This window comes from Lepisma saccharinum, chromosome 3, assembly GCF_977018435.1.
Source record: "Lepisma saccharinum chromosome 3, izLepSacc3.1, whole genome shotgun sequence".
Classification (NCBI taxonomy): Eukaryota; Metazoa; Arthropoda; class Insecta; order Zygentoma; family Lepismatidae; genus Lepisma; species Lepisma saccharinum.
In genome coordinates, this window is record NC_139231.1 from 132,372,497 (window position 1) to 132,444,585 (window position 72,089).

The 72,089-nt window shown below is 38.6% G+C and overlaps 2 protein-coding genes across 2 annotated transcripts in view; both read left to right on the forward strand.

The window, feature by feature from the left end:
• Nucleotides 1-3,082: 3,082 nt before the first annotated feature.
• On the forward strand, nucleotides 3,083-33,978 carry LOC145985685 (testis-specific serine/threonine-protein kinase 3-like). The gene is made up of 4 exons (XM_083119752.1): nucleotides 3,083-3,468; nucleotides 29,156-29,399; nucleotides 29,619-29,800; nucleotides 33,693-33,978. The coding sequence occupies exons 1-4, from the start codon at nucleotides 3,083-3,085 to the stop codon at nucleotides 33,976-33,978; spliced, it is 1,098 nt and encodes a 365-aa protein (XP_082975878.1).
• A 21,638-nt stretch (nucleotides 33,979-55,616) lies between these two features.
• The window catches only part of LOC145986012 (uncharacterized), a 51,241-nt gene continuing 34,768 nt past the window's right edge, over nucleotides 55,617-72,089 (forward strand). The window contains exons 1-4 of the mRNA XM_083120181.1: nucleotides 55,617-55,740; nucleotides 57,199-57,330; nucleotides 58,358-58,435; nucleotides 63,712-63,798. Coding sequence (XP_082976307.1) covers nucleotides 55,642-55,740; nucleotides 57,199-57,330; nucleotides 58,358-58,435; nucleotides 63,712-63,798 — 396 coding nt within the window. The 5' untranslated portion in view covers nucleotides 55,617-55,641. The remainder of the gene's footprint in view (nucleotides 55,741-57,198; nucleotides 57,331-58,357; nucleotides 58,436-63,711; nucleotides 63,799-72,089) is intronic.

The window sequence follows — 72,089 nt, forward strand, 5'->3', positions numbered from 1 at the left end:
TACCCCTCAGGGTTGACCCCAGGTAGCAATAGATTTGAAACTGTGTGAGCCCAGACCTGCTTTATGCGGGGACAAGGCCGGAAAAAATTCCGAAAGTATATCATGCCCCACCCGGAAATCGAACCCAGGTCACCCGTTTGGTAGTTAGACGTCCTGAGGAAAATAACTTCCATTAATTTTTTATCACATCATTCGTAGCATATATTTTGTAATATCAACTTTATAATAAAAGATGTATGTATTTCGACGTTCACAAGATGGGACGTTTGACTTCCAATATACCTACATCACACGATGCAGTTCAAAGTGATTCCAGCGAAGGAACTCAAGGTCGAAATGGAGCAGTGGACATGCTGTGAGCAACTTCCATAAATGTTCTCTGGGGCTGCTGTGTTTTTATCAACAACGAAACACAAGACATTAGGTTCCAAGCATGTGTGTGGGTATCACGAATCGAGGCATTGGAATCTGAACTTCTAACCTGTCACGTTTCTCCTTTCCTTCTCAAGTCACAAGGCAGCTAATTCTGATATGCTTACGTCACGGGGAACTACCTACGTTTTTTTATTCACGTCTGCTGAAAGGCTTTTTGGGAACTATGAATTAAGTTAATGAGAAGCGGAAAATTGAAGGATAGATTGATAAATAGGTGTTACATTTGCAAAATCATAAAATTACTGATTACTTTAGTCCTCGGGTTTCAGGTGGTTAACAAAAGTACCATTATCTCGTGAATCTCCATAAACCATTAAAATTGGGAGCAAGTGTCTCCTTTGCCCCTGCTAAGCTACGCCTATGGTTGCTGCGCATAAATGCGTCGCTGAAAACCCATAACAGTTTGAAGAATCAAGGATTCCTTCCTAGTAGGCCGCAACAATGATGAATAAATTGAAACGGGACGGTGCAGGGTACAGGTATCTGGATAACTTAGTGGTAGCAACTGTCGTCTTTGACTGTCTCTAAGTCATCGAGCAACTTGGCAACAATATTAAACGTACAATGGCATTGTTACATTCAAAAAGGCATATCTGAAAAAAATATAAATTCTATTCATATTTTTACATCACATAAATTGGTATTGAATTTAATTGAAGTATTTATGTGCAGAGAATGTTCTGAGAAGGTTCAAATTCGATAGCCCCCTTAAACACACCAGTACCTTCAACAAAACGATTTTTCCAGAATTGGTCTAATTACTTTTGGGACAGAACTTGCATAATATATAGGCTGTGTCCTGTGTCCATGTACGCGTCTGTTGTCTGTCGAGTGTCACGGACCACTTTCCTTGCATTCTCGGTGTGTTTCTTCGTCCTACGTCGTCCTCCCGTGGTTCTGCACTACTTTTCTCGACTGCACTGCTTCAGCCATGGTATTTGTTTGCCGCTGTGCAATTGTTACTTCATGCTTCATTGCTTCTTTTGTCCCTACCGTTGTCGATCGCTACCCTTTCCCTTCACTTGTCTTGCGGAACACTTCTATTTCCTTTGTGGAACCCTATGCGCATGCGTTGTGAAGCTGCCGCCTGGTGTTTTTCGGATGGGCGACATTGGTGTTCCTTTTGACTTCTTGTGTTCCGCCTTTCTATCTTCACTGGTACTGGCTGTACAGAGGTGTGAAGTTCATTTTCACACGTTTTCGGCGTTGTCTAGCTCCTCACGGAGGCATCTCTCGGCAAAGTGGAAGGGGCACTTTCGTCTCTATTTCATGGGAAGTATCTGTGGTTTTCGTTTGTACTCTACCTTTAGAATCACCCTGTATAAGTTGCTCGAACGTAGAAAAGCTTAAGAGAGGAAAGCACAACGTCGCTTGGGCGTACCTCGTAAGGCAAATTCTGTACTTGTATGCTTACAGTAAGACGTAAGAAGTACTATTTCGATTTAATGCTAGTGCGTGTCAGTTATGCGGAAACTGGTGAAACAGATCAAACAGCATTCTTATTTCCGAGTCTGCGGAATTTTTCATTCTGTTCCTGAAAGATAAACCTTCGTAAAATTTGTGAAAAAATAATTGTAAGAATAATTTCTTAACAACACTACCTGTACAAACAATAAGAAATAAAACGATTCTAGTGGCATCCTATTATTTGGTTTGATAGTTTGTTTATTTTCCATCTATGTCACTGTGTTCAAGAGAAATACAATAAAATGTAAAAGATTAAGTTTTTACACGTACACTCTTGTTCAGAAGTAGCTTTCTTTAAATTCCTACAAATACAGTGTGCATCCCATTTATCATATATGAATCTAAATGTTCCTTTACAGGAAGTGGTAAAGTGTGCTTATCGTGTATAATACCTGCTACTCCAAAAAACAGCATGCTTTCAGTTCATTTTGCATAACTTGTCAGGAGAAGGGGGAAAGTGAAAAGCGTAATAAGGGGTCAGAGTCCAAGTACTGGATTAAGATCCTTGGGTTGTTAACAAGTAACTCACTGTGTACACTTTGCAATCGTTTTAATTAACCATGACAATGATGTTTGTCCCGTTGCATAACCCTTAAGGGGACATAGACTAACATTTTAAAAAATATTTAGCATCATCTAGTTTAACCATATCACGTTTGAAACTTCACTGAGAGCATGTTGCTTTGTGGATTGTCTCTTGAAAAGAAGAAATAAAAAGTTAGGAAGAATTTTTCATAATTTGATACAATCACCAGTCATTAAAGTTACCCGTTTCCAAGCCAATAGTGAATTTAGACATAATTGAAAGTATTCTTTGTGGACATTGAGTTAGGGGTGATTTGAAGAAAAAATGAAATATTTCAACACTACATTTGACATTCTTTTGTGTTGATTTTTCTATTATTATTATTTGGGGCTTATTCTTTTTCGTTAGGAAGATTAGGTCTTCACAAGGTTCCCATGCAATATCCTGCGAATACCGTACAGTGGTTGTGTGAAAATCGGTTAAAGTTCGAGAAAGTTGGTTATTTGGGAAGTTTATTGACATGAGGGACATGGATGGGATTTTCATACAACCCAATGGGGTGGGCTCCTACGCCAGTGGCGGACCGTTTTAAGACTCTCAGCAACAATATGCTCTGTAATTATTATTATTATTATTATTTTTTTAGATACAAATATGGCTACTCCGGCCAAGATACCCAAAGTAAATGAAGACGACATACATAAAGCATACTTAATGAAAAGAAGACTTAAGTTGGGTACAAGGATTGGAGGAGGAATGCAAGGTTCAGTCTACGAAGTATTTGACGAAACAGATCCAAAAGAGTTTTCTGTCATTAAAGTGTATGACCATAAGCAGAAGGGGGCTGCAGAAGCGGTAGCTGCCGAGAGGGCGGTGTCCCGTTCAGTAAATCACCAAAATGTCTTGTCTATTAATGAATGTCTCGGCAAAGGGGACTATGAGTATCTATTACTTTCTCAATACAGTGAAGACTTACGGACATTCATATCTAGGAGACCAAAAAAACGCATCCCTGAAAGTGAGGCTAGAAATATCTTCAAGTAAGCAAGTTTTGTATTAGTAGATGTATTATTTTTAATGTAAAAAACAGTAGTAGTAGCAGCAGCAGCAGCAGCAGTAGTAGTAGTAGTAGTAGTAGTAGTAGTATGAATGGTATATATTGTACATTCATTTGAAATAGTATTTTTAGTGGAGTGCAAAAAAAACCTAGAGTCCTTTTCTTTCAGGGACGTAGCTAGGTTGATCAGTTCGGGGGGGGGCCAAATCTAAAATTTGTTCCTATGTAAATATTACCAGACAGTAAAGTTAAACAACTCTGTGTGATACACACACACACACACACACACACACACACACACACACACACACACACACACACACACACACACACACATATATATATATATATATATATATATATATATAAATATATAAATATAAATATATATATATATATATATATATATATATATATAATGTTTTATATGTACATTATATTACATTATAATATTGCTACATATATAGTGCATTGGTTTATCAAACTACTACGAAGTGTATATAATATATATGTGAATACTGGAGGTCAAATAAACAGAGTTCAAGAATTTTCAGGAAGCAAATCAATTTATGAAAGTACTACTATTAAACTATTACTTTACAGTTTTCTTAATGTATTTTACTTTCTGCCTGTCTCAATTACAACTTCTTCTTTTTTATCGAAACTACTGTGGAAGTGCTAAGCTGATTTCTTGACATCTGATAAATTATTCTGTGCAGGATTTTTCCTATTTAGCTATTCTGGAGAATCCTCCTGTTGATTGCATTATTGTCTGTCAAGATATTTGATATTAAGTTTCCGGAAAGACAAAACTACTACATTTATTTTCAACACAGCTACAAATGCAACCATCATGAGGATTCTTCCAAACCTACAGGTGAAAGGGCCTCGCCGATGGTGTAGTGGTAAGGTCGTCGCCTTGTAATCAATGGGTCCCGGGTTCCATATCCGGTGGAGATAATGGCACAGTGGTTCGGACCCCACTTTAAACTGTAGGTCCAATCCCCATTAGCCTTACCGTGCATAAAGTGGACTTAAAACAATAACTCAATCAATCAATCGTATTTCTGGCTGCGAATTTAGGCAGGGACGTAATGATAACAATAATAGGACGTTCCAAAATCATATTAATAATAGTAATAATGATGACGCCTTTAACATTGAAATTAATTTCAAATTTAAATTCTAGCAGTATTCCAGGGCAAGCAGCACTTTACATTACGCGAGTGATTTGTAACTCTCCTCCAGACACAAACGTACGCAGGATTTTCTTTCGGAGGGGAGGTGGAGAGACACAATATAAAATATTTGGTAATTACCACTTTTGGGATTCCTTTTTAAAGTTGTTCAAAGAGAGAAATGGTATCTAGGGTCATTTTAGGGGGTGTGAGGGTTGCACTTACCAATTTGTTTTTTTCCCCGAGTTCTTTACAGATTTCATTTCAAAATTTTGTTTTTCTCAAAGTTTCTGGAGAGTTGTAGCCTCATCAGCTCCCCCATGTGTACACCAATGCCTCGAGATGTAATAGGAAAAATAGGACGCGTGCCACTTTTCTTTCGAAAATTGTGCACCTCTAAACTTGCACCCTGCATTATCGCAAAACGACGTTGGTGGTTTGTACAAGTGTCATGAAGACACTGACTTAGGTATTTTCACACTTTGTTTATTTCTGTCTCAGTTCGTGTTATCAGTACGGAGCGCGTTTATAATAGCCACAAACCATGCTAAATAGACAGGTAAATTGGCGCCATAAATGACAACTTCAAAAGGCCCAAAAGTAGGTAGTGAATATCAACTTGTTATTACCTTTCTTTTCAGTTCATTTGTGAGTTTTCCTTCATTAATTGCCATTTACTTTTATTCTATGTATATTTTATTTTTCAAATTTTGTACCGCTTTTTTGTTACTTTTAGTTAATCGCAATGTTGATGACTATGAATGGCAATTAATGAAGGAAAACTCGCAAACGGCCATCACAATTATATGTAATATGCAGAATATTATTAGCGACTCAAATATTCTGGTTTTTCTTGTTGTTTTTTAACATTCTCAAGAATAAATTCACATTTTTGCCTTATATTGCATATTTCTTATAACGACACGTTCACCACGGCGGGCCTCCCAGGTGTGGTTTACCACGTTCCCTTATAACCAAAGAGTGCCAGGATCAAGTCCCGATGGAGGCACATTACACAATGGGTTGGAGTCCAATTGACATTATAAATCCAGTTCCAATTAATATATTTGAGCATAAAATGGACTTTAAACTATTTTTGATTACGATGACAAGTTATTGTAATAATGAAAGAAAATAATATCTCCTTCAGGATTCAAACCTAGGACTCAGTTTTACAGAAATTGTAATCTCTAGGTCAGTGGTTCCCAAAGTGTGCGCCGCGGCGCCCTGGTAGGCTTACGGGGCCGCCGCGTGATGTTCCAATATTTTCAATGAAATTCAGTCATCGATATGATTGTTCCAAATACATGTTCTTATTTTGTACTTGTTACATAAAAAATGTTTCTGAATTTTAAATATGTTTATTTTTTAACTTAAGGCAAGCAACGTAAGCACACTAACAGAGCGTTACAAGTGTTAGATAGGGCCTCCCCGGTGGCGTAGTGTTAGAGTTCGCCACCTTGTAATTAAGGGGTCCCGGGTTCGTTACCCGGTGGAGTCACATAGTGGTTCGGATCCCACTTTAAACTGTAGGTCCAGTCCCAATTAGCCTTACTATGCATGGACTTAAAACATCAATTCAGTCAATCAAAGCAAGTACTAGATAGACCTACATTCTTGACGTAGGCGCTGTGGAAAAATCTTGAAACACGAAGGGCGAGGTGAAACGAAAATGTTTGGGAACCCCTGCTCTAGACAGTGGAGATTAGCTTTGTTCCTTCGTTCGTCAGTGCTGTATATATTTTTTAAAACAATGCAAATATAGGTAAAAATTATTTCTCCGTTCTGCGAGGTATCGGTAGACCTTTAACATCTGCTAGCAATGCCAACAATACATTAGTGTACAAGTTATTATCTCGGCTTCCACTCTCTCCGACATTCATTCTAAACCATGGCATTACTTATTTAATTTATTCCAGTGTTCGTGGCGGAGTGGTAAGCGTAAAGGGCTACGAAATCAGAGATCCCATGTTCAAACCTCCACCAGCCATTGGTGACTCATTCTGTTTGTCTATGCTCCCATCACTTTTCCATCCATCCATCATTCATCAATCCACATCGACTTGTCATAAAAATTAACCTACGAGGTAGGAAAAAAGGTAAAATAGCCAAAATGGAAACCTATTGAATTTTAGCCGCCTCAGTGGCTGAGCACGTTAGCTCCCGAATTACGATTTTGTCCCCAAATGTTCTATGTCCTCTTCATGCACAAATAGGAGGCCAATCGGGACTGGTCGTACAGTTTAAAGTTTGATCCGAACCACTATGTGTGTCCACTAGATATCGAACCAAGGATATATATGGAATTATATGGTGACGACATTACCACTACGCGATGTCCTCCCCTGGACAGGCAGGCGTGTCTTTTGTTACTGTCCATTCATTAATTTCTTGTATCACCGTTGCATATCTTTGACGAAAATCAAAGTACATCCAGTGTTCGAATTAAAATGGGGGGGGAGAGTTTTTAATTTAACTCCTGACCATGTAAAGAATTTACCCTCATAAGTATATTCTAGATCATATTTTGCCATTGCTCAGAATTTGACGCAATCATTTCTTTCAATTTCAAGTAAATGTTACATTAATATCAACATATATATTGTCAGTTTCTGAACTAAATTTTACATTAAAATTAATACTGTTGTAGGTTTGCAAATTACAATATATATTTTATGAGAAAATATTTCCTGATTAATTTGCCTTCCTCTAAGAAAAATAATTCTGATATTAAATAAAAGTCCACTGAGACGAGATCAGTGATTACTGAAACCTTGTACACTAATTGGAAAATTTGTGTTATTTACTTTGAACCCAAGAAATTTATATAAATCAGTCCGTATGTTTTAGATACGGGATTCTTGAAACCCCTCCCCTAGAGAAATTTCTGCCCAACGCAGTTGGCTTTCTATCAGGTACAATTCTCAAAATTAGAATAGGGAAGCTGTGAAATTTTTCCCTCAGCATTTTTTCAATTTGAACACTGGATACAGACATACACATATTTCATTTTTTAAATTTAATCTACGAACACACACACACACACACACACACACACACACATATATATAATTGTTTTACAAAACTAATTGGTACTCACTTTGTAATTCGCCCACAGTTCCATGCATTTTAGATGGTATGACGTTCCTTTGTGTTCCTTGATTTTTTCACATGCTTTCTTCCAGTTGCGCACCCCTATTTTCCTGAAATTTGGTTCTGCATATCCTGAATCTGTGCCAAATTTACGGCATAGAAAACAAAAGCATGCGTCAAGTTCCACACTATATTCTAGCCACGGCGCAGATGCAAACCAGTGTTTTTGAAATGACCGCTTTCGCTTTCCGAACGTAGTATTTGGATAGTTTTGCAAAAGTGGTTGCCTAGGATTATCTACCCCAAGATCAGTAATTGTTTTCACATTAGTACATTCACTTGTTTTGTCTAACTTTCGAACGTCAGAACTTGGACCAACACCCTCTTCATTGCCGTCATCTTCCACATGTTTTGAGATAGTTTTAAAATATCCGGTTTTGATAAATTTATCCATTCAAGATGGAAATGCACAACAACGCTAGAACTCTTCCCACACACGAACAAATACACAGTGACCGTAGGAACCCGATAGCAGACCTTCCTCGCAAGCAAGAACACAAAGCTAATCTGTGGCTCTCAAGCTGAAGCATAGAGCAATTTTAAATCTCAGAACAATGCCAGTACTGGAGAACTCTCTCCATAGCCTATGTCGCTCGACCACCTACTGTTGACCGCTCGGCCGCGGCGGAGTCTTTGATTCCATCTGTATTGGAAGGGTCATTTGCAACAAAAGGGTCGGATCTCTGGTTTCCAGGAAGTTAGGGCAAGGGTAATAACCTCTAAGCAGGCAGATTTTATGACCTTGGTTATAATCTGGTAAGCAAGGAAAGGGTGGAATTTTGCTGTCCTACATTTGCTTCCGAAGATTTTCTTCGGAACAGTGTTTCCAACTCTGCTACAAATTTACCAGAAAATAATATGTAGTATTAATTTAGGATAATTTTTAATCGATCAAAATTTTGTTTGCGGGGGCCAGAGTTACAACTGCCGGGGCCAAAGCCCCCCCAGCCCCCCCCCTAACGACGTCCCTGTTTTCTTTCCCCCTTTTTGGCAATAATTTTCCCTTTCTTTGTTGTTTTTAGAAGAAGTAGTGTATATTGGTGGGTTCTAACTCATACTTGGTGGGTTCTAACTCATACAGTTGTATCATATTATCACGATTTGTTGTTTTGTATGTTTTGTGGATTTTATGGCGTTCGACGACGTTCCAGTACAATTTTCACCGCAACCCGGTTTTTTCCACCTCATACTTTGTAGGTATGCTACGATCTTACGTAATATAACTTAACCTATTCACTTTTTTTTCAACCTTTTACGGGCTAAGTGAACCTACAAGGATTGTTTATTATTTTTTTCTGGTTACATCCTTTTTTTCTTACGACCTTTTACGATCTTACGTGATATAACTTAACCTATTCGCTTTTTTTACGACCTTTCACGAGGATATATATATATATATATATATATATATATCTTTACGATCTTTTACGGACTAATCTAACCTACATGGGAAACAGTTGACCTATACGTATGCATGTCCTTGTTATCTCGAAAACAGATTTTGACCAAGTATAACCGTTTTCGAGATACATTCACTTCCGGTCGCCATTTTGAATTTCTTCCAGTCAGGGAGGACACAGAACATCGAGACGATGTTAACGCAAAAAAAATGTCTCTACGATCATCCTTTCGAAAGTTACGAGCGATCGAAAAATAAAAATTCGGCAATTGGCCCACCCCTTGACCTTAGGACCACCAAATTTTTTATACGTACTCTATGTTGCCGAAATCGACAGGGGGTCGACGGGGAGGATTTTCGAGTTATCTCCGCGCTATCTGTTACCGTTTTCGAGAAACGTCCACATCCGGTCGCCATTTTTTATAATTTCGGAAATTTTTTCGGAGTGGGTAGAATTTTGATAGGCGACGACAGACCCATCTATGAGCAAAACTCGGATGTTGGAATTTTCTGACAACTTTTTTCAGTACGTCAACATTTTTTTTTTTTTGGTATTTTGAATTTTTGGCAATTTTGTGCAAATTTTTATGATTTCTAAATTGGTTATACTTGTTCTTAATTTTGAAACTTCCTGACGTTAAAACTGTTCCATGACCCTCTCATTTTTGACATCTTGGACGAATGACTTCTCTGCCACCAGGTTGACGCTGCAAACAGTGTCGTCAGGGAGGGCGTCGTGAAATTCACACACTATTTTGATGTTGGGGAGATCGTTGACCACCACCTGTTTTCTCTTCGACGTGTTGATGACGAATATGGGTCTCTGTGCTTTGAATTCGCTTGGAGTGTAGTACATGGTATGCGGTGTACGCTTCGTACAGCTTGAGATAATCGTTGGTGTTAATATCTAGGTTGTAATTCTCGCGCGGGAGAACTTCATTTCTTCAGTTTTTGAGGTAGGCGTTCTTGATTTTGCAGTTGTCGAATTTGCTGGAATCTTTTACCTGGTTGTTATCGCGACCGTTCTGAAAAAGAACAACCACGAAATCGGGTATGTCGAACTGTATGTTGTTGAATTGCGTGGTGGCGTCGAATTCGTAATGGTTGCCCGAAGCGGGTTTCTGCACGCACTGGTAACTGTAAAACTGAATGGGTACTTGTGGATTTTTCAAGATTTCTGCTTTGTACTTGAGGGCGTAGTTGGTTTCGTATTCTACCACTGGAATTCTGAACTCCATGCTCTGAATGATTCATTTCGCTGCTTCGGGTAGGGTGTTGTGGAGTGGTGTTCCGTCGGCGTTCAAGTTACTGTATCGCATCAAAACATTGTTGTCGTTCGAGGCTCTGAGAAAAGTAATTCTCAAACCTCCTTTCCACATAATATCCTTGTAGTCTGAGAAGAAACCCAGAAGTAGACTCATGGGAAACAGTACCGTGTGCCTTTTTGTCAAGATTTTCGTTCCTGCTTCGAATCCTCCTTCCTGGTAGTAAGTGGCATCTGTTTTCGATACTTTCAATGTTCCTATGGCAGTTGAGGTGATCCCGGGGTAGTCGACTCGATCGATGATCGTTCCGTGTTTTCTAACTTCAACTTGCGAGAACAGGTGAGGCACGAAGTTGTCTACGAGTTTTAAATTTGTGATGGTTGGGAATGCGTCTCCGTTTTCCTTTTCACCACGTCGAATTTAACGTAAAGGTCTGCTCTGTAAGGATGAACGAATCCGTCTCCAACATCGATGTCCACCTCTATATCTCGGTTCGGTTCGTTGAGATTGGCGAACGTGCGACGGTTGGGAGGGAAAGATTGCAGTTCATAACTTTCTATCTGTTCCATTTTTACGATTGTAGTTATTTATTATATGTTGATCTCAACGATGGCCGTTGACGTGGCTCCTGCGAAATCCACAACCTCTCCTTTTTCGTTGGTCACCACTAATTCTATCTGATCGATTCTGTTGCGGCACACCGGTAAGTAGATTGGTGACGAGAATGTAAAGATGATCGGTTCCATGAATTCCGAATTTGGTTGGAAGGTTGCGATGATTCCAGTTTGTTTGTGATTGCCAATATTGTCTGCTTTGATGATTATGCCTTCTGCCACGTTGCAGTGCACGTTCAAGGTCTCGATGATCAGAAATTTGGGAATGTTGGCACCAAAGTGTTTGATGCCTGGTTCGACTTTGGTGTTGTTCTCGAAACCTAAAAGCTCTCCGATCGTACCCAGGTCCATGGTTTCTGTTTCGGACACCAACTCAACTCTGTGGGTCACGGAATTTTGAGAGAGAAGTACTCCTTTTGGTAATTCGGCTTGCAAAGTGGACAAATTGTACTGTCCCGGCATGATGCTCATTTTTTCGTTTCCGATCTCGATGGTGTTGGTGTGTTCGTAACGTTGGGAATCAGGTGCATGCTGTAGAATGCACGAAGAGCTATGGATTTAGGATAGACGATATCGTCGTGCAACGTCAGTTTCAAGACCGAAGGTTAGCTGGTGAGATGGAACACTCAAATGATGATGTTTCAGGTTCCACAATGCTTTCTGGAAATCTCGAATTGATGGATTATTTATTCGAGACAAAAAGGCGAGCATGGAAACGCAAAGGCGACCGCTATTCTCTTCCTCGAAACCTTGGATTCTCTCGTCGTTGTAGTAGAGATTGGGAGCTTTGAGATATTTTACTAAACCCGATGGTGGAACGCCTCCGAAAGTATCGAAAACGAAAGCTTTATTTGATTTTTTGAGATAACATAGCCAATGTGTGCCTGGATTTTTGTAATTGTCCAAGTTGACGACATCATACTGTATTCTTTTAACTGTAGAGGGTAAACAATCTGACATGAAAACTCCTCTGAAGTGTTTGATTCTCAACGGTTCGATCAGAGATTCAATGACGTGGTTACTGAGTGGTTCTTCTTCTTCTTCTTTTTTTAAAAAAAACTTACTGAAAGCATTGTTTGTTTTCTCTTGAGGCCTTTACCTTTTTTCTCCTTTTCCAGGTTGTGACGTTTCTGTTCTTCTAATTCTGCTTTGTTCTTTTTCACGTCGATTACGGTTTTTGCTATGGCAGCGCTACCACCCGCTAAACTTCCCACGGCACCCAAAGCCGCTAGAATTGCTGGAATGCTGAATATGAAACCTCCCGTGTGAGATTGTTTTCCTCGAACGCAGCAATCCTTGCAATTGAGGAGTCCTGAACAACAATTTCATTCCGTGACCTTTGGACAGCCAAGAACATTTCTTTTCGCGTTGTTTCTTGCTGCGTAACCCATAGTTTTGAGATTCTGGGGGGAAAAACTAAAAAAAAAACTTTTTTGTCCCACTCGGCGGGATGATGTGATCGATAATATTATGAGTCTCTGTGTTCGATGTGATCTGAGATCTTGATATTGCTAATTTCTCGTAGCTGATTTCTCGCTAGGTCTATGAGTTTTGTGAATAATTCACGTGATAAGTTTTTTTAAAATTTTTTCTAAATTTTTGGCAATCGGATATTTGTATATCGTGGGAGTCGAAGAAGAAAGTTCGGTCTTCGGACAACGCAATGAGGTGTGCGATGGTGCTACCTGTTTCCATGTTGGACCTATTCCAATCGTCGGTGTATGGTCTCATTCCTTGTTTCGCCTCATCCAATCTATCGTCCAATTCTTTCCCTGCAGCCCGAAAAAAGGCATCTTGCAAGCTTTTTGTTTCGCATATTTTCCGAAGGTGCTCCATGAGAACCATCTTGCATGGTGGTCGAAATTCTGATGTTACTTTGACCAAATCGACATTCCCGTCACCTTCATCGAAAGTGAACGTAAATGTGTTATGCAACAGTTCGGGAGGAAGTTGTGTTATTTGAAGCTGTGTCATTTTTTTATGTGGTGTTATTTATAGACCCCATCCCAATTTTCGTTTTGTGTTCATGGCGATGGTCGTGCCCAAAGCTGCAACCCGTTCCCTCAGCAGAGAAGCGTCTCTGCTGATGAGTCTCCCGAATGCTGCATGTTCCAATTTTCTATCTGCTTCGTGACGTGCATCTATATTTGTTTGAATATTGGAAGCGATGTCGTGATCTTTGCATGCAGCGTTCAACGGATTCACTCCCCTGTCTCCTTTTTCCAAGCGTTGTTCGAGTTTGGTGCCCGGTCCGCAGTACTGATAACCTTGGATATGCATTTCGAGCGGTAATGTATTTATGATGTCGTTCACGAGTCCCTTGCCTTCGGCCACTTTCCAAAATTTCGGTGGAAGAGTGTTGATTATTTTGATCAGGTATTCTATTTCTTTACTATCGTTCACGATGAAGTTGGAGAGTTTGATGCTAATCATGTCTACGATGCCCACCTTCTCCTTGTAAAAATTACGATTACCTGCATTTTCTTCGCCTGTTCTGACAAGTAAACGATCCACGAGATTCCTAACATCGTCCACCCACACAAATTCCTTCGGTCACGTGTTGTAGCGTTTGACGCCGCTTCCACATTTTATATCGTTCCAAATAGGTTTGATGAGATTCCTGTATTTTTCTCCGCTGCTATATTTCACTCGGTTCTGAGTAGCGTCGTTGTTTTGGTACAGAGCAACCGATAATATTAAAATGTCCGTGTAACTTTGATAATCTTCGTCCGTGTAATCTTTCGGATACTTTTTGCTGATGAGTTCCCACAGTTCTAAGGTACCGGGATACCTGGACCAACTATCTGTTTCACCTAAATTAACTGTTACATCGTCTCCTTCGAATGTGACTTTCGATTTTCCTTGTTCTGTTCTGTAACATTTTTAATCTCTTTACCGAGACCGCTGATGGTGTCGATAATAGGATGACCCTCGCGCTTCTTCTCTTCGTAAAATCCACGATTTTAGGATTTCCAACCCTTGAATAGTTTCGCAAGGTAATCGCGTAATTTCAAGTTGACTTTATTCCTGTACTTTCCGTTGTTTAGTTTTCGAGTCAAATAGATTGTAGCAAATCCAAAATCATCACTGTTTCAGCAAGAAGAGCAGAATTTCGAAAATTGATTGTAGTTTAAATCTCCTCCTATGTAGTCATCATAGACATCCTTGAGATTAGTATGATCTTGACGAAACAAACTAATAAAATTAGCATTGTCGCGTAGTAACTGTTTTGGAATTTTGGAAAATGTTTGAGCTAGGTAAAAGCAATCCATTCTCCTGTGACGACCTTGAGTGAAAATTACGAATTTCATTTTGATTTTCTAAAATTACATCGTCGAAAATCACTACCGAATTTTCGTGACAACGGTCGAGTGGTTTAATTTCAGATTCAAAAGTTGCTATGCCCAGTCCCTTGTACAGTTTTGTAAGTTGCTGGTACTTTGATTGCTTTAAACATTTTGAGAACACGTACAGGCGTCTGTTCTTCCAATCTAACCAATTAGGTGCGAGGAGGAAATTGTCTACCAGTAACGTAGTTTATCCACAATCAGAAGGACCAACAATAAGACAACAAAAAAATGTTATCGGGTAGCAACTCACAGTTTTTTATTTTAGTTTGACATTCCGAAACGGGTAAACGCTTCACCTCGTTCCACGTACTCATAGAATCACTTCGTTTGTATTGATGCAACTCTTTTCCGGAAGTCGCAGCAATTTGACCAACAGTTTGTTATCTTTTTTACGCAATACTTTCTCGATGAGATACGTGTCGGGATATTTAGTTTTAGAGAGCTCCTCTTCCTAAAACCTTCCTTTCAAAATTTCATCGCGACTATCCTTTATTATATACGTTTGACTGTTTCCGGGTAGAACTCGAACTACAGTAAAAATTTCTGTACTGAAATTTCTAGTGACTCCCTTCTCGAAATTTGCTGATCCTCAGCTGTTCTCCTACTTTGTATTTTGTTTTTTTGGTCGTGGGACTGTACTTTGTACAATAAACCGTAGAAATTAAACGCCGCTCGTCAGATTTATTAACGTCGACGGGTTCCATGTGTATCGTGCTGTGAACTGTGTGATTGTAATTGTTTACGAGTTCCAATAGAATGTCGACCCACTTGTAATTATCCTGAAGCGTAAAACGTTTTCAAATGCGTGTTTTCAAGGTTCGGTTGAAACGTTCCACTATGCTGGCTTTTATGTGACTGAAGGTCGAATAATGCTGGATGTTGTGTTTTTGAATGAATTGCCGGAAAACGGAATTGCAGAATTAGAATTATTTTCCGTTCTCCGTTTGAAGGAATCGGGGTCGTCTGCAACTTTCATCGAAAATTGTTTTGAATGCTTCCACTACACATGTTCCCCTTTTGGCCTTGAGGAGTAAAGCCCATACTAATTTTGAAAATTTGTCTATGACGGTGAGGAGGTATCTGTAACCCTTGTTGATTTTATGTAAATTCTTCAAATTACCACTGGTCATTTCAACGAGGTCACATTGCCACAAATCGTCGATGCCTTTTGTCACCACCTATAAACGTTTGTGGTTGCGACGCGCTGGTTTGTGCCACTCGTTCACTATAGCCTTCCTAGACATTGAGTGAGAGATTTCGATTGAAGAGAATGACTAACGTGATTGGATGTTTTGAAGGTGACACTTCACTGGTATTTTGAATAAAAAGTTTATCTCCAGCGACCACATCAAAAACTATAAGATCTTCATCCTTATGTATTTCATATACAGAATGAGTTTCATCTAAGTATGCTAAAGGGATATTTCCTGCCTTCTGGACTCCGCGCTTACTTATTAACCCAGATATTCCCATTATGTCGTTTTCGACCCATTGCGCACTTCAATATCATTTTGTTAACTGTTTATTTCGTTACTACTTTATCTTTCTTATTTATGAGTTGGAATTAATACTATAATTTTCATAATTGTTTAAAATTGATGCTGATTTTTCCAAATTATGACGTCTGCAGTTGGCTTTGAATATGTGAGAACACTGATTGTGGGGAAAGCTAAGGTACCGTTGTCAAAAGAAAATTATGTGCAATTTTATTTTTTGATACTTTACCAAATTTCTTTTACAATATGATTCCTAAAGAATGCTAGTTGTTGTTTTAAATTACAGTTTTGTGACATGTGTTCATTATCTCAAACAATTATGTGTTTTCATCAGGTGGGTCGTTTTTTACCCAATGGGAATATCGTTGTTAATAGATGTATTTTATGTATTATCCTCTGGAATTCTTTACTTTATTTAACTATGTTTTTATGTTGGTAAGGTTTGCATGCATACTTCATATATTGTACTAATTTATGCATTGTACTATTTCCGTAGTCCCGCACTCTGGCCTTGCAGTCTAAGGCGTAATGCTTTGGGCTCTGGCTACAAGGCGCATGCAGGTTGGAGTTTCCTGGGGGAAGCGTAACATATCTTCTCCTGAGATTTCGGCCTTTGTATGGGACAGGTGGCTACCCACCATCGTGAGGAAATTGGAAAGCTATGAATGACAAGCGTAACTTGATCATGGAAATCTAAAACAACGACTGGGGGTTCGTCGTGCTGACCGCACGTTACCCCATACCTGGTTGGATTATCCCCACATCGGGTGAGTGATTGAGTAGGATCAGGGAGGAGTGAAGTTGTCTTTACTGACACACCTCTGTCGCTAGCTGATACACTTGATCACTTTGAAGAGCAACCACAACATAGAGGAAATACTATTTTTCTTTGTCCTCTTGATGCAAGAGTGGAAACGAATGAAGATATGAGGAGAAGAAGATATACTGACAACTGATACTTTGTCTCGCCTTCCAAACTGACAAGTAGACGTTCATCTGCTGCTAGAGGGGGAGAACAAATCAAAATGCATGATGTTATTGGATTGAATAATACGAACATAGGTGGCTTTGATCCATTTGACCTCAACTTGGAGTACTCTATCTACTATATGTAGCTAAATAAGTGGTAAAATGTTGTACATTCCATTGATTTCTTGGGTGGTATATGTGGCTGTTGTTAATTCTTAGTTTCTAGCTCAACATGCAGGCTACAATGGAGATCTGTTACAGTTTAGAAGAAGTGTTGGTACAGTGACTTTGGCAGGACATGGAATAACAAGAGATTCTTCGGGTAGGTCTTCCTCTGTAAGCACATCTCGTGACCCACCATCAAGCAAATAGTACTTCCGACTAAATCACATGATCAAAGAGAAGGAATATAGGTAAAGATGTGCCAGCTGTAAAAACATATCCAATAGGTATTGCGGCCAGTGCAATGTATTTCTCTACGATGATGTGAGAAAATATATGTGATATTACAATATGTTTCCTGCATAATCAAGTAACTATTGTTATGTTTTATTTTCTTGTGATATCCTCCAACAGAACATAAACCTGTATAACAAAGTGAAAAACTGCGGACATCAAATATATGTGTTTTCTTTATTTATTGGTATCAATGTTATAGAGTGAGTGAATGAGTGTGTATGTAGAGAGTGACTGAGTGAGTGAAAGAGAGAGAGAGAGATAGAGAGAAAGTGTGTGAGTGAGTGAGAGGGAGATAGAGAATGTGTGAGTGTGTGTGTGTGTGAGAGAGAGAGAGAGAGAAAGCAGCGAAAAGTGAGCTCCGTAATGTAACGGTTGTCGAGCCTGTGCCCGAGCATACCGTTAGGGTTATGTAACTCGAGACGTCTGGGCTTAGAGCTGTAAAGGAATACATTAATATTATGGTAGAGTCTTAATACTAAAATAGGAGAACTGTAAGGTGTAGGCACAATTAGGCGCATAAGTAATGCTTAACAATAACAAGGTTTATTATAGATAGCAGATGTGGCTGATATATGAAGAATATCCCAACCTATGTGTTAGGGGAAGGGAGCTGAAATGAAAGAAGGGTAGATTAGCGATACTTAGTACTTGAAGTGAAGATCCGTGTTCATCTTCTATGTGCCTGAAGACAGCCTGGACTTGGCTGGGTGGATAGCCATCTTGGGTCGGAGGCTGGACAGCGCCTCCGGCCGTAATTCAGATCTGCTGGTAGACTATCAGGACTGCACTCTCGACTCTCTGGACTATGAGAATCAACTCCCCCCAGCCTTTCTATATCCTGCCCTTTTTATATTCGTGTGTTTCCGTTGTCTCACTTTTAGTTCTCCCTTAGGGACACTTGCACTGAGTGGCTTGTGTACTTAGTTAGTCCTTTCTAGGAATTAAGGATGTGCGGGTGCCCTTGCACCTTGAAGGACGGGATGGGTACGTTCGTACTCATCTGGTGCATCCTTCCCAGAACAGATGCACTTAAGACATCCTGTTGTTTATAAGATCATTCCCAGAATCGCCAGGGACATATAATTCTCCTGGAATCGCAAAAGCTACAATGATATCCTGTTATGGTTTTTCCTAGTGCATTTGCACCGGCCAGGGGAAGGGGTAAAACTGAAGACAGGCAAGATAAGATCGATCCACAGCGCCTTGAGTGCTTCCTGTTCTGAAAGCCGCACCCAAATCCAAGGTTACAGAAAGTCATGAACGTGCGAGAACTTGCACGTTACAGTAACAAAGACTGTATACATATGTCATTGTCCTCGTAACGGTCAAACCCTTGCTGATCAGGGCTATGGCATGCAAACCATCAAGAAACGAGACAAAAATGACCGATGTGCTGCTCTGGAAGTGTGCTGTGATAAGAAACATTTTCTTGCCAGCTTTTGTGTGCCACGCGAGTCGCCACGCGGCCTTCGCGAACAACAGTTCCCGGTGTTCCAGTTCCAGTGACGGGAGATTTGCGTCCTTTAGGCACATACTCTGTGTTATATTGCTATCAGGTGATGTGTCGCTTAACCCAGGTCCTCCAGGATCGGTAGTGAACGACAGTTCAGTGTTTAACATATATTACCATAATGCCAGAAGTATAAATAACAAATTCCTAAAAGATTTTAACCTGGCTTTGGTCGTGATTTTGACTACGACGCAATTTGCATCACCGAATCGTGGCTTGATAGTTCTGTGCGCGACAGCGAGTTGCTTAGTGACCATTACATGGTATTTAGGAAAGATAGGCAAGATGTGTACCCTGAATGTTCGGATCATTGCGGTGGCGTCCTGATTGTTGTTACGTCGGACATAGGAGCGAGAAGACTGACCTCCGCCAAGACCGACATGGAAATAGTTTGGGTGGAAATCCCCTTGAACGTAAGTAGGAAACTTTATCTAGGAAATGTCTACATTCTCCCTCCCCCCTCTCCCAACGATCTGGATAAGCTTCAACATTCTCTTCTCCTCGTACAATCGCAGATGAGTGAAAATGACATATTAGTGCTGGTCGGTGATTTCAACTTCACAACAATAATGTGGCAAAGAAGTAATAATGAAAACAAGTTACATCCAGAGTGTATTAAAGACTCAGGAATAAATCGGGACTTTCTAAATTTAGTATCCGAAGCAGGCCTATCTCAAGTCAACCCCTTACCCACCCGCAAGGACCGGTTTCTAGACCTTATCTTTGTGAACTCAATGGAAACCCACCCGAGCGTGTCACTGGAGGAATCGGCAGTTCCCTCTGACCACGTAGCGGTACAATGCAGTGTTGCCATATCTCGTGTCACCAAGGCCGCTAACATTAAAAGTGGTCACTCGTATGCTTGGCATAAAGCGAGTATTTCTGAGATAAAGAGCCTACTTGAACGCGTGCCGTGGGACATTATGCAGCTGACAGACGACGTTGACGAAATGTGCGAAACCTTCTATGAACTGTTATTCTCATCATTTGATGACACTGTCCCATTAGCTCGTAATAAGCGAAGGAAATATCCGGCCTGGTTTGATGGGCAATTAATATGTCTCTTAGAAGCAAAAGAACGTGCGCATAGAAGATGGAAGCAATCACGACTACAGAGTGACTATGTTGAATTTTCCGCACACAGATCAAACTTTAAAAAGATGCAAAAATCAAAATATACGGAATATTTAACCAGCATGGATGAACAAAGTGACAGTAACCCGAAAATGATGTGGAACTTCCTTAAAAGCAAATCCCGCCCGAGCAGAATACCATCCAAGCTATCTTTGTGATCTCACACAAGAAGTTGTACTAAACGGGTTCGCCTCGGCCGAGAGAAGAGTTTCGTCGGGAGTCCCCCAGGGATCCAATTTAGGTCCATACCTTTTCCTTCTGTTAGTCAACGTTATTTTGAGCCACCTGCAAAAAGTCAATATTCTAATGTACCCAGACGATATGAAACTGTACTATCCAATCAGCTCATTGAATGACTTTCACACGCTGCAGGAAGGCCTAAACTCCTTCGCAAACTGGTGTATGCAGACGGGAATGATCATAAATGTGAATAAGTGCAACGTAATGACATTCACCAACAAGAAAACAACCATCACACACGAATATAAAATTGGCAGCTCGACGGTGAGGCGCACGAGAGTTGCCGTTGACCTCTGTGTCCACTTCACATCTGACCTGTCGTTCAACACCCATTACAAGCCTTAGTGAAAAGGTGTATAAAGCTAGTTGGTTTCATTAGAAGAATTTTTTTGTTTAATTTTTCTGTGCCTACGGTAGTAAAAATATACGTCGCACTCGTTCGTTCAGTACTGGAATACTACATTCCCATATGGAATCCACAGTACAAAACATGGCAAGAGGAAGTGGATAGGGTCCAAAGGTAGTTTGTGAAATGGCTGTGCTTCAAGGTGAACATTGAATATCACAAAAATAACTATACATCTCTATGCGAGCATTTCGGCCTGGAAACTTTTTTCAACAGAAGAGTCGTCAGTGATGTCATTTTTTTTTTTACAGAAACTGATTAATCACGGCTGTATGTGTTCTGCACTGTTAGAAAGTATAAACTTTAATGTAGGCCGACACAGTGCAAGAAACCGAAAATTATTCTACACGGAGAGGTCAAGGGTGAACACGCATAGGTTTTCACCTGCAGTGCGCAAGCAGGACACGGTGAATGAACTATTAAAAACTGTAGACTTTGATATGTTCACAGACTCACTTAGTGTGCTGAAAAAAAGAAAACCACAACAATAAGTTCATAAATTGATGTAAATATTGTGTACATAGACGTTCATATTTCATGTATTCTTTTTCTCTCTCTTCTATCTTGTTATTTATTCACAGTGTATTATGTTCAACATAATTAGGAAATGTATCCTGTGCTGAACAAATAAATAATAATAATAATAAGGATGAAGATCTTATATTTTTTGATGTGGTCGCTGGAGATAAACTTTTTATTCAAAATACCAGTGAAGTGTCACCTTCAAAACATCCAATCACGTTAGTCATTCTCTTCAAACGAAATCTCTCACTCAATGTCTAGGAAGGCTATAGTGAACGAGTGGCACAAACCAGCGCGTCGCAACTACAAACGTTTATAGGTGGTGACAAAAGGCATCGACGATTTGTGGCAATGTGACCTCGTTGAAATGACCAGTGGTAATTTGAAGAATTTACGTAAAATCAACAAGGGTTACATATACCTCCTCACCGTCATAGACAAATTTTCAAAATTAGTATGGGCTTTACCCCTCAAGGCCAAAAGGGGAACATGTGTAGTGGAAGCATTCAAAACAATTTTCGATGAAAGTGGCAGACGACCCCGATTCCTTCAAACGGAGAACGGAAAATAATTCTAATTCTGCAATTCCGTTTTCCGGCAATTCATTCAAAAACACAACATCCAGCATTATTCGACCTTCAGTCACATAAAAGCCAGCATAGTGGAACGTTTCAACCGAACCTTGAAAACACGCATTTGAAAACGTTTTACGCTTCAGGGTAATTACAAGTGGGTCGACATTCTATTGGAACTCGTAAACAATTGCAATCACACAGTTCACAGCACGATACACATGGAACCCGTCGACGTTAATAAATCTGACGAGCGGCGTTTAATTTCTACGGTTTATTGTACAAAGTACAGTCCCACGACCAAAAAAACAAAATACAAAGTAGGAGAACAGCTGAGGATCAGCAAATTTCGAGAAGGGAGTCACTAGAAATTTCAGTACAGAAATTTTTACTGTAGTTCGAGTTCTACCCGGAAACCGTCACACGTATATAATAAAGGATAGTCTCGATGAAATTTTGAAAGGAAGGTTTTAGGAAAAGGAGCTCTCTAAAACTAAATACCCCGACACGTATCTCATCGAGAAAGTATTGCGTAAAAAAGATAACAAACTGTTGGTCAAATTGCTGCGACTTCCGGAAAAGAGTTGCATCAATACAAACGAAGTGATTCTATGAGTACGTGGAACGAGGTGAAGCGTTTACCCGTTTCGGAATGTCAAACTAAAATAAAAAACTGTGAGTTGCTACCCGATAACATTTTTTTGTTGTCTTATTGTTGGTCCTTCTGATTGTGGATAAACTACGTTACTGGTGGACAATTTCCTCCTCGCACCTAATTGGTTAGATTGGAAGAACAGACGCCTGTACGTGTTCTCAAAATGTTTAAAGCAATCAAAGTACCAGCAACTTACAAAACTGTACAAGGGACTGGGCATAGCAACTTTTGAATCTGAAATTAAACCACTCGACCGTTGTCACGAAAATTCGGTAGTGATTTTCGACGATGTAATTTTAGAAAATCAAAATGAAATTCGTAATTTTCACTCAAGGTCGTCACAGGAGAATGGATTGCTTTTACCTAGCTCAAACATTTTCCAAAATTCCAAAACAGTTACTACGCGACAATGCTAATTTTATTAGTTTGTTTCGTCAAGATCATACTAATCTCAAGGATGTCTATGATGACTACATAGGAGGAGATTTAAACTACAATCAATTTTCGAAATTCTGCTCTTCTTGCTGAAACAGTGATGATTTTGGATTTGCTACAATCTATTTGACTCGAAAACCAAACAACGGAAAGTACAGGAATAAAGTCAACTTGAAATTACGCGATTACCTTGCGAAACTATTCAAGGGTTGGAAATCCTAAAATCGTGGATTTTACGAAGAGAAGAAGCGCGAGGGTCATCCTATTATCGACACCATCAGCGGTCTCGGTAAAGAGATTAAAAATGTTACAGAACAGAACAAGGAAAATCGAAAGTCACATTCGAAGGAGACGATGTAACAGTTAATTTAGGTGAAACAGATAGTTGGTCCAGGTATCCCGGTACCTTAGAACTGTGGGAACTCATCAGCAAAAAGTATCCGAAAGATTACACGGACGAAGATTATCAAAGTTACACGGACATTTTAATATTATCGGTTGCTCTGTACCAAAACAACGACGCTACTCAGAACCGAGTGAAATATAGCAGCGGAGAAAAATACAGGAATCTCATCAAACCTATTTGGAACGATATAAAATGTGGAAGCGGCGTCAAACGCTACAACACGTGACCGAAGGAATTTGTGTGGGTGGACGATGTTAGGAATCTCGTGGATCGTTTACTTGTCAGAACAGGCGAAGAAAATGCAGGTAATCGTAATTTTTACAAGGAGAAGGTGGACATCGTAGACATGATTAGCATCAAACTCTCCAACTTCATCGTGAACGATAGTAAAGAAATAGAATACCTGATCAAAATAATCAACACTCTTCCACCGAAATTTTGGAAAGTGGCCGAAGACAAGGGACTCGTGAACGACATCAAAAATACATTACCGTTCGAAATGCATATCCAAGGTTACCAGTACTGTGGACCGGGCACCAAACTCGAACAACGCTTGGAAAAAGGAGACAGGGGAGTGAATCCGTTGAACGCTGCATGCAAAGATCACGACATCGCTTCCAATATTCAAACAAATATAGATGCACGTCACGAAGCAGATAGAAAATTGAAACATGCAGCATTCGGGAGACTCATCAGCAGAGACGCTTCTCTGCTGAGGGAACGGGTTGCAGCTTTGGGCACGACCATCGCCATGAACACAAAACGAAAATTGGGATGGGGTCTATAAATAACACCACATAAAAAATGACACAGCTTCAAATAACACAACTTCCTCCCGAACTGTTGCATAACACATTTACGTTCACTTTCGATGAAGGTAACGGGAATGTCGATTTGGTCAAAGTAACATCAGAATTTCGACCACCATGCAAGATGGTTCTCATGGAGCACCTTCGGAAAATATGCGAAACAAAAACTTGCAAGATCTCGATGCCTTTTTTCGGGCTGCAGGGAAAGAATTGGACGACAGATTGGATGAGGCGAAACAAGGAATGAGACCATACACCGACGATTGGAATAGGTCCAACATGGAAACAGGTAGCACCATCGCACACCTCATTGCGTTGTCCAAAGACCGAACTTTCTTCTTCGACTCCCACGATATATAAATATCTGATTGCCAAAAATTTAAAAAAAAAATAAAAACTTATCACGTGAATTTTCACAAAACTCATAGACCTAGCGAGAAATCAGCTACGAGAAATTAGCAATATCAAGATCTCAGATCACATCGAACACAGAGACTCATAATATTATCGATCACATCATCCCGCCGAGTGGGACAAAATTTTTTTTTTTTTAGTTCTTTTCCCCAGAATCTCAAAACTATGGGTTACTCACCAAGAAACAATGCGAAAAGAAACGTTCTTGGCTGTCCAAAGGTCACGGAATGAAATTGTTGTTCAGGACCCCTCAATTGCAAAGATTGCTGCGTTCGAGGATCTCACACGGGAGGTTTCATATTCAGCATTCCAGCAATTCTAGCGGCTTTGGGTGCCGTGGGAAGTTTAGCGGATAGTAGCGCCGCCATAGCAAAAACCGTAATCGACGTGAAAAAGAACAAAGTAGAATTAGAAGAACAGAAACGTCACAACCTGGAAATGGAGAAAAAAGGTAAAGGCCTCAAGAGAAAACAAACAATGCTTTCAGTAAGTTTTTTTTAAAAAAATGAAGAAGAAGAACCACTCAGTAGCCACGACATTGAATCTCTGATCGAACCGTTGAGAATCAAACACTTCAGAGGAGTTTTCATGTCAGATTGTTTACCCTCTACAGTTAAAAGAATACAGTATAATGTCGTCAACTTGGACAATTACAAAAATCCAGGCACACATTGGCTATGTTATCTCAAAAATCAAATAAAACTTTCGGAGGCGTTCTACCAACGGGTTTAGTAAAATATCTCAAAGCTTCCAATCTCTACTACAACGACGAGAGAATCCAAGGTTTCGAGGAAGAGAATCGCGGTCGTCTTTGCGTTTCCATGCTCGCCTTTTTATCTCGAATAAATAATCCATCAATTCGAGATTTCCAGAAAGCATTGTGGAACCTGAAACATCATCATTTTGAGTGTTCCATCTCACCAGCTATCCTTCGGTCTTGAAACTGACGTTGCACGACGATATCGTCTATCCTAAATCCATAGCTCTTCGTGCATTCTACAGCATGCACCTGATTCCCAACGTTACGAACACACCAACACCATCGAGATCGGAAACGAAAAAATGAGCATCATGCCGGGACAGTACAATTTGTCCACTTTGCAAGCCGAATTACCAAAAGGAGTACTTCTCTCTCAAAATTCCGTGACCCACAGAGTTGAGTTGGTGTCCGCAACAGAAACCGTAGACCTGGGTACGATCGGAGAGCTTTTAGGTTTCGAGAACAACACCAAAGTCGAACCAGGCATCAAACACTTCGGTGCCAACATTCCCAAATTTCTGATCATCGAGACCTTGAACGTGCACTGCAACGTGGCAGAAGGCATAATCATCAAAGCAGACAATATAGGCAATCACAAACAAACTGGAATCATCGCAACCTTCCAACCAAATTCGGAATTCATGGAACCGATCATCTTCACATTCTCGTCACCAATCTACTTACCGGTGTGCCGCAACAGAATCGATCAGATAGAATTAGTGGTGACCAACGAAAAAGGAGAGGTTGTGGATTTCGCAGGAGCCACGTCAACGGCCATCGTTGAGATCAACATATAATAAATAACTACAATCGTAAAAATGGAACAGATAGAAAGTTATGAACTGCAATCTTTCCCTCCCAACCGTCGCACGTTCGCCAATCTCAACGAACCGAACCGAGATATAGAGGTGGACATCGATGTTGGAGACGGATTCGTTCATCCTTACAGAGCAGACCTTTACGTTAAATTCGACGTGGTGAAAAGGAAAACGGAGACGCATTCCCAACCATCACAAATTTAAAACTCGTAGACAACTTCGTGCCTCACCTGTTCTCGCAAGTTGAAGTTAGAAAACACGGAACGATCATCGATCGAGTCGACTACCCCGGGATCACCTCAACTGCCATAGGAACATTGAAAGTATCGAAAACAGATGCCACTTACTACCAGGAAGGAGGATTCGAAGCAGGAACGAAAATCTTGACAAAAAGGCACACGGTACTGTTTCCCATGAGTCTACTTCTGGGTTTCTTCTCAGACTACAAGGATATTATGTGGAAAGGAGGTTTGAGAATTACTTTTCTCAGAGCCTCGAACGACAACAATGTTTTGATGCGATACAGTAACTTGAACGCCGACGGAACACCACTCCACAACACCCTACCCGAAGCAGCGAAATGAATCATTCAGAGCATGGAGTTCAGAATTCCAGTGGTAGAATACGAAACCAACTACGCCCTCAAGTACAAAGCAGAAATCTTGAAAAATCCACAAGTACCCATTCAGTTTTACAGTTACCAGTGCGTGCAGAAACCCGCTTCGGGCAACCATTACGAATTCGACGCCACCACGCAATTCAACAACATACAGTTCGACATACCCGATTTCGTGGTTGTTCTTTTTCAGAACGGTCGCGATAACAACCAGGTAAAAGATTCCAGCAAATTCGACAACTGCAAAATCAAGAACGCCTACCTCAAAAACTGAAGAAATGAAGTTCTCCCGCGCGAGAATTACAACCTAGATATTAACACCAACGATTATCTCAAGCTGTACGAAGCGTACACCGCATACCATGTACTACACTCCAAGCGAATTCAAAGCACAGAGACCCATATTCGTCATCAACACGTCGAAGAGAAAACAGGTGGTGGTCAACGATCTCCCCAACATCAAAATAGTGTGTGAATTTCACGACGCCCTCCCTGACGACACTGTTTGCAGCGTCATCCTGGTGGCAGAGAAGTCATTCGTCCAAGATGTCAAAAATGAGAGGGTCATGGAACAGTTTTAACGTCAGGAAGTTTCAAAATTAAGATCAAGTATCACCATTTTAGAAATCATAAAAATTTGCACAAAATTGTCAAAAATTCAAAATACCAAAAAAAAATGTTGACGTACTGAAAAAAAGTTGTCAGAAAATTCCAACATCCGAGTTTTGCTCATAGATGGGTCTGTCGTCGCCTATCAAAATTCTACCCACTCCGAAAAAAATTCCGAAATTATAAAAAATGGCGACCGGATGTGGACGTTTCTCGAAAACGGTAACAGACAGCGCGGAGATAACTCGAAAAATCCTCCCCGTCGACCCCCCTGTCGATTTCGGCAACATAGAGTACGTATAAAAAATTTGGTGGTCCTAAGGTCAAGGGGTGGGCCAATTGCCGAATTTTTATTTTTCGATCGCTCGTAACTTTCGAAAGGATGATCGTAGAGACATTTTTTTTGCGTTAACATCGTCTCGATGTTCTCTGTCCTCCCTGACTGGAAGAAATTCAAAATGGCGACCGGAAGTGAATGTATCTCGAAAACGGTTATACTTGGTCAAAATCTGTTTTCGAGATAACAAGGACATGCATACGTATAGGTCAACTGTTTCCCATGTAGGTTAGATTAGTCCGTAAAAGATCGTAAAGATATATATATATATATATATATCCTCGTGAAAGGTCGTAAAAAAAGCGAATATGTTAAGTTATATTACGTAAGATCGTAGCATACCTGCAAAGTATGAGGTGGAAAAAACCGAGTTGCGGTGAAAATTGTACTGGAACGTCGTCGAACGCCATAAAATCCACAAAACAACAAATCGTGATAATATGATACAACTGAGGCTAAATCCCATTGAAATATGGGATACCTACAAGTATGAGTTAGAATTCACCAATATACACTACTTCTTCTAAAAACAACAAAGAAAGGGAAAATTATTGCCAAAAAGGTGGAAAGAAAAGGACTCTAGGTTTTTTTTGCACTCCACTAAAAATACTATTTCAAATGAATGTACAATATATACCATTCATATGTAAAAAGGGATACATTAAATTTTGTGTTAATGTATCCCATTTTATATATGAATGGTACATATTGTGCTTTCATTTAAAATAATATTTTTAGTGGAGTGCAAAAATAAACTATAGTACTTTTCATTTTATTTTCTTAAGGTAAAGTACAGTGAATACTCTTACCATCCGTTTCGATGAAATCTTTCTTGTAACAACTTACAGCATTCTATAGCTTGCTGCCACTTGTACCTGGCTTTGCCATTTCCGTGACACTCAACACTGTCGTGACAGTTAAGTTAAAACTATTCTAAAAAACTTCACAATATTTGTGTAAATCTAGGATGTACACTTTCATCCCAACAGGCGCGCTGCTTACAATGCATTTGTTGCTGTGTAAGCCCAGATCGCATTGTTTCAACAATCGCTGCAACGTACTTCCAACACTCGTGGAGGGATGGTAAAGTAGAAGGCACTTGTTCTATCTTTCCTCTAAATCGCACCAAATAGATAATTGTTGAATGTTTTGATCAGGGCGAAAAAAGGTCGTACAAAATATTTGATATCTTGTCAATAAAAGGACCAATGAAGATTTTTTTAAAAGGGGGGAGGAATGTAGGCTGAAAAACTAGTCAAGAAAGGGACCAGAAAGGAGAAAGTTTAAAAAAAGGAAATTGCTGAAAAGTGAAGTCAAGTCTTTCTTGTTCGTGGAAAATAATTATCAACACTGTTGATGTTTATTCAATGATCTGTGTTGAAAAATAGAAAATAACTTCCCTGTAAAATCCTAGTAATTATCATTAAACTGTAAATAAACATCATGACTTCTCATGATGCGTCAGGTTTATTTCTCATCAAATTATTTCTTGCTCTCTGTTAATGTTTTACTCCACATTGTATAAGATGTATTATTTCTTTCAGGGCTTTGTGTTTCGGGTTACAAGAATTGCACTTCGAAGGTTATAATCATGGAGACCCGAAACCGGAAAATATACTTGTGAACAAGAAATCAGAAGTGGTAGAAGAAGATAGAAAAGACACAATGCAAAATGTTGTGTGGGCAGACCTGGGTAATTCAAAATATTTCCTTAAAGATGATGGGTATGAATATCCGTCAGATGTCACAAATGGAACTGTGGACTACAGTTGTCCCAGCAATCTACTGGTAAGTTTAAAATTTTAAAAAAACAATTGTTCAAAATGTTAGGTTTCAATCGGAATCGAATTGGAAAATCAAGATAATTTGCAATTCGTGAATTGTATCCAAGTATAAGTTTGATTTAGACAGAATTAGTTCATTATTAATTAGTTAAACGAATATCCATCAAACTGGTCTAAGTGATAAGGCACGAGCGGGCATAATTGTAGATTTTCTTATTCACAGAAAAGAGACGCATTTGCATCGTCCAACGATATTTATAGTATGGGCATGTTGATGTTTGAAGTTGTATGCGGCAGGCTACCCTTCATCGGCTGCGCTGAAGTTGTACTGCTCAAGAAAAGATGTATGAAAATCGATTGGATAGATGACATCACCATTTCTAAAGACTTCATCGACTTAATATGGTAAGTAACAACCAAAGTTTGAAGGTCAAGGTTGACAATTTTGCACCAGTTGTGCATTTATTTCAGTATCATGCGAACTAAAAAAATCCTGGTTTATGAGAGAGTATGATTTTCTCCCCATATTTCAAGTGGAAGCATTTTTTTATGTTGATTACATTGCACAACACGAAATTTGTCCTTTAGATGAAAATGTGTGATTCTAATATATTTGTGCAATTTGCAATTTCTTTCCATGTGTCACGTGTCATTTAGCCAAAAACACAAAATTTGAAAGTTACATAAGAAACGCTATGGTACAATAGCAGAAAGTGTGTTTCTCCTGTGTTACAAAGAAGGAATGCTCGAAATTATAAATAGTTTCGTATGCCACGGTAAGATGTATGCAAGAAGGTTATATGAAATACTGTTGCTTCCTCTGTGAGTGGGACAGTCGGGACAGAGATAATCATTATGTCCGTAAACACTAGCCGCCACGACAGGCACCAAGAACATATCACGAGTAGCGTTGGGCAATATATCGTCTAGACCAGTGGTTTCCAACTTCAAAAGGTCCGAGGGCCAAAATTATATGCAGCAGTTGATTGGCGGGCCGCATTTTTTTGGGGGGGGGGATTAAAAATTACAAAAATTGTAAGTACTGAACTGAAAATGTAGTACTTACTTTCGCATGACCTAATTTCTAAAATGAGGCCTTAAAAACAATGGAATCGCAAATCAAATTTGTATAATTACAATTTATTTCACAAAAACCCAATACTTATGGATGAATTAAGAGAAATGAAAAACACACCATACAAATAAGAATCCTTCATAGTAAGTGTTCAATGTGAAAATTGAGGCCGATCTGCTTCTTTTATTAAAGTTGGAATGTCCACTTCAATTTCTGTATTTGAAAGTCTCAGAAGGTGAAGCAGTGAAGAATTTACCAGTCGACTTCTGTAGCGGTTCTTGATGAACTTCATTAAAGAAGAAACACTTTCACACGTGTATGTGCTGCCGAACATCGATGTCATTCTTTGCCCAAAATTACGAAGGTTTGGATAGCGTTCCTTTGAAAGATATTTGAAAAAACTCTGGCACCTTTTCTTGCCTAGTTTGAAGGAACATATCGTCTTGCAAATCACACAATTCAAGTTGGAGAGAAGCTTTTTGTTCTTCGATGTTAACTCCAAGAGGATTGCTAAATAGCTGGATGCTGCTTTTAAGTTCTTCAAAATCTTTAAATCTGGAGTCAAACACATCAGAAGATGGTGAATTAGTTAAAGTCGGTTGGTATTTAATATTCATAATTTGTTTGCATGTATTCATAATTAATTTACATGTACTTAGAATTTATTTGCATAAAATTAAGAACTAATGTGCATAATTTAGAATAATTTACATTTATGTATTTGCATTTTTATAACTTTTATGAATATATAATTATTTATTTTATGAAAAAATGTATATAGAAGGTATTTAGAGGTACTAAACGCTATGCATATGGTTTTATATTCATTACTGTAAAGTATGTAATGTATGAATCGATAATATTAATGTTTATAATATTGAAAATAAGTTTTTATGGTTTATGAAACGCTATGAAGGGTGTTAATGGTACGAAAGAAGACGGTCCCGGTACTCGAATCCGCGATATGTAACGGTAATAAATGGTTAGGCCTATAGTGTACTATGTAATAATGTTATTATGGTATGATATAAGTTGATCCGACACGCTAGACAGGAGACGGTGAACTCCGCGCAGGTAGACGAGAAAGGAATTTGCGGTCAAGGTCAAATGGCGTCAGAACGCCAGAACAAAGAAAGAACCCGATTGACCAATCAGAACTGGTTTTTCCAAGGTTAACCAGAACGCAAGAACAGGGGAAAGGTATGCAACACCGTAGGGCAGGGGAGGGATTGAACCAGACAACAAAGGATGTCTGGGAATGCGCAGCAAGGGTCAATTTTTTTGAAACTGTGCGTCGCTTGCATGCTAGAACATGTTTCTGTTAAAGTAGGCCAAGGTTTTCTAGAACACTAGAACAAAGAATGTCTGGGACTGCGCGGTCAAGGTCAAATCGCTGAAGCTATGCGTCGCTTGTAGAACCGGTTTCCGCTGCCAATTAATATTCCGCTCAGGGTTGCCTCCAAGGCACAGGACGCTCTAGCGCGGGTTTTAGGGTAGAACAGCTTTCTGTCAAATTAGCCCAAGGTTACCGAGAAAACAAGAAAAAAGGATTTTGGGATACCCAATTAGATTGGAGCGAGAACTTTACTTTGAACAAGGAGAACGAAGCGTAATGGTTTTATATCTGTACTAAGAATAAGGGAGAGCTATCTGGGACGGGGCCTAAAGTTTTCACTATTTGCTTTTATCACAGGGTAACGAGCCTTGGACCCATTGTTGATTTAGCTAGTAAATTTATGTTACTGGGTGCTATTTAACATAATATTGAGTTTATTTTTTACCAAGCTTTGACTTTATGTCTAATAGTTTACAACTTTTTATGTATTTTTACTCAAATAACATAATTCCATCTGTTCAGGAAAGACTTTTAGTTACATTTTCGACACACAAAGTGTGAGTTTTCAATTTTTATCTGTTTATTTTACAAGTTTATACTTATTTTAGCCAGAATAACACAATTTTAACAATTCAGGCTACATTTTTTATTGCAATTTGGTCTGGCAAAGATATTTTTACAACTTTTAACGTATTATTTTACAAGTTTATATCTATTTTTACTTAAATAACACATTTAGGCAAAATTTTTTCAACACACGAAGTATGTTTTGTCGAGGTTTGTCTGTTTATTTTACAAGTTTAGGCTTATTATTACACAAATAACACAATTTCATCCATTCAGGAAGGATTTTTTTAATTATATTTTGGATGCCAAAGTATATTTTGTCCAGTTCTACCCATTTATTTTACAAGTTGAGGCTTATTATTACTCAAATAACAAAATTTCATATATTCAGGCAACATTTTTTATTACATTTTGGTCTGGCAAAGATATTTTTACAACTTTTAACTTATTATTTTACAAGTTTATACCTATTTTTACTCAAATAACACAATTGAATCTGTTCAGGAAAGACTTTTAGTTACATTTTCGACACACAAAGTATGTTTTTTCGAGTTTTGTCTGTTTATTTTACAAGTTTAGGCTTCTTATTACTCAAATAACACAATTTAATTAATTCAGGAAGGATCTTTTATTATATTTAGGATGGATGCACAAAGATATCTTTTCAACTTTTTTACTGATTCTTTTACAGGGTTTGTATTAATTTTTATTTACTCGTATTTTGTTTTGTATCAAACAAAAAAATTGACCCTTGCTGCGCATTCCCAGACATCCTTTGTTGTCTGGTTCAATCCCTCCCCAGCTCTACGGTGTTGCATACCTTTCCCCTGTTCTTGCGTTGACCTTGACCACAAATTCCTTTCTCGTCTACCTGCGCGGTCTCCGTCTCCTGTCTAGCGTGTCGGATCAACTTATATCATACCATAATAACATTATTACATAGTACACTATAGGCCTAACCATTTATTACCGTTACATATCGCGGATTCGAGTACCGGGACCGTCTTCTTTCGTACCATTAACACCCTTCATAGCGTTTCATAAACCATAAAAACTTATTTTCAATATTATAAACATTAATATTATCGATTCATACATTACATACTTTACAGTAATGAATATAAAACCATATGCATAGCGTTTAGTACCTCTAATTACCTTCTATATACATATTTTTCATAAAATAAATAATTATATGTTCATAAAAGATATAAATAAACATGCAAATCCAAATGTTTGGATTTGAAAAATTTCCTAATTTTAAAATTATGATAAATGATTCCAATGTTCCAATTTGACCTGTCAATTTTTCATTTCAGCGAAATGTTAAATCCAAATGATAATGACCGAATAGAGATACACAAGGTTTTAACACACCCCTGGTTTCAAGAAGAAGGAAATGGCGGCCAGCCTCCACCACCCGCAAGAAGAGATAGTGGTGGAAGGGAAGATCGTGGGTCTGGAAGTGCAGGAAGCCTTGATTCAGATCAATCTGGATCAAACAAATCAAACGAAACTGGTTCTCAGGAAACAAACCAGACTGGTTCATTGGGAACCAGCCAGGCTAGTGGAAATGAAAACAAGTCTTCAAACAAGTTAGTTTAATCTTTTTACAATCTCCTTAACCATGTAACTTTTTTAGTACTGCAAGATAAGCAGATTCCAATAAACTTGGAATTTTTTAAATATCTTCATTCGTTATGAAGATATTAAATATTTTGCAAAAGCTGATTTTTCGTGAAATTGCGCAATTTTGCGATTTTCGACACTCGGAAACTTAAAAACCATAACAGATAAAAAAAATTTGAAACCTATGAAGAAAATCAAAAATGGTCGAGCAACCATTTTTATTTTTTTGTGAAGAAATTCTGTGGAATGACCCATAGGCTAATTACCTATAATGTGAATATAGAAGTTTGTAAAATTCCAATATAAGAGCACATGTGCATTCAGAAGTAAACATTTTTGGTACTATTATCGTATGAGGGAAACACTTACGAATCATATATTTCGGACTTCTTTACATTGCAACGTGTTATTTTCGAATGTGGAACATTTCTTAAGGTGAAATAATGCATTTCTAACTAAGATAATGTCTATTTCTTCTATTTATGAGTACTTACTGTTACTTGTTGTTTCGAATCTGTAACACATTATGGCCGTGATAGCGTACTGGTTTAGGGGGCGTGAAAATATCTACTTTCGTGCCCGGATTTGAAATTATGCTAATACGTCGCAAACCATTGACTTTAGCCTCACAAACCATTGACGTTAGCCCCACAAACCATTGACGTTAGCCCCACAAACCATTCACGTTAGCCCCACAAACCATTCACGTTAGCCCCAAAAACCATTTTCCGTAGTAAGGTTAAGTTAGGTTAGGCAAGCATAGTTAAAAAAAAATACTCGACACGTGGTTCTAGTGAAAACACGGCGAGGCTGAAACACTGGCTACGGGGTTGCATCATCTTAACACACGGAACATTGCACTCTCATGCAGAAAGCAAATGGTGGGAGCAGAAACAGCGTGTCAGACAGAGATTTTCGCAGAAACCAACACACATTCACATTAAAATGGATCAAATCTATATTCAGGAACTTCCACAACGCTAAAGAAAATTATTTCCGTAAGTACTTTCTCCTGTATTTTGACGGAAATTTGAAGGAATCCGTTTCCCTCATACGATAATGTTACCCATTTTAATTTTTTTTCTTTAAAAAAACCGGAAAAACGTGTCCAGGTAGGTGTTGCAAGGAAAGTTTACTTTCTCTTGGTAGCCAAGGCTTAACATTGAGAGGCCATAATGTTGAGGCAGAAAAATAAAAAATGGGGAGCAACTATCCCTTAAATCGTTGCCACTGTAAGGCTATCATTTTAATCAGAACGTGAAATCGGAACATTTTTTACCACTCGACTCCTCTGTTTCCATGCATTAATAATGTGTGCCGGAACCACCTCAGTATGTGTGTTTGTCCATTTCTTCTCATCAGGCATAAAAACATCTATGGTATCTTTGAGTGTTTTTACGAAGCTGTTACACATGCACGGGATGGACAATCCACTCTACAACGCGAGATTCAAATTGTGGGTTGCGAACTGGATGCAGACAGCTCTCGAATATTACTCTCTGATTCGAGCCTGAACACCACTAACGTGTCTTGTCCTCCCATTTTTTTAGCTCTTATAAAAGCCGAAACCCACCAAACTGTTCAGATTCAGGCCTTAGCACTCACAAGTGTTCAAAAATGCCTGTCACAGCTTCCGCTGTCTTGTTATATATCGGCACGAAACAAAGGAAGTCTTCTTGAATACAGGTGGATCACGAAACAACTAATGCACAGTGAAAAACCCTTCCGTTCCCAACACATCTAATGTTTCGTCTCCCAGTATGATCAAATGCTTACTCATTTATCTCCAGAGACGTGCCCAAGGGAGGGTTCGTGAGGATATAACCCCATTTGACCCAGTATTCCTGGCAAAATCAGGACCGACCACCAAAAATAGTATGCGTAACCCCTCTCCCTTCCGAAAATCCTGGGCACGCCTCTCTTTATCTCGGACATTTTTTTAAAAATGAACTCACCAGAAGTTTTTATCATCGTATTGGAGATGCGTTCTTCCTGCAGGTTTGAATATGATCCTTTAGGGTGCTGTCGTCTGCCTGCCTTCACACCTAACCTTAACAATGCCCTTATTTTCCATCCTTGTGACTTGGATTTTCAAGACTTAGGAAGGTTTCAGACCGAAGGGACACGCGATACATGTTGATTGGAATGGGCCAATCAACAGCAACGTTTCACACCGTAGCGACACAAAAGGCCGCATAAACCTAATCTTCAGGCGACACGGTGTGAAATCTCCCTTATTAGGCCACTGTCATTGTCACCTCGAAGTAGTAGCTCTTGTTGACTACAGAAAAAATTATCCTCAACCGGTGATAATGCTCCTCAGTTTTCTTCTCTCTCCTATATTTTCTGTGCTTGTTCACTATACAGGCAACACCTTACGATTTGATATACACAGGACATGTACTATGTAGACATTTTAACGAAAAATCAGTTGAAGTAAAGGATGACTAGGTGGCTCAGTTGGTAGAGCCCTGATTTGGATCCTGGTAGAGCCTGCAATTTCCGCCTAAAATGTCTACATATGCAACATCTTCCTGCTTTCTCTTCTCGTCATTCATAAAATTTTCGGCTGTCTCTTTATGATAGTTAAGTGTTTGAATGTGTTTCGAACCCAGTAGGCTTAAACAAAAGATTTTTTTTTATATCATGAAATTCTCAGACTGCATATACGAAATTTAGTTCTGGCAAAACTAAATCATCACTCAAAGCTTTGATTTTCAGTTGATCTATGCAGTTTATTTCTGTTTTAATATCCGGTACTGATGAAATATTCACTTGAGAGAAGAGAGAGAGAGGCATTGATCTCTTCGGCCCTCGAACCGAACTAGCACCACACTGAGGCCCGGAAGTTCTGCTGTCGTCAATGTCTTCATTTTCGAATCACTATATCTTATAAAGCAATCAGAGGACGCTGACTGATCTGATCACCAATCGAATGTATGAATTGTCACACTTACCTCTGAAATCTCATTAACCGATTCTTTGTACAGATCAATCGAAAAATTGAATCCGCGTAATTATATCCTCATTATATTCTAGAACGTTCCGCAGATAAAAACGATTCATTAATATTGTCAGTAGTTGACTCCTTCTCTCATTCAAGAACGTACCCTCTCCCGCATTCCAGAGATTAGAAATTACAACGAATTGCCCTACGTGTGGTGCTACCTTTGTTGTGCAGCTTCCAAATGCTGACAAGTCTCTACATAGTCCTCAAGTGCGCTGAGACAACACCGAAAGCGCAAGAAAAGTGTATGTGCAATATTATCAACAACAGGGTTATAGAACATTCTCCGTCTTGCCTCGATACTTGTCTATCTCCTTAAATCATCGTCACATTATTCAAAAAGCCAAAAACCTAATTTCATCTAGTGTAAAATAAAAAAATCCTGGGGGGGGCTCGAGCCACCTCAACCCCAGCTTGGATATGTGCTATTAACAATAACAGGGTTATAGAACATTCTCCATCTTGTCTCGATAATTATTTCTCCCAAATTATCATGACATTATTCAAGAAGCCAAAATCCTAATTTTATCTAGTGTAAACAGAAAAAAATCCTGAAGGGGGGCTCAAGCCTCCTGATTCCCACCTTGGATACGTGCTATTGACAATAATAGGGTTATAGAACACTCTCCGTCTTGTCTAGATAATTATTTCTCTCAGATTTATAAATTTATTATCTTCACATTATTCAAGACGCCAAAAATATAATTTTATCTAGTGTAAATTTAAAAATTTCCTGAGGGGGGGGGGGCTCGAGCCACCTCATCCCCAACTTAGCTACGTGCTATTAATAATAACAGGGGTATAAAACATGCTCCGTCTTGCCTCGATAATTATCTCTCTCCTTACATTATTTTCACATTATTTAAGGCTCCTTCATACATTTGACGAAAGTCGAATCTGAGAAAGAAGAAGAAAAAAGGAGGGTCATGTGGGTTGGTTTTTGCGTGGCTTACTCTGTAACGTATCTCGGACGTAACCGAGTACGTCACGAGATTGGCAGTCTTCACAGTTTGCTTGGGTCTCAGCTTCTACTTCCTCGTAGAGCTCCGACACAGTAAATAGTCCCTAACGAACCTACACAAGTTATGTTAAAGAAACAGCGAAATGATTTTAAAAAAGTATAAAAGATTACCTACACATGGAAACAGATCTTCATATGAGATCGTTGAATGTAGGCATTCGCTGTTTACTGTTCACGGCTGACGGGAGAGCAGTTGGGGTGGGGTGGGGTACCTGAGGGGAAACGAACACAATCGCTTGCAAGGGAGGAAGCAGTTGACCATCTGGCGCTCAGGCGAGCGAAGAAAACAAACGAATTATCGTTCTTTTAACACGTAACGAATTTTTCATGGATAGTAAATCCGTAATTTGATGACAAAAGATTCTCAAACATTCATGAAATGGAATAGTAAACACAGCCGCGCTTTCATGTCTTGAATCTTGGATATATCATTATGTGGGAGAGGCAGGGAGGGGAAAAAGCACTCTCTCTCTCTCTCTCTCTCTCTCTCTCTCTCTCTCTCTCTCTCTCTCTCTCTCTCTCTTCTCTTTTTAATCTTCCATAAAGAGCAATGAAGGGAAAACCGAAAACTGTTCCTATTTTGAACCTACAGTTCCTAAATAGAAATTACAATTTTTGTGACTATAATTGGCTTACGCAGAATTTTGTCTCGAGGTCTTTCAAGTTTGTTTAGATTTTACTATTTATAGTAATAATAACAATACATTGTTTTTATTATAACATTTATTAACAATAGTAATCTAATAATATGAACTGTTTATTTTTTCGCTGGATGTGACACTAATTAGTTTAAAACGGGGCCCGAATTAAACATTTCTTGAGTTTGCCCACTCAGTGATCGCAACAGGTTCATTGAAAACAGTGTTCCATAAGTTATACACATATCATTCTGGTCATGCACAATTAACTACACGTATGCTAAAATTGTAATTTTACAACTTTGCTTTTACACCGAACAACGCTCACACTGGAAGAGTAAAGTTGTGCGTTACTGAATTAGTAGTCTCCCTGTGTATTATTTTCTGCAGATAAAGTTTATTTCATGGTGAAGAGTAATGCGTGGGATGATGAGAACATTGTCATCTACACCGCAGAGAACGGGGTAGACTGGTTTTTCTCAAGGTACATTTATTTTTCTTGCATAAGTAAGAGTTTCGTATGTAGACATACCGGGTGGGCCAGACTTAATTAGGCAGTTTTTGATTAGATGTTATTTTTATTTTTTTATTTATTTTATTTTTATTGACAAATGTTAACAATTCCAATAGCTACGCACACACATAAGTCATTGATTTTCAAGATAGTGGTCGACCTTGGCACCATGTAACTCTACACAGGCTTGTAGACGCAAAGCAACATTTTCACACGCCTTCCTACACATGTTAACCGGAACATTCTTGAACTCCTGAACAATCACCTCACGCATATGTTGCTCACTGTCAATGGGATTAGCGTACACGTTGTGTTTGAGGTAATCCCAAAGGAAAAAGTCTGGTGGGTTGATGTCGGGTGATCGGGCTGGCCTCTCCACAGGTCCTCGATGACCAATCCAGCGATCAACCTCGTTCACAGCATACCGTATGCTGCAGCAATCTATCGACAACAAAATGTACTTTCCAATTTTTCCGTGTGCTGTTGGATTGATTGGTTACTAATGTTCGAAAACTGCCTAATTAAGTCTGGCCCACCCTGTATACTATTCCAATTCTTGCTTATTTGAAGTACAAATAACAATAAAAGAAAAAATTCTGACAAACAGTAACAAATTACTGGGCTACAAAATAATCATACACGGACACAAACAACGAGCTTCTTAAAAATTCATGAACAACAGCGCACGTAGATACACTATGTAATACAATAAGAACAAATACATGACAACGAAACTCTCACAATAATTGGAAAGCGCCCTGTGTTTCTGTACATTACGTTACATAAGCTAAAAATACTTTACCAACAATTTATATGACAAAATCAATCTCAAAGGTACATATTCTCTGTTGCTATACAAAACGCTTCCTGTGCATTGCAATACATAAACAAGATCAAATTCATGAAGAAATTAGCCTCTAAACACTTACAAAAGTGAAATCTGTTGCTGTACGTTATGTGTAGGCCTCCCAGAAATAACCACTTTCAACTATGCCACAATCAGTGCATACGTTACATACAAAGGTTACCTCGTTCAGAAAGATTCTCCTTCTTGGTCAGTTTGCCGGTGATTTTTTTCCCTTCCCATCTGACGACTTCGCCTTCCTTCCGTTTTGGGCTTGGATTATTCTTGTGGGATTTCGAATCTGCATTGAGCGTGTGTGCCGTGGATCGACAAGTTCTGGTAGTAGACACTCAACATAGAATTGTTGTAGCTGCGTTTCCATATTATTCTTCCAGAATTGATCATCTCTCTGGATGTATTCTATTTTAACACCTTTCTGTGTCCACAAACCAAAGATACAGTAAGTACCTTCTCCGTGTGACATGGAGTTGCCCCTGCACTTGGTAATAGTAATTACGTGCGGTGTTCACGATATTGGCGTTAAGCTCTTCGTCAAATTTCCAGAAAGTTACTTTCTTCGTCTTGATGGCATGTGCAGGTGTTATATGTTTGACAGAAAAGGGACATTTAATTTCGATAATGCCATCATCACCTACCAGGCCGTCTGGGGACGCTCCTAAATAGGGAATGGTGGGGTCAACAAACAGGCCGCACGGTGTTACCGTCACGTTAACCTCCTTTTCCACATGTTCAATGGCAGCGAGTTCTTTTTCCCTACCGTACCGCATTGCTTCACAGTCCCAGTCACTGTAGAGTAGGGTTTTGACTAGTTTCTCGCAGCCAGTGTAGCTCTTGCACACTACCCCGAAATGGGATGCTGTGAGTAACTTACGCCTCTCTTGCTTCCAAAGCCCGCAGTTCCTCTGCATTACAGTGCTCCTTTCGAGCTCTTGGCGTTCCTGTTCTGTGCGTGATAACGACTGCAGGAACTCTTGACATCTTTGCTGTAGCATATCAGGCGAAAGGTCTGGTTTTTGGGCATTTGGACCGTAATCCTTGTTATGCGTATTACCAACAGACGTAGGCTCAAGTCGCAACCTCTTTCTGGTTCTGGGATGCTGCCGGTTCTTGGAGAGGCTTAGTCGACGATTTCGCCTTGACTCTAGCAACTTCGTGAAAAATCCTGGGCTGTTCTCGGCGCACATTTCTTTGTGTAGGCTGTAAAATGGAGTGTGTGTGTTGTACATACACGCTTGAATACCCATCAGTCACAAGCGTAGCGAACTTCACACCGTACAACTCCAAACTTCGTTTAAAGCCCTCCACAATTATATTCGGCTTCATGTTACAAACTACACTAAAAGATGAAACGAACACGACACTTCAGTAGCAGTTACAGTCTGGACAGTCTGGCCACGGGAGACAAAACCATCTGGAAGGACTATTCCAAACGCGAGAAGGGAAGCAGGTAGAAACAAGCTCTAAACAATGCTGTGATAGGGTGACCAGACATACTCTTTTTAAGAGTATTATACTCTTTTAGAGGTTCATATACTCTATACTCTTTTCAATTTGCAAAAATCCCCAAATATACTCTTTTCCTTGCTATTTAATTTCATTCGTTATTTTACGCGTAAAAATGCCTTAAAATCCACAGAACGGAAAACGTCAAGATGTCAACAAACTGAAGTATTTACTCCTTGACTCAAGACTTTCCTATGAACAATTTCAAGAGTCATTTTCATATTCCATCAACAAGCAAAACATATTTCAAATTCATTGGAATTTAATGATAATGATTAGGGCTGAGCCGATACCATTTTGAAGCGATACTCTTACCAATTCCCACCGATAGTATAAAATAAAAAGGAAGTTTTAATTTTGCATAATTTTCAGGATAATTAAGACTGTCAAGAAGTCGCACGGGATTTTTGCGGACCCCGTGAAAGACCAAAATGCTGGAAAGTATAGGCTTAATAATGATATTTTTGAAACTTACTGTGCAATTTCGAAAGCCGTTGAAAAACATCTTGAAGATTGGGGGGAAAGAAAAGAATCAATGATGTGGAGGTGGAGGTCAGTGTGCAAAGATTTAGTACAGGCTGGGTCAAATTTAAAAGTGATTGTGCCTCTTATAAAATTCTTGTTTACTCTGCCTGGTACAAATGTTGGTTCTGAAAGACTCTTCAGTGTTATTAAAACTTACTGGCGAGAGGAAAAAAGTACACTCCTGGTGTCAACACTCGAACAAGTAATGAAAGTGAAATTCAATGTGGACATGACCTGTGAAGAGTTTGGACAGGCAATAAAGGACGACTTAAACATACTCATACTATTGCATAACGAAATAAATGTTAGATACAGTGAAGTTTCTGATTAATATTGTATACATATTGTTATGAGTTGTAGTATGCATAAACCTTCTTTATAATATCATTCAAAACCGTACGATCCCAATATAATCCTTGCCTTCCAATAAATTCACTAATGCTAAACGAGTATTGTTATTATTTTATTACTTGGTAATCTTTTCGTTTGGGGGAGGATGTCCAGACGCCCTAAATAAATCCTTTGTCTTTCAAAGCCGTATGATGTCAATCCTAATCATTGCCTTCCAATATATTCAGAGTAAAAATAGTTGTACTTGAAAAGTATTTCGGATGCTATACTTCAAAGCCGTATTATATTTATAGCTATAATCCTTCCCTTCCAATACGCGTTCAGAGGAAATTATCCATCGAATATGCAAAAATTGCTAATGGAGTATATTAACATTATTTAATTTTAGTACTTTATAATCCTTTCGGAGGATCCGGACCCCCAGGAAACTTGTTCTATGTATTATAGCGTAATATTTGCCAAGGAGACCGGTTTAATTGAATTACTCAAAATAACATTACTGTTTACGTACGTACAATGTAAACGTCTAATGGAAAGCGATAAATACTTCCACATTTGAGGATGTAGTAAACGGATAGGTATTATTTATATTTCATTCTGAACCCTTCCACAATACGTGAACGTCTGTGTAGTTATTTTGCCGGCGATTTTGTAGCGCTTGAAACTTCATTGTTGTTTCTGCAGCAGACGATTTTCTCGGAGCCCACATCTTACGCCAAACACACTTGCTGCCGTCACCCATATTTTGCAATTGAACACGTCCAGTTGACGCAAGCACACTTCCCTGTCTCTTGCGATCGTGTTTTGTCTTCACGAGCTATTTTGTTGTATCCCTCCGCGTTCTAATGTGGGTGGGGTTTAGAACGCTTCTAACTATCTGCACGAGGTGTCGCCACAGTGCAGGGACACTTTTACGTATTGCAAGGGTTTCGTTTTCCTCAAACAGTCTTAAAATAGGAAAACTGACTTCTACAGTGATGATGTTAATGTCAAGAACAATGAACATTGCACGTCCCCAACAAAACAGTTTTCCATAAGCTTGTGTGGTTAACGAGATAATTGCATGTGAAAATTACGGTTTTCCCCATTTTTATGCCCAATTTACTTATTAAGCAGGTTTTTTTTTAAATTTCTGCTTTGTAGGAGATACGCAGCCATATTTTCTGAAGGATAGAAAACAAACCCCGAGATCCTATCTTTGCTCGTAACTGAAAAATCTGTTTAAAACGGAACGTCTGCACTGCGCGTTTTCGTCGCGGTATGAAGGAGCCTTAAGAAGCCAAAAACCTAATTTTATCTAACGTAAACTGAAACATTTCCTGGGGAGAGGGTCGAGCCCCCTGTGCCCCATCTTGGATACGTGCTTTTATCAATAACAGGGTTACGGAACATTCTCCGTCTTGCCTCGATAATTATTTCTTTCCTTAAATTATTGTCACATTATTTTATTTCACACCACAAGAAACAAAAAAACTCATTTTATCTAGTGTAAACCTAAAACTTTCGGGGGGGTTCGAGCCCCCTAAGCCCCCCCTCTGGATACGTGCCTGTATCAACACTATGATGGTCATAAACTGCCGCAAGTGCCTCGCTTGCCAAAAGTGCAAAAACTGACACAGCAGTCTACACTTCAATGGATCGCTCTGTATTTTGTGTGCCTGTAGAATATGTGCTCACAACCATAGGGTGCGTTCCGAAAGTCTTAACGAAACGAACGCATTCAACGAAAATAACTGGGCTCGTGAATCTGGAGAAAACCAGTTATTTTACGGACTTATGGGACACTCTAGGCGAAAGCGCAGGCGCAGCGTTTTGTTTAGAGAAAGTTTCCGCATGGCATCAGCGGAAGGAATGTCCTTATGGCAAAAATTAACTCTATTATGGCCACTGTTACTCATTTTAATCACATTCTAAGAACGGTCAAGGCATACTTATCTTGTGCATGTTGCTTCATATCGCTATCTGTTAAAATTATAATACATTTTCCGAACTAGTGCAGTTTGAATCCATCAGCACGCGCTTTGTCTGCAAGGAGCAGACGATTTTCACGGAACAAACCAGCATCCTGACCCGTGCGTTTGGTGAATCTCGTTTTTGCACGAAACGCACGGAATGCGACTTTTGGGACAGCATAATGAAACTCACGAAACGCACGGAAGCACTTATGGAACGGTCAGTTACCATAACTCGTTTAACGCGTTAAACTCGTGCGACTTTCGGAACGGGCCCATACAGACAACACCCAGAACAGTTTAACTTACACACTTTTTACATTTGAGGTTTAACCTTCCAGATAGTGTTTGCTTCCCTGTGCTAGGCCCATTACATTTTGTGCAGTGAAGAAAAGTTAAAAACGGGGGTAATTTGGGAAAGTGGAAACATGAACTCTTACTGCCTAATTTGGTTTTCTAAAGTTAGAAGTGTAAATAAATTTGATTGTCTTTTTGTACTTAAATTTGAAGTTTAGTTAACAAAATAGAGCTGAAGGTAAAATTTTCGTATCCCCAAAACGTATTTCTTCAATTTTACAGGAGAAAGTACTTACCGAAATGGGTTTATTTATACTTTAGGAAGGTCTTGGAAGTTTGCTTTCAACTCGTTGAAATTTTTTTGCCGATAAATCATGTAATTTTCGACATTAATGTCGCTCCGATGCATGAAAGCTGTTCCCTTGATGTCCGTCTACTACGTGAACCAAATATTTGCGAGCGTTTCATGACGTAACAACCGGTCAGTGTTTCCAAATGCGCGGTTTTGTAACTGTGTAACAGTTCTAGAACGTAAATAAACGTGAGTTACTGTTCATCATTTCTGATTACGAACTTGCGACAACATGACGTGCACAGGATCAGTGGCGTGCTCAATGTGAGGTTGATGGGGTGATAACCCCCCCCCTTTCGCCCAGTATCTCTAAGGCTATTTATGAATGGTTCGTGGGCTATTTATGTATGGTTCGTGGGGCTATCCGTGAATGGTTCGTGGGGCTATCCGTGAATGGTTTGTGGGGCTATTTATGAATGGTTCGTGGGGCTATCCGTGAATCGTTCGTGGGGCTACGAATATTTTTTTCGAAACCAATTTTTAACTAATGAAACCTTTGCGTGGCCCTACTAACCTATCCACGCGCCAATGGTTCGTGGGGCTAGCGCCAATGGTTCGTGGGGCTAGCGCGAATGGTTCGTGGGGCTATCTTTTTCACTATTGAAACCTTTGCGTGGCCCTAGTAACCTATCCACGCGCCAGTGGTTTGTGGGGCTAGCGCCAATGGTTCGTGGGGCTAGCGCCAATGGTTCGTGGGGCTATATTTTTAACTATTGAAACCTTTGCGTGGCCCTACTAACCTATCCACGCGCCAATGGTTCGTGGGGCTATATTTTTAACTATTGAAACCTTTGCGGGGCCCTACTAACCTATCCACGCGCCAATGGTTCGTGGGGCTAGCGCCAATGGTTCGTGGGGCTATCTTTTTCACTATTGAAACCTTTGCGTGGCCCTACTAACCTATCCACGCGCCAATGGTTCGTGGGGCTATCTTTTTCACTATTGAAACCTTTGCGTGGCCCTACTAACCTATCCACGCGCCAATGGTTTCAGTTGCTTTGTTTTATTTCAATCACTTATCGCACAACACTCTTACTACCTTGCGTTCTGACGTCAGCAGACTGAAGTTTATTTTTAGGCTAAAGGCCTATGTTGTTATCCATATCATTAAAATTTCAGTAACCACCAAACGTCTCTAATTCCCTTATTTTCGTATTTTCCACATTCATACTTACGTATTCTCCATACTAGTACCTAGATATTTTGCTATGAAGAAGGTCGCAACACTGCATAACCACTGATCATGGACTACGCTAGTCAAGATTTCTCCGCCATATCGCGTGTAACGCAAGCAAAAGCGAAGAAAATAAAAATACTCCATATTTCGAAAATTGAGATTATTTGCCTGCAAAAAACGAAACGCGAAATAGAAGAATCCTTACGAATGCAGAATATGTAAGTATCAATGTGAAAAATACGAAAATAAGGGAATTAGAGACGTTTGGTGGTTACCGAAATTTTAATGCAATTTTTTACATTGCTAACGTGCTATTCTGCATTGCGGAACATTTCTTTAGGTGAAATAATGAATTTCTAACGAAAATAATGTCTATTTCAAACATTAACGAGTACTTACTGTTGTTCCTTATTTCCCACAAACCATCCACGGGTAGCCCCAAAAACCATTGACGTTAGCCCAAAAATTTACGATAGCCCCACGAACTATTTCTAATCTGTGCCCACGAACCATCACGGGGACGAGGTATGCCTACTACGTTAGGTTAGGCCTGTTAAGTTAGGTTCCATTAGCACTCCTTTCGTTCAATTTAGCATATGAGGACAACATCGGCTTGTAGCGGCAGCAATAGCGCGTATTGTGCTCTCCTGCAGAAAGGAAATGTCGGCAGCAGCAATAGCGTGTCGGAAATAGATTTTCGTAGAAAACCACATGCATTTGCATTAAAATGGATCAAAACTACATTCCCGAACATCAAAAACGCTACAGAAAATGATTTGCGTAAGTACTTTCTCCTGTAAATTTGAAGAAATCCGTCTCCGGTATAGTAAAGTGTTACCCCTTTTTCATATAGGGTTCTCAGGTTCAATACCCAGTGGAGGCACATAATCCCACTTTAAACTGTAGGTCCAGTCCCGATTAGCCTTACTGTGCATAAAGTGGACTTAAAACACCAAATCAATCAATCAAATCCTTTTTCATATAGGCTTAGTACCTATACGTTTATCAGTTCATGAATTGCTAGTAGGCCTAACGTCCTTTTCTAGCATTTAAGAATATGTTTGATGTCTAGTTTGTAAGCTGTTTACACCACAATGTTGTTAAAAGTTATTATTTCATAGGTTAGGTTATGAGACACTTCTTAATAATTTCCTTTGTTTGTCATCAAAAACTCATGGAAGAAAACCCTTGTTACGTAAATATTTTTATTGTCTCACTGTAAGCACATAAATGACATTGAATAATATGAATTGATGTCTTTTACTGTCTTTTTGCCCACAATACCCTCAAGATGGGGTAATTTTGTGCAGGGACTGAACTACAGAGGTGAAAAGTACAAAAAATGAGAAGTGCCTTACCCTGGGGTAATTTGGGGCAGGGTATAAAACAGTGTACAGAACATTTACTATTGGACCTTTAAAAAAAACTGTCGGAATGTACTCTCTGACATTCCAATGTATAAATAGAACTGAGAAATGTTACTATTAGCTATCGGTATCAATGGTATTTCAGTTCTTTTTAAAAAAGAACCCGACCCAACCTATTTATAAAGTTTAACCAAATGGCGGATTTTTGTAGCAAATTGTAGCTAAAGATATCTGGTTGGCGGTTACGCGGAGATAGGTAATTAACTCTGATAAACTTACTTTTCATTTTTCCACATAAATTTTTTCTCACGATCGATTTCGCCACCCGTCTGGTGGCTTCATCAGGCATGAACTGTCTTGCTACGGGCAGCGTGGTTTCTTCTTCTTCTACTTGTGCTCGTGGTGGCGCTAGTTGACGCAGTCCTTTTACTTTCTGCCATTCCAGTGTGGGCGTAGTGCTTCCTTCTTTTACCGCGCAACGGGGTTTTGGCGCTGTAGGCAGCAATTCCTGCTCTTGTCATCTGCTTTCGTGGAGTGGAGCTTGTTCGCATGCGTAGGCGTGCTTTTTTGCGAACGCTTGAGGTCCTTGCTTTTTACATTGCAGTGCTCTCAAGGAGGCCAAATTAAAGGTAGTGCCGTAACAAAATTTGTTGGATGCAGTGCAAACATGCCACAGACAAGGCCAGGTAGCTCCAGAACAATATCAGCAATTGAAATGTAGAGTCGAGGAAATTGAAAATGGGAGAGAGGGTGAAAGGAAACCACACGAATCCCTACGTCAGCACCACAATACAGTTTTAGCTGCAGAGCCTCGCTCAAGTGCCCATGACAATGCAGGACCGAAACATCCAAGGTAAAAGTGGGGGAATTCTAATGACGTTTTAGAATTTGTAGGAGATTGCATTATGAAAATATGATGGGCTTAACTGTTGTTTGAGTTCTTCTTCTGTCCTTCAAATTGTTCACATCTGGAAGCATAACATCAGTATTTGTATTGTAGTGAGTTTGGAATTAGTTGCAAATTGCGGATAGGCATTCCTTTACAGTATAGGATCCTGCAAGATAGGCAAAATCTCAGAACTTCACTACTTTGTTATTAGAGCTGAGCCAATACCAATACCATACAAGGTAGAATTTACTGGCTGATACCTTTCTGAAGATTGGGTACACAAGGTCTGTCCCACAAGTAATGAGACAATTTTTTTTTGGGCCAGTCAGAATGGTCGGGGGATGGATCTATTGGGCTAGTGGAGAATGTCAGGTATACAGTCTGATGCAACTCAGTTATCTCGGAGCTGTTCCAGCGTTCGGATCTCCAGCAAAGTGAGAAGCTGTTTCAGTGTCACGTCACGGTCGAAAATGCTGTGCGATAAAACTTTAACATATTGGAGTTCCATGTAATCCCTCTCTCTATATATAAAATTATATATTTACATATATACAATAACAAATATGTAACCAATAACTGACGACATCTATTGCATTGTACAATGTCTAACGATGAATAAATATATTGTATTGTATTGTAAATCCGCTACCGACACGCTTGAAATGTTAAGACAGACTTTGTCGAAAATGCAAGTGGGCAGGTGGCACAAGGCATTCAAAGAAGGAAGACAAGATGCAGAAGACGAACAATGCTCAGAGCACCCATCAACGTCCAGAACTGCTGACCATGTGACTCTAGTGAAGTCTGTTTTGGACTCTGATCGACTTTTGGGTGTGAGGTTAATCATAGATAAGTTGGGGCTGCCAAAATTGGTTGTGCATTATATTGATTTGAACATGCAGACACCTGGTTTCTCCACCACGACTATCCACCATCTCTCTCATCTCTGCAAGTGAGGTAATTTCTGACCAACAAGAATGTGGCAATGCTTCCACACCCATCATACATCCTGGTCCTGGCTCCCCCTGACTTCTTTTTGTTCCCAAGGCTCATATTCGGCCTGAAAAGACACAGTTTTGGGATGATTGAAAATGTCCAAGCAGCCACGCCACGATGAGTGATCTGAAAGGCATCTCAGGTCAAGACTTCCTGCACTGCTACGAAGAGTGGCAGCAACGCTAATTTCAATAAAAATATTTTTCCAGAATTAGTCTCATTACTTTTGAGACAGACCGTGTATATGAGATATGAATATGGATAGAAATATCAATATAGAAATTGCTGATACTATTAATGCCAGTTGTACACCGGATCCGACACGACGAGGCAAGACGAGTCTTGTTTTGTACTTCATGCAAGAACGAGAGGGCAAAAGAGGGGTTGATTACTTTAATTCCAGCCATGGCATGACAACATAACTTTACAAATTGCTAACAAAAATTAAGTTGGGAAGGGTGTAACATGACAGTGTGCAGAGATAACGGGGAGCCAATTATTCCTGGCAACAAAAGTTAATTTCCATTATTTCCCCTGCTGTTTTGGCACGTTATATATAAATATGATAACTTAATTTTGATATATTGTTCATATGAAAACTAAATATGTTGCATAACAAAGAAAAAATTACTATCATATACGTGAAAACATGAAAGTTACTGAAGCTTTGAACATTTTTTGTGTGAGGAAATGAGTAATCAATTGGTAGTTTTGTTTTGATATTATATTTCTAATTATTTTTCACTATAAGGTTAATTTATCTCCTCTCAAAAGAGAGTAGATTTCCTTGTAAATATACGAGGGGATATCAAAAAAAGTAATTGAGTAAATTTATTACAGTCAAATGGAAATGTATTCACAAAAACTCAAATATACATTTTGAAGGTTGAACATTACTCTACTTTTCCACATAACATCCATTCACATTTATACATTTGTCCCACCATGACACCAGTCTTTTGATGCCCATGTGGTAGAAATCGTTCAGCTGGATGCATAACCAACGATGCATGTCTGTTATGTTCAATCAATTGTCCCAGATTATCCCCCCTCAATGAGTAGTAACTGTAGAGAGTTTGCAACAAGGACTTGCACCATTCACTTGTTGACAGCCAAGGAATAATCTAAATTTTCATGGAGCAGCAAGGTCGGTGCAGAGAGCACCACACTGCCCTCTAGCTTAGACTTCTGGCATATTACGTCATCAGCAATATACAGACGCGAAGCGTAACAGCTGTTCAAAGCTGGAATGAAGTTGTGAGGTGTTTTGTGTTGCGTAATAAGGTAAATCACACGAATGTGATCATGCAACAAAAAAAAAAAAAAGGTCACATACTCTACAGGCAGTGGTGGCTGGCTGGTGGTCTGGCTCTATGGGTGTGGACTTCAGTCTCGCATCCAGATGAAGTGTAGTCTACCACTCCCCATTTTTGTGTATATAATGATGCTAAATGTATTGGCAACCCAAGTTTTGATTACCTTTCACTGAAAATGAGGTTATGACAGAGTTATATTTCATGATTTTTTGAAAGGGATTTTTACAAATTTCAAATATTTCTGAAATTTTCCAACCAATCATGAGAAGAGCGATGTTCTTGTGCAATATGTAATTCAGCATTCGATAACCTGACAAAATCCCTCAAAACATACTAATACTATAATATCAATACTATTGTCGATTTGCAAAATATTTATTAAAGACCTCCTCCCCCGCTCCACTGATATTAATGATCAAGGAGAATAATAACATTGGTGTACACCAAAGAAGCCGATCCAACTACAACATGGAGGAAATTAGTAGTAATCTATGTAGCTGTTGTTTATTTCTAATGACAGACTGATCGAACCAAGCAAATCAAGCAAAATCAAGAGAATAATAAATCTTAAAGAAAATTACAGTACTCACTCAATTCACACTGCCCTGCACATATTAACCTGCTGTAGGTTTTGTAGCTAACTTCCCTCCAAAAATTCAACAACGTTAAATATTAAGTCTTCTTTCACTATGTACAGTTTCCCTATTCATCATGAAATCAAACACTTTGCACTGAAACAGGAACGACCTTTTGGGAGCGCTAAACAATTTTGCAATGCAGTAACAGTCATACAATGCAAAACAGCTGACTGATTATCGTATGCTCCCTCTGGAAGGGTTAGTAATTTGCCTACTGCGCCACAGGGACGGTTTATTTTGGCCAAGATGCACTAAGCAAAGGCAATATCAGACATGTTTAAAATGCCATTTGCTTTCAGTTGCCCTGCCATGCTTGGAACAGGATGAGAGGGACAATCTGTGCAATCGAAATTTCCCTTTTCTAAGAAAAGAATCCCTCAGTTTGCAATGATGTATGGGTTCCCTCGACTCCGTCACACGGTCTCGAATGGAATAGGTTTGGAACACTGCATTTGCTAACACACCGACCGCTGTGTTCATGGGGTTTCCTTATGATGCAAAATTGCCACGCCAGAAGACCCAATCAGCATCCTCTACGTGATTGCTGCAAACAGCGTCAGAGCAGACAAACTCACATTGTGCAAGTGCGCCTCACTCTACGCAGGTTGATATCACTGATCACATGCTTCTCCACCACCTCTCTTAGTGAAGCAGCGTGGGAACACTTGATGTTTCGAAGGAGATAGAGTGCAATGAATAAGTATAATAATAATGATTTGCATTACAGATTTATTTTGGTGTGCACATGGGAATAGGCAGAAGCCACTAATGTCTACAGGTTTCCTGATAAGCATCAGATAGAAACAGTGTTACCACTGTAACATTTTTTACAGTAAACACCCTAGAAATTATGGAACATGCAGGATATTTTTTTAAAATTTCTCCCTGGGTACACACAAAAATATTGCAATGTCTGGTTGCACCTCCTGCAAATAAAGTAACCAAAAACTATATTGTACAATATTCAGAAACTTTGAGATGGGTGTTTTTGAGAAAATGATTTCTGAGAAAGAGTCAAAATATATTTTTTTCTTTCTTATTTACAAGGAATTTTCTACATAATGTTGAAGTTAGTGCAGAAATGACATTGCAAATAGTTAGTCCAGCTTCTAGATTCTATTATCACAGCAAAACTATTTGAAAAAAAAATGTGTTTTGATTATTAATTTCAGATTTGAAGAGGGGTTTCATAAATATGTTCCTTAATAAGGTTTTGGAAGTGCTTTGAACAAGCTTTCAAATAAAGGAAACAAGTCTCTATCATTTTTTTATTTTGATTTGTAGTGGTTTGAAAATTGCATTATTTCCCTTCTGTAATTTCTTTTTATCAAATAGTGTCTTTCTTTGGAGTTTTTAACACTGTAACAAATCAACAGAAACGGAAAATATTTTATTTTTGGATGTGTCATATGGCCCTTTTACATATATATATATTTTTAGCAAAATCTGTGATGCTCGGTGGACAGCACCTGTACGATCTGTGATGAAATCATCCTAATTTTCTTTTGTAAATTTAATTATATTACATTTTAACCTTTAATTTTCTTACATATTTCAGCACAAAATCATTATTTTCTGAAGATTGTTTATACAGCCACCACATGCCCTTACCTCAGTAACATTTTTTTTTAAATAGAACTGTTCTTTAAAATTGTAAATTGAGAAACCTGTGTTGCACTAGTCCTTGTACTTATAACATAATATAACGATTAACGACAATTTATTTCGATTGGATTTCAAAGTTTTAGTAGCTTCAAATTGCTTTTTCATGCTTATTACTGTCATAGGCTAATTATAATGTGAATATGGAAGTTTGTAAAATTCCAATATAAGAGCACGTTTTCTGCCGCTACCAACTTCCATACATAACAATAACCATCGTAAAAAATACACATTTTTTTACGTTTTTTTACTTATTTTACGCATTAATTTGTGTGTCATGTAAAAAACTTTTTTTATGCATAAGCTCACAACCCTGTCTGAGAGTACTTGTTTTCCTTACAGTAGGGTTTTATAGTATCCAATTTTGGTAAACAAAGGTGTTCAAATGTATGAATCATGTAATAAATGTGGTGAATTCTGGAGTCTGATGATCAACTGTACACCCTAAACATTTCAACTTTTTAAATTTATCAACACTGTATAATGATAAACGGCCACAAGTGCCTCTCTTGCCGAAAGTGCGAAAACTAACGCAGCAGTCAGTCTACACTTCAATGGATGACTCTGTATTGTGTGTGCCTGTCCAGTAGCAATATGAACTGGCCACAGCAACACACCTAGGTGGATTCAACATGAATCAAAAGCTCACCAAGCAGTTGAGCTGTTAGCTACAGGTTACCAAGTTAATTATGGCAGTGGACACAAAATAAATCTGTCAACAAAAATTTGTCTGACAAGAGAAAGTAATACAGCGTAAGTCAAAATGATGTTCCCGATTTCAGTGTCTATTTATTTCATTGTAATAATAGGCTACATAAATGACTGAGATTACACACACAGATTGAAAACTCAAAAAGTTTTTCATGTCATATTACAAATGTTCTATGTGCGATCCACGTGTTACATGACACACATCTAGTCTATAATCAAGTTCCTACCACATTCTTTCTAGGTCCACGTCGGCTATGGCTGTGGTTTCTCATGACAACATGACTTTCACCGTTGATGACGAGGTAAGAATGATGAACATGCAATTGTGTCGTGTCATTTAAGGATAGATGTAATATACTGGCTAAAGGCAAGCAATAGACTCCTCTCCTGAAGTGTAATTATTGTATGAATGTCAGAAAATGTTTAGTTTAATTAAAAAATAAACCTTTGGGTGAATTTACCATTTGATTCATTGCTTACTTGCTCGCTCAGTTACTACTCAACTGGCTCGCGAATGACGAGGCTTCTCTATATTTACATTCTTCTTTACTATTTCAAATTTCATGCTGGGTATATTGAGATTATACATAAATATAAAGATTTCCTATTCTTAACAACTTGCTCATTCTTCCATGCATAGTGTCGAAGAGTGATCAATTCCATTACCTTTCTGGATCCTCAGGCCAATACTTGTTTTTTGGAGAGCAAATAATTCTTGCTTCTCCTCCCAGTGGGCTTGGTTTCTGCAGTTGACGTGAACTTATTTTTATTTGTGTTCACTTGATGTGGATATTTATCATCTAACCAATATATCTTAGATGTAATGATTTAGTACGTCCATGCACATTTTCCCCCCAGCAATCTACATCAAGGATGGACAATATGAAAGGTGCTAAAAGTAGAGGGGGTTCCTGGGGTCCAAGAAGTGCCCGACAAGGAGGACATCCACGACGGGTAGTTACCAGACAAGAAGACTGTGCAAAAAATGTGTTACCAGACAAGGAGAATAAAAGTAATATAACGAGATGTATACCGATACACCGATATGCCTATATCAGCCAATTCCGATAGTCCCGATTAATCGGTCCCATCCCTATGTAACAACTAAAATTTGATTATTACCATGTTAACACATAGAATAGTCTGGATATATGTTTTTAAATTGGCTGGAAAATCTGGGAAAGTCAGGGTATTTGTTTTGCCAAAATGAGTGGGAATCCTGCTTTCATAAACATAATAACAAAGTGGAAGAATTTTGTATCAAATTACGGCTATTTAAAATTATTAACTGATATATAAAATGTTGAGAAAATTTTGTTACCCCTCTTGCCGTCCTCTGTGTCAGAGTAGTTATAACATCTCCGGTTTGGCCTGGCCATGGTTGTGAGCATCTATTCATCAATTGCAGCATATCATCACTCATCCCCATCTTTGCGATTAGCCAAAAGTGGCAGAAAAGTGAAGTAAAATAAACCATTTGTGGGGGGAGGGATTGTGAGTGTGTTTTTTGTAGTCCTTGACACACATGTAAACTTTATTGTTCTATGTATATATTTCATTCCATATTTATCTGAGTCAAGTATAATAAGGCACATATTGTATTGCACTGAATTTCTATGCAGAAGGAAATTACTTTAAATTTTCTCTTCCTTGTTTAGTTTTATTGACTTCTTAATGTTTATTATTATTATTATTTTAATTAACATATTACTAGTATTTCAAGGCACCTGTTTTAATATTTTCACTTTAACATAGAGATTGTTGCTGGTTGTAATCTTCCTTTGGATATACATTGAATTACAACAACTTTTGGTGTTCTTTGTAGCACCATACAGCTCAGTATAATAAGCTGTCGAAGATGCTCCTTGATTTGAGGGATAGCGAACAAAAATTGGAGGGTGTCTTGGTTACGTTGCAGAAGTATGATCATAGTGAGGAGGAGCTTGAGGACCAAGAGGTGATAGCTGAATTCAAGTAGTTTAACCATTTGGCATGGAATTTCCTTTTTGCCCCACCTCTTCCTTGCAGTACTGTATAAAATATTATATCTTATTGTATGTTTTTACTTCTTTGTGTGTAAATTTTATGGCACCTAATCGTTCATATTATGAAAGGAGCATTACTCTCTTTGTATCTTACAAGAATGTCTTCCATTTTTTCCCAAGTATATCGGAAAACCAGCCACAACATGTCTTTTAAGTCCAGTTCCTTGTATATATTTGTGTGAGATCTTTGCATTTTACCTGTATCATCATTTCAGCATTGGTGGCTCGGTGGTTGAGTGTGTGAAGTGGTCGACTTTTGATCTCACAATAAATACCCATCCTGGGTATTCGTGTTCTTTGTGAGTGTCACTTCATCAATTTCATCTAATCATCACTCATTCTCGTCACTGTCATTAGCCAAAAGTGGCAGAAAAGCTATGCTAAATAACAAAAATTCAAATATCATTGCAGCATCACCCCTCCCGTACTCCTCTGTGAGTATTGAACTCCATATAGCTCTTCACATCAGTCCACAAAGACACAGTTGAATGTAAATAAACGTCTTGTTTAGTATATTGCATTTTATTTTTGTAGTATTTTCCTCCCATTTATTTTTGTCCTGGTTTTTTAAAAAGATTTTTTTTCCAGTTTTGCTTTTAAAAATATATTTTTTCTGTAGTTGTATATGTGTTGCATGCTAACTTTATATTGGGTGACTTTCATGTAGTATATGTTCCTTCTTTAAACAATACTTGTGTGTGTGTGTTCAACAGGATGTTATATTATTAATTAAGTTCTAGTTAGGGTTGGAAATTTGTGATTTCTTTCTATCATTTTTCCATACCTAGTAATAACTATTAATTTACTGACAAAGCTATGAAATCTGTTTCTGAGTATTAGCTTTCAATAAGCGATGAAAAATTTAAATGGAATGGTTTCAGGGCCATATTTTGGTTATGTTATGCTTCTTTATGTCAATGTTGATATTTTTACTACAGAATAAAAACATATTGTGCAGTGATTAAGTGTCCTGCCTTCATAAAATGTTAGTTTTGTGTGCAGTAAAAATACATTCTATATTTGTATATGGATATCAGATAATATTTTTTTCAAAAACAGAATCCCAGTTTTACTTTTAAAATGCTAATTTATTGATAGGCTGTAATAAATTGATCGGTTAAGTCCACCCCCTGGAATCTGCATATTTACTGTGCATAAAATGGACTTAAAACACAAACTCAATAGAACAATGGAATCTGCATATTGGATGCTTTGTTACATCACTTGAGAACTCATTCCCATTGTGTATGATTTGTTTGACTATTGTTGGTAAATTGGAAGTGAAAGAACATGAGAACTGTATAGCAGTTTTTTTATAAGATCAAATATAAGTGAGTTGTAAGTTTATGATGTAACATGTATATTTCCAGAACTCGCAAATCCAGCAAGAAATCCCTACAAGTCAGGGTCCACAGTCAACTCCTCAAGGATCAAAGGGTTCCGTTGGTTATTCAAAGACTGAGATGTCTGTCGTTAATTCTGCACGGGGCGAAGGCGAATCAGTAAGTACTTCCATAGAGAATGTTACATACTAGTAGAAAATTGCACTTAAATATTAAGAGTTATTACTTGATTAATTGCAGATGGGGTTTTAGAATCCAATTATCTAGAGATGTACAAAGAAATGTTGCCTGACACTTTTGAAAAGTTCAAATATCATGGGAATTAATGTAAACTGCAACACATGCCATAATGGGTAATATGCAAATGCCATGAGGGCCAGTCCTTCGCAGATAATTGCCTGTCATATACAATAAATCTACTACATAATATGTAGAAACCTTTTCAAATTCCTGGTTATTTGATTCAAAATCTACTATGTGTACAGCTTTTCTCTGTTTCTGTAGACAGTAACTTGAGTCAGAATGTTCAGCAAATTGATCCAAATTTTTAAATTGAAATGTAAAATATATTAATGGTATGCCCAAGTTACAATACATCTTGCAGTTGTATCATGCAAGTCTATATGTGATAACATTATGTGTATTCTTGTTAACATAATTGCTTTGTCACAAAACTGTATACATTCCAGGGCCATGCGTCCTCTCTTGCATCAGAATATTTTAAGTGTACTTTTTGCACAGATAGGGTAATCAAAATAGGACCTACACTTTAAAGTGAGATTTGCATCACTATGCACATCTACCAGATGGAAATGCATCTAAAAAATCAGATTAATTCTCATTCTTAACAAAAAGGGCCTCCCCGATGGTGCAGTGGTATCATCGTTGCCTTGTAATCAAGGGGTCCCAGGTTTGATACCTGCTGGAGGCATATAGTTGTTCGGTTCCCACTTTAAACTGTAGGTCCAGTCCCGATTTGGCTTACTGTGCATAAAGTGGACTTAAAAATACCAATGCAATCAATCAATATTTTTTAACAAAAGTCTTGGTGTGTTCGTTTCTATTCTAATTCCAGAAAGTAAGGTTCATACATAATTTTGTATATGTATTTAGTAAATTCTGAGAGCTCATTTGCTTCTTTTGTATTATTACATTGTGTATTACATAATCAGTTTTTTTCTTGCAGTCTACAGGTGTTTTCAAGTCTTCTGATTCGGCTACAAGGAATGAACTAAGAATCAAAGTAGAGGAATCTCAAAGAAAGGTAAGCAAAAATTAACAGCTTACGTTATACTGCGTGAGGCACGTAAAAGTACCACCTGAAATAGCGAAGAAACCAGAAACAATAGCGATGTGAGGTTTGCGGGAAATAATAATATCAAATGGGGCTCGTAAATCGGAGGTATGGGGTGGGTCGAAAAATATCGACAAATGGGGCATCTGGAGCAAAGTCATATTTTTTTAAATGGAACTATATACAATAACATGCATAATATAAAAGAGCACACGCAGAGAAACACAACGCCGTTGGTCTCATGCATCTACTGCACATAGGAATGAAGATATGGCCATGTGAAAATATGTAAACAAACTAACAAGTGGCCCACGTGACCGTCAGTACCATGGCATGTACAAGTATGAGATGTCGGAAGCCATTGGACAAGATGAAGACAGAACGTGTTAAAGGAAGAAAAAATACAGTAGACATCGTCAGCACCATGTATTTGATAGTGTTACAGCATAATGAAAATGTCCATGACAGTATGTCGAAGAACCACTGCGTAAGAAGCGAAAACCTGTCAAAGTGTGTGTTCAAAGTGGTGGCCGTCAGCTGCGATACAGGCAACGAGGCACCCACGCAAAGATCGTTGCACAGAATGTAGCATCTCATAGGGAATGTCCCTACAGGCCGCAGTAATGCGGTGTTGCATATCCTCTGGAGTTGTTGGCACATCCCGGTAGACAATGTCCTTCAGCTTTCCCCACAGGAAAAAGTCTAACGGTGTCAAATCTGGGGAACGAGCCGGCCATTTGACAGGCCCTCCACGTCCAATCCAACGATTTGGAAATGTATTTTCCACACATGCTGTAGCGCGTCTTGCACTGTGAGCTGGGCACCCGTCATGTTGGTACCACATATCCCTCCTTGTCTGAAGTGGTATGTCCTCCAATAGTACAGGCAGTTCATGTTGTAAAAACTGTATGTATCGGTCAGCATTCAGTGTCCCTTGTATAAGAAAAGGGCCAATGAGATGTTCACCCACTATACCACACCACACGTTCACACTCCATGGGCGCTGGCGTTCCACTTGGCGAAGCCAATGTGGATTTGTCACCGACCAATAGTGCATGTTCCTTAGGTTGACATTTCCATGATTGGTAAAAGTTGCCTCATCAGTGAAGAGGATACGTGACTAATCGGGTGTGTTGTGTCGTAACATCCATGTGCAAAACCGAACACGGTCCACAAAATCATTCCCGTGAAGTTCCTGATGGAGGGAGATATGATATGAGTGAAACTTGTGTGTATGCAGAATGCGCAATACACTTCGCTGACTCATCCCAGCATCCCTGGTAATTTCACGGGAGCTAACATGCGGATTCACAGCAACAGCGGCGAGAACATTTGTTGCACCTGCCTCACCTGTAGTTGGCTTGTTCTGCACACGTGCTCGTGGTGTTACACTTCCGGTGTCTCTTAATTTAATAAATAACTTACCAAACAGACGTCGAGATGGCTGTCGTCTGTCCGGATATCTCTCTGCGTACACACGGTAGGCTTCTGAGGCATTCTTTTGGCATTCCCCTTAAATCAGGATGATGTCCGCTTTTTCTATGTTTGTGAACACCATAATCTTCGCTCTTACCACTACGACTGCTTGCTATGAACTAACACGATCTCGTGGACCTGCTATCAAAACTTGCTCTGCGTAAAGGCAGTTCTGTCAGGCACCTGAGAAGTCTTACATGCCGTGGTACTGACGGTCAAGTGGGCCACTTGTTAGTTTGTTTACATATTTTCACATGGCCGTATCTTCGTTCGTATGTGCAGTAGATGCATGAGACCAACGGCGTTGTGTTTCTCTGCGTGTGCTCTTTTATATTATGCATGTTATTGTATATAGTTCCATTTAAAAAAAATATGACTTTGCTCCATATTTTTCGACCCACCCCATACCTCCGATTTACGAGCCCCATTTGATATTATTATTTCCCGCAAACCTCACATCGCTACTGTTTCTGGTTTCTTCGCTATTTCAGGTGGTACTTTTAGGTGCCTCACGCGGTATAGTTGCTTGTGGTTAGGATAAAAATGTCCATGTGATGACTTCAAACAGAATTACCAGGGGTCCTAATGTCTTCGAAATCATGGAAAAAAGTGCAAAAGTCAGTGAATTTTATAGGCCGGATCTAGTATATATTTCTGGAGTTTGGCTATTTTTTGAGCCCACAAAAATGCCACATGACACTCACTGACTCTAAATATCCTGGAAATTATGCAAAATTAAAATTTTCATTTATTTGCACCAGTTTTGTGTGAAAAACAGATTTTGAGATTAAAAGAGCTATTTTAATATTCTGACATAATTCTTGGATATTTTAAAGTAAATTCTGGCATAATATTAATTCATATTAATATTAATGAATTTTTTGAACAACTATTAATTATTAAAATTTGCAAACATCGACAGTTCACATTGTATGTAAGGATGTTTATATCCCTTGAAAGTGGTATTGACGCCGCCCTAGAATTTTGTAAAAATATTCAAAAATCTGCAAAGTCAGTAAACCTTTTCCTCAAGTCAAGCCTGTCAGTTTACACACTATTTAATTAAAACCTCTCCTGAAGAAGTAAAATCTCTCTTTGCCGTTGCACCGGTCCTTAGCCCCAGATGGAATACCAACGATTTTTCTTCTTAAAACTACTAACTCCTTGCCTCACCCTCTGTGCCTCTTATACAGGTATGTTTCCAGATTTGTTGAAGTGTGCCAATATTGTACCAATCTATAAATCTGGAGACAAGAGTTCCACAAAATCTTACAGACCAATCTCTCTTTTGTCACCTCTCTGTATTGTCTGTGAGAAAATAGTCCAAGACAGGTTCCTAAAGTTCACATCCCCTCGTATAAATACTGATTGGTTTCCTTCCAGGCAGCATTTGCTTGACCAATCTTTCAGTACTATTTTCGCATGCTACTAATCAATTTCAAATAATTCCCAGCTTTACATTGTATATTTGGACATTTCAAAAGCCTTCGATAAAATAAATCATAATCTCCTTCTTTATAAATTACAATCCAGTTTTAACATCCATGGGAAATTTCTATCCTTACTACAAGCGTGTTATCCTTGCTGGCAACTCTTCCAGCTTTCTTCCTGTTTTGTCTGGAGTCCCCCAAGGTCCCACTTTTGTTCCTTCTTTACATGGATGATCTGCCCCGACAGACTGTCCTCTCTCTATATAAATATACTTCTGTTTGCCCATGACTGTAAACTCTTCACAGAAATCTCATCAGAACAGAATGGTTTAATCTTACAGCAAGCTCTTACAGAACTACTTGTGCAGTGTCATCCGTGGAAATTTGAATTGAGCCCTCTGAAGTGCTCCTGCCTCACCAACTCCCTAAAAGGAACAAACTCAGTTGTGCTAGTCTTGAAAACAATCCCATCTAAAAAGTTTGCTCTCAAAAAGATCTTGGAGTTATCATCGACGAAAAGCTAAACTTTAATGAGCAGATTAGAAACACTACTAAAAGAACACTGCATCTTCTCAGTGTTGTGTACAAATTCACTGAAATCCAAAACCAATCATCCATCTGCATATTTTACAAATCCCTTATCTCCCAGATTGATTCTGTCCTCAACATTTTCCTTGCCATTGCTCACCACAGAATACCTTCTCTGAGGCACCTCCATAAAACAGATATTATGTGTGTCTTGAATATCCAACCACCACACAATCGTTGCAAATTAGCAGACATGAAATTTTTGCACAGAATCATGAATGGCAAATTTAAATCTGAATTCCTGTTCAACAAATGTCATCTTCAAGGCCCCATACGGTCAACCCTCAACATAAAGTTCTTTCACAATCCCACTATAAGGCTCTCACTTCTACAGCAGTCTCTTTTCTACTGGCTTCCTCGGGCTTATAATAACCTGCCTCCAAATGTGGACATATTCTTGCCAGAGCAAAGTTTTAGAAAATTGTTAACGATGTGTGTATATATAAATGTGATTTTTTTTTCACAGCCATCTCTATTTTTTGTTGTTATTATTATTGTTTTCCTGCTGTTACTGTTTCAGTATAAAATGGTCATTCAGTACTGAATCTGAAACTTTAGATAAAATAAAAAATTAAAGAACGTTGGGAGGTTGATGAAAAGATTCTCTCAGGCTATCGACCAGGTGATTTGTGGAAAACATTCCAAGCTTTCGAGAGCTAACGTCACTCTCATATTCAGGGTAGAAGTGCAGTCCTGAGCGTCAATCCGGTGTATATACATTCTTGGATGGGGGTTGCCGGTGAAGATGATGGACCAATTGGGTACCATGTCCACTACATCTGTGCTGCTGGTCGACTATCGCTAGCCAAGCTGGGTCCAATTCGAGCCCCGTGTCACGATTGAGATTCTCCTTTTCCCCATGAATAGCTATTGCTTCTTTTATGATGTGGTCCCAGTAGTTTGAAGATTTGGCTATAATTTCAGTGTTGTTGAAATCTGGTCTATGGCCCTCGTTGATTGAATGTTCCGCTAATCCTGACTTTTCCGGATGGAAATTCTTAATGTAGCTTTGGTGTTCTTTGCATCTACCCATCTTTGTCCTACCCATCTGCCCAATGTATGCTTTACCGGATTTGCATATAATACTGTAAACTCCAGGTGTTTTAAGTCCTAATCGTCCTTGAGGTTGCGTAGTAGGCTTCTGACCTTTAGTGGTGGTTTGTGAATAGTTTTTATGTTGTGCTTCCTGAGAATTTGGCTTATAATTGCAGAGAGATTTCCGGTGTATGGCAGGATGGCTATCTTCATGTCACCTTCATCATGGTTTCTTGGAGTGTTTGGATTCCCTGGTGTGTCCAGATTTCCCAATGTGTCTGGATTTCCTCGTGTGTCTGGATTCTCTGATGTGCTGGTCTTCTTGAACAGTACTCGTTTCAGATGAGAGTGACGTTAGCTCTCGAAAGATTAGAATGTTTCCCCAACTCACCTGGTCGATAGCCCGAGAGAATCTTTTCATCATTCGTCGCCAGGTTACTTCAACATTGGGAAGGTTTTTGTCTCGCCAGGATTATAGACTGAAGCTTCTTGGTTATAGAAATTTTGTGTAAAAATTTTAAATGTTAATGATTTTTCAACTATGAAATAAACCTCATTCATTTGATTAGGAAGTAAATGTGAGATAAACCTCATTCATTTGATTAGGAAGTAAACATGAAGACTTAAGATTTATTTGTTAGTCCATTAAAGCATTTTATGTCCTTTTTTTGTTACATAATTTGTATATGCAGCACTCTTTATGCTGTTTTTCTTCAGTTGCAGGCCCTGCAAGAACAGCAGACTGCTCTGCTTAGCTTGCAGCAAAAGGCCCAGCATCAACTTAATGAAGCAATAGCGACACAGGTGAGCAAATAAGGATTACTAGAACATAGGGATGGGACCGATTAATCGGTACTCTATCGGTATCGGCCGATATAAGCATATTGGTTTATTGGTAAAATTATTGATTATTTTACCGGTTCGATATATAGATAAATATCTTATAATTTAGTGCAAAATTCTGCCATTTTGTTGTAATTTTTATGGATAATCTCCATGCCCTTCTTTCTAAAATAGTTAATATCTAAATATTCAACTTCATTTGCACTTCAGTCACCTCGAAACACATTTATTAAGGAGATCAATTAACATTTCAGGTTCTTCAAGGACCATTTCTAAGTTTATATTGGATCGGTAGAATATCAGTTATCGGTGTCGGTAAATTTTTTATCGGTATCGGCCAAAATTTCATATCAGCCCATCCCTACTAGAACATAGTTTTTTTAAAAGTTGTTGTCAATGTGAGTAGTATGGATTAACTGACCTGGAATTTTAAGTGTTATATATATAAATTCATGTTATGAAAAAGCAATCAAATGAAGATTCTTTATTAGTACATATGTATGTATATTTGACTATCTCTATTGGAGATGGCCACAAAGTCCAGATAACTGATTTCCAGATTTCAAATTATCCTCTATCCATCTTGGATGTAATGGATATCCGGATTTCAAATTATCCTCTATCCATTTCGGATGCAATGGATATTCCAAATTAAAAAAAAAAAGGTAATGTGCTCCCCTGTGTTATGCACCATGCCATGAAGGAATGCAGCTGTGTGTTATCAACCTGATGAAATTCTCCTACACCCAAATATCCAGATAATTCTGATATCTGAATAAACTGAATCTCCAGATAGTATGGATATGTGGATAATTTGGGTATCCAATTTGATGAAGGATTTGTAGAAAATTCGTACAATGAAATATGAAAATAGCAAATAATAGAATATGTGGAGAGCCCATAAAATGGATAAATTAAAAACTGTCCAGATACTGCACACATTAGGACATCCAGACATTTCAGATAATCTGAATATCGATATCTGGATAATCCATACAATTTGGATATATAGATTATCTGGATTTGGCCATGTCTAATTTCCATCTGATTGAGCATATTTTAACAATTTTTTGGTAAAATTCAGCATATTTTAGATCTTGCAAGGTATATTTATATATTTTTTTGTTGGAATAATATAAATAGGCGTTCAAATTTCATACTTTATACTTGTTTCTGTTCTGGTTTTCATTCTTATATAAATAGTTTGGCCCATGAAATAAGTCATAGGTAAAAAGGTAAATCTACTTTCTGTTCATCGTAATATGTAGTGAATATATATGACGAGATGTGGAGGTAATGCCCCACACATTACAATCTCAATTATTTGTGGAGGTGACTTTATGAGCACCACACTCTGGCTGCCTTTATCTCCCCCTCCCTTCCCCCAGGTTGTCTCCAGGTACCCATTTATTAGGTGCTGGGTGAACCCCAGAGCCACTCCATGCAGGAACATTAAAACACTATTAATTCATTTATAATGTTGGGGCATATTTTTTTAATGTTTTAATGCATTATGCAACGTTTAGGTTGTAAGTGCATTTTTGTGTCATGAAAATCCTAGTTCTACTAATAAAATATCAATAGAAATGTGTAGATACAATAACAAGTATTCTAGTGATGTGATATTAAATGACAAATATTAATACCTCAGTGACTACTGTGGGTTTTGCCTTAGAAATAGAAACTGAGATCTTTACAAAATCTGCGTAGATAAATACAAGGTGGTATCAAAAAGTTTTGAGACTAATGGTAACTCTGTTAAGCCTTGCTTCCATGTTAATAAAACATTAAAATACTGACCAAGGTAGAATTTATTGTATAAAAGATATATACACTAAAAAGGTAACATTTCCACCCTCTAACAGGGTTTTCTTCAGATGAATATTCACAATAGATTGTTAAACGTTACCTTTTTAGTGTATATATATTTTTTATACTATAAATTCTGCCTTGGTCAGTATGTTAATGTTTTATTTCGAGACTAGTTCTCTAGCATGCCAACAGATGGCAGCACAAGGCTGCATGCACAGTCATCACTGGGAGCACCGACCTTCATGAGTCAGCGTGACAAGAGACATTGTCGTATGTACATTGGGAGCTGTGCAAATGGTGCTATTCTGTGTGTTACCCCAACTGCGATTTCATCATAGACAGCAAGTTAGAACAGAGCAAACATGAAATTCTGCGTGAAACTGGGCAAATCTGCCACAGAGATGGTTTGCATGATTAGACACATTTACGGCGATGCTGCAATGAGTCGTTAGAGATGTTTTGAGTGGCATGTGCACTTCAAGAGCGGAAGAACTTCACTGGTAGACGACGAGAGATCTAACTTGCTGTGCATGATGAAATCGCAGACGTGGTAACACACGTGGTTAGAATAGCACCAGTTGCACAGCTCCCGATGTGCACAGGTAGAACATCTCATCTGGTGTCCACAGTCCCCCGATCTTAACATCATTGAGCCTTTGTGGGTTATTTTGGAGGCCAAAGTGCGTAATCGGTTTCCACCTCCAATGACACTTTCGGAACTTGAGACTGTTTTGTGCGAGGAGTGGCTACGTATTCCAGTTCACACTGTACAGGACCTTTATTTGTCTATCCCACGTAGGATACAAGCTGTCATTCAGGCAAGGAGGGGCCCAACCCCGTACTAATACACGTTTTCTGCAATTGCATTGGTGTTCATATTATTTTGTCCATTACCTGTATGTATCCAGTCCCGATTAGTCCAACAGCATGAAGTGAACAAAACAAGCTTTGTCAAACTTACTCATTTTTAGACGTTGCAAATTATCAGTGACGTGCGCAATATTTTTGAAAGGGGGAATGGGGTTATGTATAATTTTTATAGAAGTTAGCCATCACTTTGCCATCTCTTCGTGCCTATGACGTTCTTTTCTTTTTTTAGAAATTCTGCCCAGAGGGAGGGTCTTATGCCCCCCTTCAGCCCCCTTTGGGCATACCACTGATTATTATTTACATCCATGTTAATTGACGTTTTATTATTGGAGGGCAAATACCCCTTCCACCAATAGTTTCCCCGTAAATAATGTTTCCCTTTTTTTTTTTTCCTTTGTCTTCCCGTCAACGTTTAATATTGCGTGATTTATTTTCAGCACGTGAATGGTTCCAAAGCGATTATAATATTCTTAGCACCATGTGCATTTCCTTCCTGCACTGCTCTGTGTGTTCAAGGTGTTTATCAGAACAAAAAAAAAGCTTGTCTTTTTCTAACTCCTCGCTTTGTATTTTTCCTAATCGTCAAAACAAAACAACCTTCAGAGAGGAGATTCAAAACAATGCCGTTTTTCTTCCCTTCAGAGTGATTAGTGAGTCATATAGTGGAACCACAAGCATAAAAACCTGTGCAGACCCGCGACTCCTGAGCACCGTACTCCTGCGAGAAGGGGAGGGGGAGAGTGGACCGTGTTTCCTTATGGCGCGAGCTGAAAGGAAGAAGAGGAAGCTGCGCGGGGACTTTTCGTCCAAGGTTTTTTTTTTCTTGTGGTCGCTCTATAGCTCTGGAGCCACAAGATGAAACATTGGTGCCGATTGCCAGCTGCCCTTTGCCTGCAGACATCCCTCCCACAGTTTGTAATGGGTGGGAGGGGAAGGGGAGACAAACAGGTGGTGGAGGGGCACCAATACAGTTGAACAAGTCTTATCAGAAATGTGCTTATTCCCAGCCAAGTTTTAGGAAGAAAAGGAAGGCAGGAGGAGGGGAGAAGGAACACTGCTTGAAGCTCTCCCATGTGTCATGTCAATACTTCTGACATATGAGCAAGATTTCTGACACGGGGCATTAAAGAATGACAAAGGGGCTGAATCCTTCAATTACTGCATAGACCTGCACAGTGCCAGAGTAATGAGCTTAAGGGGGGGGGGGGGGAAGATGGGCGTCTTTCACTTGCTTGCTACACTATGTTCGTTGAATGCGCATATTCAGGTTGAGATCCCAGAGGAAAGGCTTTTCGCCTTTATGTTAATTGGTTAAGATGTCTCGTGTAAGGGTGCTCACTTCCACGTGAGCAAGAAAATCTGGGCAGAAATACTTGACACTTTTCAGTAATTACAAGACTAGGGATGATTCCATAGGGGGCATGAGGAAACACATGCCCCCCCCCCCTGCAAATGAGAAAAAGGTGACGGTAAAGACAGCAGCCCCCTTGCTCCTTTGGCCCAAATATGCATTTTAATGACATTTAGATGTGCACTAAATTTAGCTGCTCTCAGAAAATATTGCCGCACCCCTCGTTTATTCATTCAATTATCCTGGCCCCATCACTTTACAACATTCGAGTCGCGCAATATGCATAGAGAAAACATTCTCTGCCTTACGTAGAAGAATCATTTATCCTAACCTCACCCCCTCCCTCCCTCCCCCCACACAATTAATTTGACGCAAATATTTTTCCGTCAGTGAGTAAAATATCATCCTATCTGCCCATAGAAAAAAGTATCACTTTAGCTTGTGAGTTTTCAGCTTCATTCTGATAACCAAATGATATAGCATTCGTGAAAAAAGTTCAGATTAAAAATAATCGAACTACATCCAATCATATTTCGTTAGGAATCTAAATTAATTTCCATTGAAGAAACAGTGCAGTTGTTATCCGGTATGGCAAATCCTTATTTTTTCCCATTTTCAACGTTGCAAACAAGAAGAAAGGAAAAGTTTTTACAAACATGTCCCCTCCTCTATTTTTCTTTCTCGTCAACTAGGAAGGATTCTGTAAATGTGTGGGCAAAGAAGCGAATGGTGATAGAGTCTCGTTGCCAATTTTCCACTTGCGTTTTTATGGAGGGGAAGGGCAAACAAAGACATCTCAGTCACACACATTATGTCCAAACTCTAGGGAAGGCAGCATTTAGAGAGAATCGGTTTGGAAACAGTGAGCCTGCGGCAGAAGGATCGGCCCATTCCATCTTCACAGGGAATGCAAGAAGTGCCGTTTTCCCTTTCTTTCCCTCAAGGGAGGTATGACAAATGCAACTTGTGCACCTCCTCCACCTCCCCTCCAAGGAACCATGCCTCTTCCCTCCCTCCTCAAGCACAAAAACCTAACTTTTGGAAGTTCAAGGTTGTGTGGTGAATGTGAAAGCAAAAAAAGGGAGGGAGAAGTCATGCGATCAACAGAACAGGTTTCTGGCAAACTTTAAGACATCGTCACAGCTCATAGAACGTATAAAGTGGGAAACTGAGAGCGAACATAACATTGAGGTAAACATCCTATATTTAACATTGTGTTTTGCCGATGCCGAACTCGATGAACGTATTAAGCGGGAAAATGTATAATGCAGGAACGTAAAATCGGGGTTTCTCTGTATAATCTGTATTTTTGCAGTTCCTCATAAAGTATACTTTGCAGATTACTTATATCCTTTTGAAGTGATCCAACGTAAGTTTGTGTTTGGAAATTGAAAATACCAGCTAATTTGATTAGATGATCCCCTTCCCCCCCTTTTTTTTTGCTATTTTTACCATCATTACCACAAATTGTTACAAAACCCTTAGGTTTATGTTACATTTTGTAGTTTATATAATTTTTATGTCAACAACATGAATGGATGAAGATTGGTGTGCTTTAGGAATTTTCAATAGGCAAGAAGCAGCAAAATATTGTATAATATTTCTAAAAGCACAAAGGAGCCAGATATTTTTTTTACTTTCAGGGTCACCTCTGATTGTCACAGATGTTACATTTCACTCTTTTTTTTTCTCCAGGGAATATATATACCAAGTGGCATATTTTTGGCTTAGAGCAGTTAGTGAAATTGAAGTCTTCAATTTTATTGTTAATGGGAGTGTGTGTGTGTGCGTGTTAAGTCTTAACACACACACACACTCCCATTAACAATAAAATATTGTGTTCCTATGGTATTGATGCCAAAGTTTGCATTTACTTTGCACCACTATTGTGTCGAGATTGATTTTTTTTATTACATAACATTTTTTTTAATATTTTGATGTAATTATTGAATATTTTAAAACTAAAAATTGTTAATAGTCAATGCATGTAAATGGCGTGGAATGTATCAGTGATAATTGGTAAGAGGATTGGCAAGAGTGTGGGTACTGGTTCAAAGTGGTTTATGGTTCTGCCATAGTTCCTACTGTGTTACACATCTCATTTCTTCAACATTTCAATGCAACAATTAATCCAAATTGTCAGGAAAGTTGATCTTTAGTTTCATAGGATGGTTCAATGTAATAGGGATGGGAGTGATAAATCGGTACTTACTCTATTGGTATCGACCGATATAGCCATATCGGTGTATTGGTAAAATTACTGATAAGTTTAGATATCCGATATAACAATAAATATCATAATTTAGTGTAATATTTTACCATTTTGTTATGATGATTATGACTATAAACATGTAATCTTCATGCTCTAATTTTTTTAAAAAGTAAATGCCTAAATATGCAGGTTATTTTGCGTTGCAGTCATGTGGTAACATACATTTATTAAAGAGGTCAATGAACCATTCAGGTTCTTCAAGGACCATTTGGAATTTTATATCAGATCAGTAGAATATCGGTTACCGGTGTTGGTAAATTTTATATTGGTACTTTATCGGTGTCAGCCAAAATTTCATGTCAGTCCATCCCTACACTGTACAGGGTGTCTAACAGTCAAGAATGTCAAGAAAGTCAAGAAATCAACAGGTAAGTCAAGAAGAAGTCAAATTATGCTTGTGGTGAAGATTTTTTGCTATTTTTTGTGTACAGTGAATTTACATTGTTATATACCTGTACTGGGATTTGATAAAATTGAATACTGTATTTGGAAATCTAAAATTGTATTTAGTTGTCGTTAAGATTTGTTCAATTTTCTTCTTAAGAATTACATTCTTGCATGCATGAAGTTTTGTAAAAATATTAAAAAAGTAATGTGACCATTCCCATCCAGCTTCAGTTTTCATCTTAACTGACCTTGTGGTAGTAGTTTTCTATTAAGTTTGTTGTTTTGAAGGACAAAAGATACTGCTTCATTTCACAACCATACCCATGAGGGTTGGTTGGTTGAGTTCTTCTCTTAGGATGTTGGTTAAAGGTGGTACTGTGAGTCACTGTACTTTTTGCATAATTTTTCTATTGTCGGCTGTTAATGTCAAAATTTTGTCACTTTTCGTGCTTCTTTTCTTGAGTCAGAAACATTAGTTCAGGTGTGAAGTATTCCTCTGTAAAGTTTGCCTTAAGTTGATCTTCATGATCCGACATTGGTCCTCATTCATATTTCTTGATCCTTAGTTGTGTTGAACAGTGGAAAAATTTGATATAACAAATATTCTTTGTTATTTGTATTTTGGAGTGCAAAAAATGTATAATATAATGTGATGGCATGTGCATAATAATTTTGAATGCTAAGATTTAGCTTTGGCTTGAAAAATATTTACTAGAGCACAAAGATTCCAAGAATTGAATCGTAGGCTCAAATAGGAATGAACTTGACAAAGAGCAAAGTGATTCACGTGTTGATCCAAGCTTCAGTCAAGTATTTTTTTCCTTTAAAAATGCTAGAATGCATTATGGCTCCAAAATGTGTTCACAAAGGGCTGAATAGTAAGTTCGAGCCGTGACGCTGCGAGTTCAGTAACAACAATTATTTATGATTTATAATTTTTGTGCGCACATCATAATTTATACATTTCTTGCATGAATTCATTTGTGATGTAAAAAATCTTATATTCAGCACTCCGTAAATCTGAGGATGTTTGCTTCTTGATGCAGGGACTTAGATTTTTGTCTTGTTAGCTGATCTTACCAGATAAATGGATGAATTCCCAATGAGAGAACTTAGTTGGATCAGAGGTTACTTACTCTACATGTAGAAAATTATTATTAATATATTTTTTGGCTAAATAAAGATTAATATAGAAATTATGCTCTCAGATTGAGAATGAAGTTCTGAATGGTGCTTCATGAGTTGATAATAAATAATAATGTTATGTAGGTACATTGTTTATGTAAAATTGGTTCATGTGGTACTTCACTAGATAATAATTGTTGGTGTGTCGAACTTGAATTTCATTTTTTCAATATTATTATGTACTAAAAATTCATTATGCATAGTTGCACTGTATTGGTTCATGATGAACAAGTTCTTGTTGTATTGTTGGAAAACAAATATTCAGTTATACTCAATTGATTATAATGCTAAACATGTAAACAGTTTGTAAATATAGAGGCATTATATTAATTATTATATGTTTAAAAGTCTCAGTAGTGCTCAATTCTGTTGTGG

Bases quoted from the DNA above. Each gene is read 5' to 3' on its own strand.
- LOC145985685 (XM_083119752.1), top strand. From the start codon at position 3,083: ATGGCTACTCCGGCCAAGATACCCAAAGTAAATGAAGACGACATACAT. The intron at 29,400-29,618 runs GTAAGTTTAAAA...TCTTATTCACAG, and splicing joins GTTGTCCCAGCAATCTACTG to AAAAGAGACGCATTTGCATC. The intron at 29,801-33,692 runs GTAAGTAACAAC...TTTTCATTTCAG, and splicing joins GACTTCATCGACTTAATATG to CGAAATGTTAAATCCAAATG.